Below are 62,334 nucleotides of genomic sequence, written 5' to 3'. Positions count from 1 at the left end.
CCTGGACCGCTGGGCTTGGGGACCCTGCCAGAGTGGCTGGGCCCTTCCACCAGGTGGCAGGAGTGGCCCAGCTTGACAGTCTGTGCCGGGCTGCCGAGCCTCGCTGGGGCTCCAGGGTTCTCCCTGGCGTGTGACATTCCCTCTTCGGCTCCACAGAGGAAGCCGGGTGGCTTGAAACAGCCTAAAAGTGACGGCTCCCTGCCCCAGTTTCCCCCAGGCGATGACAGGGAAGGCAGCCCTGGTGCACTGCGGTGGGGCCGTATGTGCCTTTGGCAGCCTCCCCCCACTCCCTGTGTGTCCCGGCTGGCCCCACTGAAGTGCTTTGCTGCTCTGGGCTGTAAATGGGGGGGTTTGTTTCCCAGCAGGTGGGTTCAATGGATCGATAAAGTGCATTTGTGTAGCTCAGCTTCTTCCCAGCCCATCGATCCCCGTCCCAGTGCATCCTCCTGATGAGGGGTGATGCTGCGGGCACGGGGGGAGGGCCTGCAGTGGGCACGGCAGTGTTCTGTCAGATTCACTCCTTTGCCACAGCCAAGTGCTGCCCCAGTGCCAGGAGCTGAGCCAGCCCCAGCTGATACCTCCTGCAGAACAGTGGGGAGCCAGGAGCATGCCATGGGGACACAGTGATCTGCTGGTGGGGATAACTGCTAGAAGGGAATGCCCAAAGCAGGGTCCCTTCCTGGGGCAAGGCTTTAATAGGTTCCTGGGCTTGCAGCCACCTGTTCTTGTGGCAGGTTAAAGCCATGGGATGGGTTAAAGCCCACTTTCCTGGGTTAAGGCCCTGCTGCTGGGTGCCCAGGGAACAATAGAAGCTGGGGAGAGGGGAGTTTGCAGTCCCCCCACTCCCAGGCAGGCCCCTGAACCCCATGCCAGGCGCTGGAGCAGGGCATGGAGGCACCACCGCCTGCCAGCACCCGCGCCTCCAATTTAGGCAGTGCAGTGCGGCTGTTCGTGACTGAATGCACCGTGGCCCACGGCCTTCAGAGGGACATGGTGTCCCTGTCTCCCCTGGGACCGACCTCTGGGGGCGGGAGGAGAAGCCCTGGGATGGGGCCAGCCCCAGAAGTGTGCAGTGACAAGGCAGGATCCCCCTCGGAGCAAGGGGGGAGCTGCCTTGGGCATGGCTTGCAGGGCTGCCAGTGTGCCAATCCCGCCGGGGCTGAGCAGCTGAGCCAGAGCCAGGATGCCCCAAAAAGGTGTTGGGCCACTGTCAAAGTGCTGGGGGGCTGAAGCTGGTCCCACCAGGAATGCAGAGGGACTCAGCGTACTGGAGAGAGGCTTGTGTAGCCAGGCAGGGGCAGGAGGAGATCCAGCTCAGTTCCTGGATGGGCAGAGCTTCGCTGCCCTCCTTTGCTTCAGTTTCTCTATCACTGAGCAGCCACAAGGTCTCTCTGTGGCTGACAATGGAAAAGTAAAAGTCTCCACCCAGAGTGGGTGGAGACCCCAGGCTAAGAAGGAAGGGGGGACACTCAAAGGGACCCTGTGCCCTTTGCCATGGGCAATAGGTACATGGGAGCAGGACTGCAGCTGGGGGCTGCTACCAGACCCAGGGCAGCTGCAGGGTGACTTTTAGGGCATTGGCTCCAACAGGCCTGCAGCTCCCTCCAGCACCTACAATATGCAGAATCTAAGGCCCCTGCTGGAGTAGTTACAAAGTTTGGGATTTTTCTGGCTGGCTTTCAGCATTATTAATATTAAGACTCCCAAGCCTGCTATGCCCTGACTTTCCAGGAGGCCTTTGGAGCTCCTGTGTGCTAATTGAAGCGAGGAAAGCAGCCAAACCATCGGTGTGAACAGCTTTCCTCCTGAGTGTTCCTTAATCGCTGGAGTTACCAACCCGTGGCAGAGCTCAGCACTCTGCATGGCCAGCCCCAGGCTCTCCTGCACTGTCACTGAAATTCTGCTTGCAGGCAGGAACACATCCTTGTGTTTGGGGCTGCCAGAGGCCCCAGGGCTCTCTGTGGATTGGGTTGGCTTTCCTGCATTCTCCCTGCCAAAAAGCCTCCTGTGCCCAGCAGGACAGCCATGGAGAGAGCTGGGACCATGGGCTGTGCTCATGCTGAGTGTCAGTCAAAGCCAGGCACCCACAGCTCCATGGGGATTGTATTCTGGTGCCAAAGAGGCATCTGAAGGGAGAGGTGGTGTTTGCTGCCATGGGAGAGCCTGAGGCAGGGGGGCGGGGGGCAGACATGTGTGAGGTTATGCACCTGTGTGTCCATATGTGTGCTCCTCTCCAGTGCCTTTCCCCACTGTACCACTGGGGATTTAACAAGGCTGCTTCCCTTTCTCTTCCCCACCATGTTGGTCCATCCTCTCCTGAGCTACTGAATGTGTCCTAACTACTCTGGAATTGCCCTGGAACAGTTTTCCCTATTTTAGCCAGATGCCCCAAAACCACCTGGGCTCTGGTGGGAGGATGGGCAGGGCCATGGTGCAGCATCCTGCCAGCACACCATGGGTACTGCTGTGGCCCTCTGGCAGCCTGCCTGTTTGGGATGCTCAAAGGGCAGGAAAAGGACAGCTGAGGGGGAGGGTGCACAGATGAAGGGGATTGGGAAGGGTGTGAGCACCCTGCTCCAGGTGCTCACTACACCAGCATTCCTCCTGCCCCTTGGCATGGAACACCTGTGGCCCTAGACCAGTGGCCATGTTATCCTGTACTCTTCCTCCCCAGCCCCACAGCACCAGGGTGGGTGAGGGAGGGGAGGTGTGTCCCTTATCCCTTGGCTACTCAGATGCTGTTTTGACCTGTTTTGGCTTGGGAACTCCATGGTCCAGGTTTCTCTGCTGGGGTGGAAAAAAAGGATGGTTTTAATTGACTCACCATCTGCAGCAACGTGGACACAATTTGCATCCCTGGGGGTTGGAATGTGGGGGCTCTTGTTGGAAAAAACTAAAAACAGGTGGGGGCTAGGATCCTGGAGCCTGGGACCTGTGGCTACATCCAGCATGCTTATCCCCTACCCAGGCAGCTCACACTGTCCTGAGCCCTTGGGCATCTTCCAATGCCAGGCTCTCCCAAGGGAGAGATGCTCCAGCCTTGCAGAAATGCTGGAACATGCAGATTTGGAGGGTAAAGAAACGGTTTTCCCAGTAGAGACTCTTTCCTGCCTCCGGCAGTCAGCCGTCCATCAGCAGCCAGGCAGCCCCGGAGCCGCGCTGAGCCCCGGGCAGCAGAGAGAACGAGGGGGCTGGGCGGTGGCACCGAGGGGCTGCGGGCAGGCCGGTGTCCGCCTTGCTGCAGGCAGGCCCGGGGGATCCAGGGACTGAGCCAGAGCCTGGCGGTGGGAAAAACCTGAATCCCCCGTGGGGCACCCACAGGGCCCTTTGCCAGGTATGGAAGTGGGGGGGGGGGGGAGCTGCTCGCCGTCTCCGCCGGGAGGGAGCTTGAATGGGAGACGATTTCATATCAGAAACGTTTTCACAGGAATTTGTCACCACCTACAAAAATCTCTACCTCCACCTTTTTTTTTTCCCTTTAGCAGCAACCAGACCTGAGAGGTGTGTGCATGCAGGTGCAATTGAGAAACAGAGACTGGGCCTTTTTTGCTCCAGTTCCTAAGAAAAATTTATTTGGTGCTTGTTCCCCTCCTCCAAAGCCTGCTTTGGGGAGAGAAACTGCTTCCTGCAGCACGAAAAACCAGGCAAGACAGGGACTGCATTTTCCCCAACATATCCCACTGCAGTCCTCCCAGGACCCTGTCCTGGGCACCCCAAAACATCTGTCGGCTCTGGAAGCTGCTTAAAACCCACCGCCCCAGCCCCATCCGTCTCCCCCGCGGGATGTGCCCGCAGCATCATTAGCGCTCGTCTGGTCGCCGCCGCGGCGGTTTGAACCTGTTTGAAATGCACTTGAAAAGGGTGGATTTGATGGGAGGAATGTGACGGGTTTTTGTTCTCCGAGCCCCCCGGTTGAAGCTCTGCGTAATGAAGAGCTGTGACTTTCACTCGGGTTATTTTGGGATGGACTACTTTTTTTTCCGAGCTGGTGGAAGACCATCAAAGCGGCGCTTTGAAAAATGTCCCAGTGTATAAATAACTCTGCTGAGAGCAGAATATCGCGGGCTCCCGCGCGCGGCGCGCCGAGGCAGACGGCATCTGCCGTGCGACGTTGCATTATAAAAAGGAATTATTCATCCCTTCCTCTAATTAACTGGGTACAGCTCCCCCGCGCAGCAGCGATGGCCCGGCATGGGGAGCACTCCCGGCCATGCCAGCGGAGCGGATGCTGCTCCTGAGGTCCCTCCGAGTGTCCCCCCAGGCCCCCCACGCCTCCCAGCACAGGCAGCGGGTGGGAGCAGCAAGCTGGTGCTGCCCTCAGTGGTGGAACAACGAGGTGGGCGAGCTGGTGCGGGAAAATCCGAGTGTCTGCGGGACTCACTGTGGCTGGAAAACACCTGATCTGCTGCCTCGGCATCCCTCCCACCGAAATTCTAGCAAAGGGAGCAGGATGGGGGGCAAGTCCTTGGTGCCCTGCTAGCTCACAGCTTCCAAAGCTGGAGTTTTTTGGCGCCTGTGTCTTGCCGGGTGTGTGCGAGTGTTGCATGGGCATCCCCCGAGGAACAGCCCGCAGCCACAGAAGCCACATAGCTCTGACAGAGACTCAGAGATGCACGGCTCAGCCACACCCAAGGGTGGGTTTTCAGGAGGTATGGGAGGGATAGGACCAGCAAAGGGAACCCTGTGCCCCTCACCCCAGAGGGAAGTGGCCATGGTGGCAGCAGCCAGGCAGGCTCAACACCATGGCTGTGCCCTGGCAAGGACACAGTACTTGGGACCTCCCGGGAGGGAGACTAATTTTAGGAGTGCTCCGGAGGGGCTATTTTGGACCCTTTGCTCTGTGTGAGTCACCTGCTATTTTTCAACCCCACTGGGGCTATTTCCGTGGCAGAGTGATTTACACGGACTGGGACAATGCTGCTGGCACTGTCCTGGGGTCTTGGAGCCCAAGGCAATGCTGGGTGCACAAGCAACTCCCCAAACAGGGTGCAGAGGCTGCCTGCTGGGGCTCCCGTCAATTCCTGCAGTGCCAGGGATGCCCACAGCAGGGTGGACCAACCTGGAGCCCATCCCACCACCCTGCCACCTTCTCAAAGGACTGCATGGTCGGGCTTGGAACTCCTAATTCCTCTTCCTCCATTGTTTCCGAGGAGAGATGGATGGGGCGAGGTTGGAAATTGTGGTGGGGTAGTGATGCAGCTGGTGGTTATGGGGAGGGAGACATCTCTGCCTCGGGTGCCTGGGGCTGAACACCCCCTGCTCCCCAGTACACTGGGCTCCTCCCTCCCCAAAACCTGCCGCTTCGGAGCCCGCCAGGCAAAAACCTGTCTGTTTCGGGGTTGTCAGAGCAACGTGATGCACCTTTCAGTTACCACGGCAACCTCAGCGAGAAGTTTTTAAAATTCAGGCAAGGTAATTTCTCCTCGCGCTGCGATTTCGTTATCGCTTGGCTTGCCATTCCCCAGGGAAGCAGCGTCCTGCCTCACTCCTCCGCCAGCAAGGTGGGATCTCGGAGATAAGAAAGGAAGAGCTGTGAGGAGGGGGAGCGAGCAGGTGCTCCCCCTGCACCCCGCTAACAGGTCTGGCCCCAGAGATGTAGGCTGGTAATTAATGAGCTGGGGGGGGGGCAGGTGATGAGCACTCTGAGCTTAGGGAGAGCAGGGAGATGGGCGAGAGAGAGGAGGAGGAATGAAGGCAAGGGCGGATGGTGAGGGGGGTTGATAGGACAGAAGAAGGAGTGAAGGCAAGGGTTGATGTCTGGTGGATAGATAGGGGAGCAGAAGGGATGAAGACAAGGATAGGTGGTGGGGAGGATGCCTGGGTGAGTCATGCCAGGGTACCTTGCTAGCACCCTGCTCTGTCAGAGTGGATGGATGGATGGATGGATGGATGGATGGATGGATGGATGGATGGATGGATGGATGGATGGATGGATGGATGGATGGATGGATGGATGGATGGATGGATGGATGGATGGGTATCTCCAGCTACCAACCAGATAATGGACAAAGAAACAATCCTGGGGTGGGTCACAAGGCCTGTGTAACCCCAGCAGCTTGCACTGCTGTCCCATCATTCTTCCTGTGAAGAGTAGAGCTGCTGTTCTCTATCATGCCTTCATCTCCTAGCCCTCAGCAGACTGTAGGTCTCTCTCATGCTGCCCCAGACCCTGTAGCAGTAGGAAGGGGATCCTGCAGCACTGGCAAAGCCTTGACAGCCTTGTACAGCCCAGCCCCCTCCTGCTTACCCCAGTCCAGAGGAGAAAACCAGGACTAATATTATGGTTTGGAGGGTCAGCGGAGCTGTAGGGTTAGAGGTCCGTTTTGTGAAGGGGAGGCAGAGGCAGGCATGAACACAGGGCTGCTTGTTCTCTGACTGCACTGCCCCATGGGCTGCATGGCTGCCAGAGAGCACATGGGCCTGAGGAACGTGCTGGCCCCAGCCCATATGTTGTTTATCATAAAGAGCTAACAAGCTCAATTAGGGATGTGTCTGTGATAAGGTTATCAACTCGTAAACACTCAGGTCCCCCTGACAGGAGCCCAGCAGTTACTGACTGAGCCCCTCATCGGGGAGCAGAGCAAATCTGGTCAGGGGGATGCTCACTCTGGAAGGTTTTATTCTGCCTGTGGCACTGGTGGCTGGGGCAGGGCATGCACTGATGGGAGGAAGAGGCAGAAGGCAGAGGGTTGGATTCCGCCCCAGCAGGATCACTTCCTGCCTGCTCTTGGCCCACCATTAGGTTTCAGAGCGATCACCCACTGGAAGGAACAGAAGGGGCATTCCCAGCCCTCCAGATGGAGATGCCCATAGGAGCAGCCAGGTTCCAAGGGAGGACCTGTGGACATGTCTTGTGAGGACATGGCCCCCAGGGAAAGGCATGGCCAGCAAGAGAGCCGAAGAGGGAGGGAGGCGGAGTGTGGGAGCTCCTGGCTACGAAGGCGGGGAAGGCTCCTTTCCAGTTCTCTGAGTTTCTTGAGCGAGAATCTGACAGCCCTGAGCAAGGCTCCCCGTCCTTGTGGGCTGTTGGCACAGTCTCACCATGCTGCTGGGAGCCGGCTGTTCTGTCCCCTCTGCTGCATGTTCACTCTAGAACCTAATGGTGGGAGCTGAGGGGGCAGCTCTGACAGCCAGTGCGAGTCTGCACCAGCAGGGACGTCTTCCTGCTGGAAGGCGCTGTGGACAGGATGCAAACAGGGCTGTGGACAAGCCACCATCTCCAGGGCTGGGTATCCACTGTAAAGTCTGGCAGATTCATTCCTCCGTGCAAGCAACAGCAATTCCCACTCACTGGCTGCTTTTGCTAATGGATCTGGCCCTGGGCGCGGGCTACAGCACGTGGGATGCTCATCTTCAGCCATCTTTCCTGGGGACTCAGGCTGTCACTGTCCCCTGCAGGGGCTGCCGTCAGCCCGGGGGGACAAGGCAACGTCTTGTCACTGGTACCTGCTGCAGTGCCTTCCTTAATGACAAGCTTGCCTGTCCCCCCAATTAACTCTGCTGTGCCGGCTCATTAGGCTGCACACGCTGAGAAACGCTGCAGCAGAAGGGATGCTGCAGTCTCACAGGCGTGCAGCGCCCGCTCAGAGATGCACAGGGAGGTCTGTGTGTGTGTGTGTGTGTGTCTGTGTGTGTGTGTGTGTGTGTGTGTGTGTGTGTCTGCCCACAGATGCACTCGTTCCTGCTCACACACATGTGCTGGCACACGTACATGCGTGCCTGGACACACACACACTGCTGACCACACGTGTTACAGCAGCACCCACACCCCACCGCCTGCTCCCCCACCCTTCCCGCTGATTGCAGCAACCGAAGGCAATGGAAACTTTACAGGGAAAGTGCGTGGAGCTGCTGTCTCTGGGCTGAGGCTTTGCCAGGTCCCTGCTCTGCCCACCCTGAGCCGAGGAGCTGCCATGGGGCAGGATGCTGCCTGGGGCTTCCCGCTGCCCCCCCTCCGGCCGGAGGACGTGCGGGCAGAGCGGCCACGTCTCGCACATGGGCCCTGCCCGCGGGCTCTTGGCCTCCGTCCGGGAGGGCAGCAGGTGACGGAAAGCGAGCCCCGGCCTGGAAGGGGATGAAAGGCGGCTCGCAGCTGCGGACACCCGACGCCACCTGCCCGGGCGCGCGGGAAGGATCCGGGATGTCCTTGCTCCCACGGGCAGATCGCCATCCGGCGGAGGCGGTGAGGGCTCTCCGAACGCTGGGTGCCCAGCAGGCAGCACAGGAACCGCCTGGTCCCACCAGCTCCTGGGGCCCCAGATGAACTGTGGCTGGGAATCCCAGAGCTGCCACGTCCTGACCCATGAGACGGGGGCAGGCGACCCCCACCTTGCCTCAGTTTACCCCCTGCCAAGCGCCTCTCCTCCCAGATGTCTCCTCTGGGGAGGACACGTTGATGCCTGGGCCGTGGGAGGAGAGGGGAAACCTGTCCAGACAGCCCCCAGTGAGGACGTATCCTGCTCCCTCCCTGCCGCTGAGCACCAGGGCACTTTTCTGAGAGCAGACATGTCCCAAGCCCCCTGCCGCCCGGCGGGGCCATCTTCACCACCACGGGGGTAAATCCGAGCTCGAGGGAAGGCTGAGGAATTTCTGTCCTGGCCACCTGGGTCTCACCCCCGTCCTGCTCCGGCAGCCCTTTCCCCTCCGTCAGCGCCTGCCATGTGTGTCCCGCTGCCGCCGCCTCCTCCCGCCTAATCCCCCACTCCATAAATCACACACAGCCCCCGCCCCGAGTTGTCCCGCGGGTCTGGGGTCTGCCAGCTTGTTTGAAGTAGCCAAGACATCCTGTGAACGAGTTGCCCGCAGCCCTCCAAGCCTCAGAGCCCCCCCCCCCCCCCCCCCCCCCCCCCCAGCTCAAGCAGCACTGTCTGGTGCACCCTGCGTCGGTGTCTCCCCGCTTCAGTAGCAGCAGTGACTCTGTCACCTCCCTGTTTCTCACACCTCCATCCCAGGGCGCCAGTAAATCCCCTGACCCACAGCTGCCCTGGAAATTTTTTCCTACTGTGTCTCCTGCCTTCTCAACACGTTTGACTCCGCGGTCTCCACTCCCAGCCCGTCTCCTGCCTGCGTCCTCCCTCTCAGCGCCCGCCAGCCCGGCAGGACGCCCGGGGATCGGTCCTGCCTGCGGGCCCTGGCTCCGGCATCCCGCTGCCGGGTCACCATCTCCGGAGGGGAGCCCGCGGCTGGTCATTACCCCCACGCCGAGACATCCTGCTGCAACATTCCCGTGCTTGAGGGGGCGAGCAAGGGGGGGCGGGAAGAAATAGTAAGCCAGTTTTGAAGTCTGTCACCTTCCTGCAAAGCTGGACGAGTCTTAAGATAGCAATGCTGGGAGCTGGGAAATGTGTTTTCTCTGAATTTGTGGCAGTTTGTAGCTCAGGTGAATGCTCCCGGCTCTGGGTGATTCATCCCAATTTAATTTCCCAGTTGCCTTTGGCACTGCTCGGTGCCTCTCAGCCCCTGACAGCATCTCCCCAAGACATCGAACCCCCGGGATGTTTTTCTCCTCCATCCCTTCTTTGGTTGGAGGAGAATATTAGGTAAATCACATCCTTCCTTTGCCACGGCCGCCCACCTCCCTCCCACGCTCCAGCCCGGAGCTGCCGGCCTGCCCCCGGCTGCTTTGATCCCTGCCCTGCGGGGTCACGTCCCCGCAGGGTGCCTGGACATCCCGCCCCCGCTGGATGGGCATCCCCGGTGTCTCCCAGCTCCCCGGGGAGCAGCCGGGACAGATGGATCTGGATCTGCCCCCTTCACTGAATGCTGTGTCACACCAAGTCCTGAGCAGGCTGCTGCCTCCCAGGCATGCCCAGCACGCTGGGGGCAAAGCCCTGAACCCCAGCCTGAGCAAAGGGGGCCTTCCAGGGCAGAACCCCTCCCAAAGGTGGTGGGGAGCACCTGCATTTCCCTCCAGTGGCTCTTCCAACCCAGCCTGGCACTACCCTTCGGTGCAGCAGCAGCTCCCCCCATTCGCCCTCCCTGGTGGGTTGCATATTTTTAGCTGACAAAGACAAGGGGAAAAGAAAGAGAGAAAAGAGAAACAAAGAGGAAAAAGGCTCCTTTTCTTGGTGGGATTTTGAAAAAAATGGAAATTACCCTGCAGAGGAGGGGAGAAGGGCCAGGGGGTTTCAAAGCATCTTGTTCTCCCTGGAAGTGATGTGGAGAAGATGCTCCAGGCCATGTGGCCTTTAGTGGCTTTGAAGTTCAGGCAGCAGCTGGGGAGGGATGTGGTGAAGGGCAAGGCAGGGAGACAGCTTCCCACAAGGCACGTGCCGGCATCAGCATCAGCTGCCTGAGCCTCCCTTGACCCTCAGCTGGAGCCTGACCTTGGAGAGGTGGCAGCCCCCTGGCAAGGAGCCAGCCCCGGAGGAGATGGAGCTGTGAGAGTGCTGGGAAGGGTCCCGGGTGAAGGGAGGGATGGGGCTCGGATCCTGCATCCTGCTCTTGTTGGGCCTGCCGGTTGCCACGGCGACCCGGGAGCAGGAGCATCATTTCCACGGGATGTTGCTGGGAAAGGGAGAGGCAGGTTGTGTTTCTGGGAGAGGGCTGGGGAGTCAGCATGGGGCTCTCCCAATTCCTTCAGTCTCCACAGAGAACCCTTTCACCAGTATTCCCACCCCCAACCCGGTCTGGGCTGGGCTGACCATCCTTCCTCCACCCCAGAGGGATGCTGGGGTTGGCTGGGTCATGCCAGGCTGTGACCATCCATCTATCTGTCCTTGCTGGAATGAGGCAGCCACCACTGGACACATCCCAGGGAAGGATCTCGGAGCTGAGCGATCGCTGAGTCACGCAGCCAAAAATCCTCTCCAACTGCCTGGTGCTCTCTTATCCCTGTGAGCTGATCCAGCTCCCGGACCAACTTCTTTGGGAGGACCCACGTGCATGGACGTGTCCCAGTTTCTGCCAGCCCTTGAGCCATTCCAGCTGCCTCTGTCCTGTCCTTTCCAGCTCCTCTGTGCACACCAATGCCCACAGCTGCACCAGTGACCCACTTACGTGGCACACCGGCACGTCAGGGCTGTGCCACAGAGCTGCTGGCCCCCACCCTCTGCCCACATTCCCTCCCCATGTCATGAAAGCCCCTTGACACCCTGGAAAATTGGGAAGTTATCTAAAAACTATTGAGTTATTCAGTTATCCTTCTCACACAGACAACTTTGAGCATCTCCCTATATTTGTGGGGGCTGGGAATGGCTCCAGGCAACAGTGAAGCACAGTCCAGGCACTCTGGATGCTGACCAGTGCAGCCCTTGATCTGAGGATAATGCTCCTCCTGGCCCACTGGCCTGGCTCCTGGTGCCACCTCCTGCATGGCCGCTGCAGCCACAGGACAGTGGTCCCAGTCATGACCCCAGCCTCCCCCTAAAACAGGAAAAGGGTCTTTTAGCCCTCCAAAATAGTGGTATTCATAAATTTGGTGTGCACAGGGATGTCGGAGGGGACACAGACACACTGTGACACATCCCTGCCATCCTGTGCACACCCCTGTGCCCCAGTGTCCCTCTACATCAGCCCCCCACCAAAGAGCACCCCATGGCAAAGTGGGGATGTTGGGACTGGCTCACTGGGACCCAGAGCCACCAGTGCAGGTCTGTTTCCATTGGCACAGCTCCTGCCCATTTCCATGGCAACCTGTGGGGTGACACAGATGTGGTCCCATGTGGCCCATGTGAGCCAGAGGGCACCAGGAATTCTCAGTCTTGGCCAGGCATGGGCACCATGATGCTCCTGCTGCTGCAGAGCCTGGGGCTGTGCCTGTGGGGCCAGGCTGAAGGATGGATGGGGAGATGGGGCTGGCTTCACCCAAAGGCAGGTGATGGCTTCTTTCTCTGGAACATGGAGAGCTGAGAGGATGGATGATCTCAGCACTGCCAACCAGACTGCAGGAATGCTAGGACTGGGCATCCCACTTGTCCCTCTGGCTTAGAAACCATCATGGGGGCAGAGCAGGATGGTACCATGGTTAGGCTTGGTGCAGGCAGCACCAGCCACCCTCTGCCCACAGTCCTGGGAAGGGCTTGTGTGTCGGCACTGTCATCCCAGGCATCCTGGATTGCAGCTGGGAAGTGAAAAGCCTCAGTCCTGGGGGCAGTGCTTACTTCAGCAGTTCCCGTTTCAGGAGTCTCAGCCTCTCCCAGCCCCATGCCCACCACTACATCATACTGCAGACACTACCAGGCACTCATCTTCCCCCCTCACGGTCTCCTGTTGTGCCTGGGGACCCCAGCAGGACGTGACCCCGCCCTTGCAGGCGGCTATCGACCGCCCAGCGCCTCTCTGCCATCAGCAGGAGCTGCTCTTCAAACGCCTTTGCCGTCGGCGCTGGGCAGGACATCGATCGCCAGCCACCTTTCATGTCCCCACTGCACCTCCTTCCCGGCAGAGCTCCCGCCGGGCTGCTCCCTGCCCACCAGGCTGCTTTTCCCAGTGCCTGCCATACTCACGGCCCCTCAGCCCCCTGTTCCATGGCCCTGCTGCCAGCTGGTGCCACCCGCCTGCCTCAGTTTCCCCAGCAGCAGAGCTCAGAGCTTGGTGACCCTGCGGGCAGCGCCACCTCAGCGCCAGGCCTGGGGGCAGCTCTGCCAGGTGCAGGGCACATCTGGATTGCCAGCCCTGCTCTGCCAGGGGATGACAGGCTGTTTGTCCCTATGTCACCCTCGACACACCCACTGGGTGCCTCTGCTTGACCTCTCACCTCACTGGGACCTCACTCTGCCCCTCGGGGACAGACCCCTCTGCTGCTGCCAGGGGTCCCGCTGGGGCACCCGCTCCAGCACAGCCCCCCGGTGGTTTTCCCAGCTCGTCACGGTGCAAGGCAGAGGAGATGACATCCCTGCTCCTGCCAAGACAAACACGGCGCCTTCCAAACACGCAGGGCTTGGCAAGCCCCCGCCTTGGCCATCGATCACCGAGCCCGCCATGCTCCAGCCCACAGCATCCCATCCATGAGCAGAGCAGAGCAGAGGGGGCTTGGAGGGGTCTCAACCAGCCCCCCACGCCTCTCCCCGCACTGCCAGCTGAGGGGTGCAGAATCCACACTCGTACCCTGCCTGCGGCCGGTGCTTGCCCTGGGCTCCTGACGCCCCCAGGGTGCTGGGCAGTGCCAGGGGGTCGGTCCCCACCCCTGGGCACGCAGAGAGTGCCCGGGCAGGGCCAGCTCGTCCCTGGGGTGGCTGTGCCGGAGGGTGCCCTGCAGCTGCTGGCTTAGCCCCAGGCAGAAAGTTGGCCAGAGCCAGCTCCAGGCTCTTACAATAATAAACCGAGCTCAGGCAAGCATTTGTCACTGGGCTGGAGCGGGAAGGGACCAGATATCCCAAACATCTGGGGGAGGGAGTGTGGGAGGCAGAGGGCAGGCAGGGAGGTCCTGGAGGGGCCGGAGAGGGTCTGTCCTGTCCTGAGATGGTGGCAACAGAGCGTGGCATCACCACATCAACCCTTCCAGAGGGTTCAGTTCAGCCTGGAGGGGCAAATCCTGCTCCTCCCTCGCATCCCATCCCCTGCAGTAGTTCCTGAGCTGGGAGCTGCTAAGGTTTCGTGAGAAGCTGGTGTCTCCGAGAGCTGTAGAGGGGGGTACAGGCAGCTGGTGGGGACTGGGGGATGGAGGCTGCTCTCATGGCATTGCCAGACTAAGCCAGACTGGAAGAGGAGGCTGTGGCACTGCTGTCTCTGTGCACCGAGGCGTGCCCATCTCAGGAGCCACCCTGGGGGGAATCCAGGGGCCGCTGAGCCCTCCTGCCTCCTTTACTGGCCCCCATCTGCAGGGGACATCTGCAGCTGGAGTTCTCCCGGGGGCTGGGGCACCCCCCACCATTGCTTCCTACAGTAGGGTGGGACGGGCCGACGGCTTCATGGGGGTGGGAAGGGCAGAGGGTGATGGATCAGGGAAAGTCCAGCCCCTCATCACCCTTCTGCCTGCCCCACAGCCCTCGCAGCATGCCTGCCCTGCAGTGCAGCTCCTCTCTTCTCCCATCCTGCATCCACCATTCCCTCCAACCCGCTGCCTGTATCCCCCAGAGCCTGCATCCCCTTGCCCTCCCCAGCCCCAGCTCCCAGCTCTCCTGCGCTGCCTCAGGGTGAGTGACCAGGATGGTGCCCGGCTGCGGGCACCCTGGGGACCTGGGTGGCCACCATCGCTGCCCAGCCGGCCCTGGGGGCACTGGCAGTACGGGGGTCGCTGCTGGCAGTCAAACCTGCGGCGGGCAGCGAGGGGCTGAGCCGCTTCCTGCTGCTGCGGGACGAGGAGCGGGGCAGCAGAGGGTTAAGCAGCGTCTGGCGGCGGGAAGGGGACCGGGAGGAGGGGGGAGATGGAGGAGTTTGTTTAATAGCTGGAGACAAGCTATGCAGCTGTGCAGGTCGGACGGGCCCTGCAGCCCCCGGCCCCGCCACCCCCTCCCCGGCCGTGCCCGGGCAGGCAGGCAGCAGGCAGGGAGGCAGCGCAGGCAGCAGGCAGGAGGGCAGGCAGGCTGGCACGGGGCTGGCAGCTGGGGAGCCTCAGCAGGGTTATAAAAGGCAGGAATGTTTCTCCCAGAGCAGCACAGGGCAGGCGATGCCTGCCAGCCCGGCAGGGGATGGCGGCACCGCCCGGGAGGTGACACCGAGGGTGCCCGGGGTGCTGGGGGACACTTTGGTGCTGGGGCACGACCCAAAGGGCTGAGCAGCTCCTCAGGTCCTTGCAGGCTCCCTGCGGTGGGTGGCAGTGGGCTGGTCCCCAGGCTGGCTCAGAGGGGCACCAAATCTGCGCTGCTCTGCCACCAGCACTGCCCCGCTCCCTCCCGGCATCATGGCACACCCTGGGGACACCCACCCCGGTGCTCGCTGGCATCCCCGGGCTGGGGCAGGAGAGACAGGGACCCCTGGCCCCGAGGAGGAGGCGTGAGACGATAGGCAGGTGGGGGACAGATGGCCAGAGCATGAAGCTGGCATGGGCTGAGCCAAGGCATGCGAGAGCTGCCAGGGGCCTCTGCACCGCCATGCAGCAGGGCCAGGAGAGGGACAGGCTGGGAATGGGGGAATGGGCACAGGAACAGGGAGGAGGACAAGGATAGGGAGGAGAATGGAAATTGGGACAGGAAAGGGATGGGAATGGGGACAGGAATCATGGTGAGGACAGGAAAAGGAACTGAGAGGGGAATGAGGACAGGGATAGGGATGGGAATGGGGACAGGAAAAGGGATACAAACGAGAATGGGAACAGGTCTAGGGATGAGAATGGGGTGGGGATGGAGATAAAGATGGGGATAGGAATCGGGACAGGAACAGGAATGAAGACAGGGATAGGGTGCTGGGTAGGTAGTGACTATCTACCCCAGACCTGGGCTGAGGAGGCAAAAAGCAGCTTGCAGGAGCTGGAATAGGCAGGCAGTCACCCTCAACCATGGCACGGACGTGGCCACATCAGCACTTCCCATCCCTGGTGCTGGGGGAAGAGCTCATGGAGTGGGGAAGGGTCCAAGGGTCAATGCACGAATAGAGGATGCAGTGACCCACCCCTCAGAGAGGCTTGGAAGTGTAAAGAAGCTGGGGGCCAATTAACCTCACTGGCTAATTAGGACAGGAAGCCACAGGCTTAAACTGCAGCAGGGGAGAAGGAAGTTACGGGAACGCTGATTTATAACTATGGGGACTTGGGAGAGTTAATGGCTCAGTTCTGGGTTAATGATACACTGGGAAGTCCAGGACCCTTTCCGTGCCAGCAAGCCATGGATCATGGGGATGAGAGGGGATGGTGGGGACCCAGCTGCTCCTTTCTGGGTCTCCAGGACACCCATACCTCCGGTCTTAGGAGGGTGACCCAGGGTGGGCACTCCCTCTCCTGCCTGGCATCACACCAAGGCAGCCTGGGGGAGCACCCACAGCCCCCCCAGCATCAGGCAGGGAGTGCAGGGCCTCTGAGAGCCTCTGGCTGTGGCTGCCCCACTTTAATTCACTGCCAAATGTGTGTCACCACCGCCAGAAGTGAAACTGGAGGTTGCACCAGAGCCCAGTGGCCCTGGAGTGCCTGGGGGGGCCAGGTGACCTGCCACCACCACAGCCCGGTGTGCCGAGGCGCCAGAGCAGAGGACAAGGTGCCTCAAAGCATCACCAGCTCACCAGCTGCCAGGAGAGAAAGTGAGACTGGAAATTCAGGACAGCCTTTGTGTTTAGACCAGATCACGAGAGACTGGGGCTCCGAGGGGAAAATAAAACCTCTCCTTAGAAATTCTTTTATCCCAGGGAGCTCCCGCGTATCGTGTTTCGGGCCATTTATTTGTGCTGCTGACTGAGGCCATTGCTGCTGCCCTCCTGCACACTGAGTGGCTGGTGATGAGAATCCGGCGACAAACTCCTCATTTTTCAGAGGAAGACAGAGCAGATGTGCGAGGGTGAAGAACGGCGCCAGCTTATTTCTGTGGTGCCATCCCTGGAAAAAGAAGAGGCAGCAGGGGGCAGATCACAGTGGGGCTGGGAGCAGACACCCTCTCTGCCTCCTCCTCAAGCAGCAGCAGTGCCTGGGGGACAAGGTGACCCTGCCGGGGTGGAAACCCTGCCTTGCAAAATTTCCCCTCTTCCTGTGGGGTACCTAGGGCAATGGAGGGGCACTGGGACAGGGCAGGGGTCTGTGCTCAGGGGAGGGGATTTTCCAGCAGCAACGTCTGCTTGTGGGTGGCTGCTGCTCTCCATTCCCTGGTCTTTGTGCTGGAATGCCTTGGCTCCCCCTGCCCTGCTCCTATCCAAGAAGCCTTGGCTCAGAGGAAATGACAGGTCTTAGATCAGGGCACCTTCTGCTCCAGCACACATTGCTGTAGTTTTTCAGCATCCTAAACGCCTCATTACCCCATTTGGGAGCAGGTAAGCAGAAGGAGAGGCTGCAAACCTCTGCATGGGACCTCTTGGGCCAAGGGGGAAGGTCCTGTTGGGACTGGGGGGCATGGGGCCAAGCCCTGTGGTGCTTGCAGGGGGTTGTACCCATATCTGGGTGAGGAGGCTCTGACAGAGGCCACCAGCTTGGCAGAAACAGAGCAGGGGAATTGAGACACACACCTGGCACTTGGGGGACTCCAAAGTGTCCCCTTCAGGCAGGAAGGACCAGCTCAGCTGCACAGCACCTGCCAGTCATTGCCTTGGGTGTGCAGGGGGGACGGTGCTGGGCAGGGATCACCCAGTGCCAGCCCAGGAGGGAATGGTCCCAGGAAGGGATAGCCAGGAAACAGCAGATCCTGGATGCCAGGCACAGGTACTGAGCTGGGATCGCCCAGGTGCCAGCAGCCCCCAGGGCCGCGGGATGCTGAGCAACCAGAGGGGGCAGGGGTCACCCGCCTGCCCCGGGCTGAGGGCCGGGGGTCACCCGTGGGGGTACCCGGGGTGGGGGCTGCAGAATGAGCAAGGTGGGGCTAGGGACGGCGCCTCACTCCCGGCATTTGGAGATGTCGTGTCTGGGAGACGCTTTTGGTTTCTCAGCGGAGCCGGAGCTCTCACAAAGCCGCCGACTCGCCGGGGCTCGGCTCCCCGCAGACCCCGCCGCCCCGGGCCGCCCCCCACCGCGGCAGACAAAGGAGGGACGGCACTTATTTATCCGCCTCCTTCCCGGGACCGGCGGGAGGGTGGTGGGCTGCGGAGGTGCGGCGAGCCACCGGCGGGCAGGCACAGCGCGGCGGGGCACCGCCTGCACCCCGCAACAAAGGGCTGGAGCAGGAGGTGAGCGGCGGGGGCGGCGCCGGGGCTCGAACCTGCGGCCCGGGGCGGTGGGAGGGGCCGGGGGCGCGTCCATGCGAGGGACGCCCCCCGCGGCGGGCCCGCAACGGGGCCCAGTGGGGGCCGGGCCCCGCCCGGTGCCCGCCCCGCCCCGCCCCGCCCCGCCCGGCGCTCACGGGCCGGGGCCGCGGCGGCAGTCGCGGCCGAGAGATGGCGGGGGGCCGCGGGACCCCGGCGCGGCGCTGAGCCCCGCCGCCCTCCTCAGCGCCCGGCCGCCGCCGGGACCCCCGCGGAGGTAAGAGCGGCGGCGGGCGGCGGAGCGGGTGCCCGGCGCGGGGGGCGCCCCGGGAAAACTTTCCGGCGCTCGGAACTCGCGCGTGTGGGTCCCCCCCGCCGCAACTTGACGGTGAAGTGGGCAGGTGGGGCTTGGGCTGCTGCCGGCGGTGCGGTACTGGGACCCCGTCCCCGAGCCGGCGGCGGCGCCGGGTGCGCTGGGGACCCCCGCTCCCCGCCTCGCAGCGGGGTTATACCGAGGTGGGGGGACCCCGCCGGTCCCCCTGCTCCCGGGAGCCGCGGCTGGGCGGGCGCGCCCCGGTCCCGCTCGGGGCGGGGGGACTGTCGCAGGCTACGGGGGCTGGTAGGGAGCTCCCGGGGCATGGGGGTTGCGGCAGGGCTCGGCGGCGAGCTGGTGCCCAGGGACGGGGTGCCGGGGGAGACACAGGGAGACTCACACGCCGGAGAACGCCCGGCACCCTGAGCAGGCTGGCGGAGCCCGCCCCGGTGGGACGCCGAGCCCCGGCAGGAGCCCGCGCCCCGGCGCGCTGGGGCTGCGCGGAGGACGCCCGGGCGGGGGGCGCAGGGGACAGCCGGCGCTCCCTGGGGACAGGCCAGGCGTGCCAGAGCGCAAAGTTGTGCAAAGTTATTTCCCGTGTGCGCGGGGCCGCGCTGGGCATTTAGCGTTATTGTATTATGTTATGTTATTTTTTTCTCCCCCTATTTTCCCCCCTTCCCACTGATGGCATCGCGCTCCGTGGCCGGAGGTGGGCCAGGCTCCCCTCCCACTGCCTATCCTGCCTCTATTGCTTTTCCCTCCCAAAATGTTTCCTGCTCTTTCCCGAGGCCACAGGGAGCAGGCGTGTAGGTAGCTCTACCCCTGGGTCCCCCCGGGCTTCTCCCGAGGCATCCCCTGAGCCCTCTTTGGGGGTTCGATCCCCAAATGGAGTCCCTGTTCCAGACGAGAAAACCTTTCCCTAATTGCTTGGGCTCGGCGGCGCTGGGCTCACCAGCCTGGGGAAGGGGGGATAAAGCCGAGTGGGATTTTGATCTTCCTGCGGTAGCTCAAGCAATGGCCAAACTTTAATTGCTAAAAAACTCCTCCAAGCCCAGACGGCCCGGGGGTTGGAGGGCAGGAATGTGGCCGCTCTCCCCTGGAGTTCTCCGTTTCCCCCGAGTGCGGATGACCCTGGAAATGGACATTTCCTGGCCAAGGTGCACTCCAGTGGCCCGTTTCCCTTTTTTGCTTCCTTGGAATTTGCCTTTCCCAGCCGGGTCTGTGTGCCCCCCACTCACCGCCGGCCCTTTCCCCTCTCCTCGCCCTGCGCTCGCTGCGCTCCCCTCCTCTCCCTCTTTTCCTTTGTTTGCCATCTCGCTCCCTGTCTCTGACGCGTACGCCGCTCCATCCAAATGCAATAGTAGGATTTGCCAGAATTATTTCCTAAAGCTGCCGGGGAGAGGGGGGAGGTTTGGTTGGAGGGGGGTTATTTAACTGCAACCAACTGGAGTTTTGGCTGGTGGAGTAATTGGGGGTGCAGGCTGTCCCGGCCTGGCTCTGATGGGAAGGGCAGAGCCTGGGAATGGGTGGGAGAAGGGGGAAGGCAGCCTGAAAAGGGACCGAATACCAGTACAATGGAGCAGAGCTGGGTGTGCTCAGGGACAGAGGAGCAAATTGAAATATTTACTGACCCCAAAGGCAAGAAGGAGAAAAAAAATACACAGCCCCAGGGAGCAGCAGTGCCACCACACTCGGGGTCTTGCCCTGCTGCTGGTGACAGTGCTGCTGCCGTTGCCCTGCTTGGGGCTGGCGGTGTGGGTGCTGCGCACTGCAGGAGAGGCCAGCCAGACCACCCTGGGTGGGGTGCGGGATTGCCCCCCTTGCAGCTCAGCATCTCTCTCCCGGGTGCCCCAAAGGGTTCCCAGCCATCCATCCAGCCTCTTTGGGTGTGCCTGTCCCCTGTGGGGCTGTGTGGAGGCAGCTGGCAGAGCCCTGGATGGCATGGCTTCACTAGGGTGTCACTGTGGGGACCCCTATTCCCGCAGAGCTGACCCCTTTTGGCTGGGCTGGCTGGGTACTCCCCACATGCCTGCGGCCACCCGGGTGCTGTGGCACAGTGCATCCCACCCAGGCGTGCAGCTCTCTGGGGACCCGAGGGGCTTCCCACCATGGGCCTCCTCCCAAATCCCGCCTGAGGTGCCCTGGGCTCCCCCAGGAGGGTGCTGTCTCAGGAGAGGGGCCTGACCAGGGGGATGGTGTGTCCAGGAGGGGCCGTGGGGTGCGCGGGGGGCACTGTGCCCGGTGCCCTGTGCTGTGCTGGGGGTGTGTGTGTGGCTTGCTGGAGGCAGCTTGGCGGACTCCGCTCAGTGCCGGAGCCCCAGGGAGTCCAGCTGCCTGGCACACAGGCAGGGCTTTTTTTTTTTTCCTCTTCTTTTTCTTTCTCTTTTATTTATGAAAAAAAAATTTTTTTTTTTTTTTTTTTTTTTTTTTTTTTTTTTGTACGTTCTTGGAATAATGAAGTCCAGATTTCCTTCATGTTGGAAAGATTTGATCCCAGCTCTGCTTGCTGTGGCTTTGCTGGGGGCTGGGAGGAGAGGTGGGGAGGCAAGGGCTGGGAGTGGGACCCCTTTGGGTGCTGGGGCAGGGAAAGCCAGCCCCGTGGGGGGTTGGGGATGCTGCAGCTGAGGGGGGGCTGTGAGGAGGGATGATGGAGGGATGCTCCTCACCTGGCCAAGGCTCACCAGCTGGGGTGGAGGAGGGTGCTGCAGCGGCTCTCACCGCACTTGCCTCACCCTGCATGCTCACCAGGGAGGTGAGGCTGTGGCCCCCCGATTTGTGCCCCCCACCCGCGGTCTGCAGAGCTGGCCCCCACTCCTCCCTGGAGGATGCTGCGAGCCAGTGGTGATGGAGAGCGGGATGTGGGGCTTGTACCCCTCAGGGGGGTGGTGGGTGCAGTGAACTGACATCCCTCCCACGTGTGCCCTCCTTGGCAGGCTCGGCTCCCCAGGACTGCCCTCGGTCTCGGCGCCCAGGCGTGTGCCCACCATGCCTGTGGTCGGTGTCCTGCTCTGGGCCACCCTGCTGACTCTGGGCTGGCGGGCTGCCCATCCCAAAGACCACGGCTTCGCTACCCCCAGGGTGCAGCTCTCCTTCAAAGGTAAGAGTCTGGTTGCTGGAGTGGGGGGCAGGGTGGGGACCCCAAGGTGGAGGAAATCACGGGCACCCCAGTACAGGCTCCTTCTCCTCCTCCTCACTGGGGAGGCACCAGCAATTTGCACCCTCAGAAATCTCCACGGGGGTCCATATTCAGGTGTGGCTGAGCTCCCGATCTGCACCAGCACACACAGTCTTGGGGGGCTGGTAGTCTGCCTAGTCCCCCCAGTCTGCTTCCTGTTGTGGGTGGGTGGCTCCCTCCATCTGGCAAAGCTGGGTGCTGAGGTGCGGGAAGCCCCCCCGGCAGCACCCCGATTCCAGACAGCAGCTTGACGCCGCTCCGACCCCCCCAGCTGGTATTAACGCCTGGGAGCTGGCAGGGAGCCGGGAGAGGCAGGAGGGGAGGGTGCTGGGTGGGGGGAAGGGGCTTAACCCTTTCATACCGGGGCTGCTTAGCCCACCCAGTCACTCTAGGAGCTGTGGGGGGACCCCTGGGTCAGTTTTGGTGCGCACCTTGGTGGAGAGGTTTGTCTTGAGCTCATGTTTTGAGGTTGCTGAGCAGGCCAGGCTGAGGCTGATGAGGCAGGTCCCAGGGCTGCAAATCTTGAGGAGCGGAACGGAAATTGTTCCTGCTGGGGGCTTGCCTGCTTGGATGTGTGTCAGGAGGTGACAGACACGAGGAGTCTCATGTCTGCCTCCCCTTGGGGTCTGTGGGAGAGCTGGGGCTGTGCTGCTTGTGCCCTTCTTTGCTGTCCCACTGTTCCTTTGCCCTCTGGTCACCTACTGAAGGGGTGAGCCCAGGGATGTGGTGACTGAGCTGATGGTGAGCACAGGCAGAGCCGGGCAGGAGGGGCCAGGGGGGCTGACAGCAAACGCAGTGAAGCAGCAATAGCCATGGGTGTTACAGGCTGGTCTTGACAGAAAAAATGGCTGGTATGAAGAGTCTGGGGACAAGTCCAGGCTGGAAAGCAGTGAGCAAGTTCTTCCCCAGAGGCAGGCGCCACTTTCCTCTCCAAACAGCTTTTCTGGAGGGTTTGGGGGGCTCCTGGGGCACTTTAGCTGCTGTACAGATGCTTCCCCACCTTGGCTTAAAACACTTTTCCTCACAGCTGTGGGGAGGGGAGGCTTCAGCAATGTCCCAGCTGGACCTGGTGCCCACTGCCACGGTGTGCTCCGGGAGTAAGTTTAATTCTGGATAGGCATTGTTAAGCTTGCTGTGCTACAAGTTAGGGGCTGGTTTGGGGTTGGTTTTTTTTGGCCCCAGCTGGTTGGAGCTATAGTTCCTGGCTGTGCTCAGGATCTGTAGTCCTTCTCCCTCCTGCCTGAGGTGGTGTGGCAGGGCTCCCCCTGCTCTCACTGCCTAGAGGGGGGATTTGTGGTGGGAGAAGGGCTGATTTTCACTGGCACATGGAGAAGAAATGCCAGCGGTGTGCTGGATCCAAGCACATCGGGGTTGGGAAGGGATGCCACTCGCCTCTTTCCTGCCTGTGCTCTGACAGGGGTGGCAGTGGTGGAGGATTCTCCCAGGGTCTTCCTTGAGGGCCTGCTGGGAACCACACACCAAACTGCTGGTGAGCAGCTTCCTCAGTTGATCATCTGCATGCAGCCTCCCTGAAGCCAGAGAACCATGAGATACAGGGTGGCAGTGGCACTTGGTGGATGGTCCAGCCCCTTCTCTTGCCTGTAGAGGCAGGGATGATATCCAAATGCCTGGCCCCAAACCTCCCAGTGCAGCTGCAGACAGTGGGGTTGGGTGTGATGTGTCTAGGCTGGGGGACATTGGTGTGATGAGTTGGGCTGGGCTCTGCTGTCAGGGTTGGCTGTGCTGCCACAGGAGACCGTTTGTGCAGCCACAGCTGCTGGGCTGGAGTGCAGGTCTCTAGCACAGCATCCCTCTGGCTAAAGCATCCCAATGCCAGGGTGGGATCGAGGTGGACTTGTGGCCAGGCTGCTGGGGAAGGAGCCACCATGCTCCAAGCGTGTCCCCCGGCGCCGTGGCCGGGTGGCTGAGCTGCCTGGAGCGCTGCCAGCTGCGGGAGCGTCTCTGGGTTTGTTTGCCTTCACTGTTATCGCATGCCAGGGGTTTGTCGCAGCTCCCCAGGGCCTGCGTCATCCTCCACGGAGCCCCGGCGTCTGAGTGCAGGCAAAAAATACATCTGTAAAATACTGAAGTGATAGGAAAGGGGTGGGAACTGAGCTGCAGTGCCCTGGTGCAGGGTGATGGGCTGGGCAGGGTCAGTCCTCCCCCCATCCCGTCACCCCCGTGGTCTCTACGTCTGTCCTCCTCTCAAGGCTTTCCTGTCCGTGTGTCGGCAGGAGGAAGGTGACCAGCATGGAAAGAACAGTGCTGGGAGCGGCTCCGGCACAGCTCCCTTTTGCCAACAGCTCTTCCCAGATCCCAGCCCAGTGCTGGCCAGAAATAGGGTGGATATTTTTAATCATCTCCGTGCTAACAATCCGCTCACTCCCCACACTGCTGTACACATCCTGCAGTCCCCTCTGCTCTGGGCCTTCCTCCGGGCCGGGGGCTCGGGCACCAGAGAGGCTGGCCCATTCCCCACGAGGATGCAGGAGGTGATGGTGATGATGGTGATTCATCCCTCCGTGTCCTGCTCTCTGTCCAGCGTGGGAAAAGCGTGCGGGAAGGAAGGGTGGGCTCTGGCCCCGCATCACGACGGGAAGCCCTTGAGGTCAGGGCTCTCCGTGGGGCTTCCAAACAGGAGCCTCTCCCGCAGCGAGGGGAACAGCCATGCTGGCCCCTCTCGGAAAAGCTGTGGCTGAGGTCCAACTGGGGGCAGCCCCGGCGGGGAGGGGCGGGTGAGAGGCAGGGCAGTTCCTGCAGGGGAAAAAAATTACTTTAAAAAGAATGAATTGAGCCTGGAGTCTCCTCTGGGCTCCACTGCCAGCCCCCTGCATGGCCTCGCTCCTGCCTGCCTCGTGCCTCAGTTTCCCCTCCTACCCCGCTGGCATCTCTGCTGGTGGCCAGGATGATGATACCGGCACGCTTGATCCGGGCCAGGGGGTGGCAGATGGCTGGAGAGGAGCCCGGACAGGGGACCATGTCCTGGGGGCCACCCAGGCGCCCTCCTAAGCTGCTGCAGCTGTGGGCACTGCTTGGTGACAGCAGGATGGGATAAACAGGGGGTGCGAGCAGGGCCAAGGGCTTAGGGACAGCCAGTGCTAGGAATGTTCTGGGAACACTGGCACTGTTGGTCCCCACCCTGGCGTGAGTGCCCCATGCTGCTCATCAGACCCCATAAAGGTCAGGGGGATGCCACAGTCCCCTTTCCTGTGCCTGAAGGGGCGGGGACATGGGGCTGAACCCTGTGACCCCTAAGAGGATTTCCTTGGCTGGGACAGTGGGGGGCTGAGGCAGAGCCCCTCCACCCGCTGGGACCGGCTGCTGCTGGGGCTGAGCTCCCTGGCTCCGGCTGCGAAGCTCCATAAGCTCCTTAAACCCTCCCTCCCCCAAAAACCCTGTGCAATTTCAGCCCCCCCAAGCCTATATCTAATAAGCCAGTTATCCCTCAAATTAACAATGCTCCTTATGGAACAGCACGGCCCTTCCCGGGGTCCTGGCAGGGGTGTTCTCCCCACTCCAGAGCTGCTCGGGCACACAGCAAAGGGCCTGGAGCAGCCGCAGTTTCCACCCGGCACCGTGCCCTCCCCTCGGGGGCTGCGGAAAGAAATCATGTCCAAACATTAAACAAAAGAGCCCAAAGAGCAGTGGGCTGGGGCACCTCCGCTCAGCGCTCTGCTTTTGGGGTGATTAAAGTATTTTTTTCTGAAGCCAGGCTTTTTCCTGAAGGGGATTTCGTGCTGCTGGAGCATCCCCCGACCCAGCCAAGAGCCCGGTCTCCACTGCGCAGTGATGCTCGGTGGGGACGGGGTCCCCCTCGCAGCGCTGCTCCTTGGGGCACATGCACACACCAGCGCTTGGGGCGGGCTGGCTCGGGGATGAATCAGCGGTTTCCGCTGAAAAAATGTGGGTTTTCTTTTTATTTTTTAATTGTTTTTTGGCTTGCGTCCAATGGGCTGGGCTGCGATGGCTGCGGGGAGCACCCGGCCGGCACCTCTTTCATCCCGGGGGATTTGAGCCGGGCGGCGGCAGCACCTGTCCGTCCTCTGTCGCGGGTGCCGGCACGGGGCGATGCTCCAGGGGGGCTGGAGATGGTCGGGGCTGGAAGGCAGCAAGCGGGAACAGGAGTTATTTCATCTCCCGAGCCCCTGCAAGGCAGCTTCGGTTTCCTCCCACCTGTGAATCGGTTAAATGGGAAAAGAGCTTGGCTGGGGGCCACGGAAACTCTCTTATTACATGTAATTAGCTTAATTACATCATAAATAACCCATCAAGGGGTAGCGGAGTGACGCTCAAACAAATAAGCAATTCTGCTTTCATCGGACGACCCACCCAGCTCTTTGATCAGCCCCAATAACAACAAATGCTTTAACCACGAGAGGGGACACATCCAGCCCCCTATCCCTCTCCTGGCATTGCTCCCCATCCTGCCCCTCTGACGCAAACCCAAAAAGCTGCATCTCAAATTCCGAGTAGGGAAAAAAATTAGTAGGGAACATAATCAAAATTTGGGGCACGCTTTTAAATTTGTGGGATAAAGCGCAGCAGGATGGAGATGGGATTTATCCCTGCTGTGCCAGGCTCCCTTGGGATCAGTGCTGGGCTTCTCCATCGGCATTTAAAGTGAATTCATTCTTCCCCATGCAAAGAAAGGGCTCCCGAAAGGCGCTGGCTCCGCCAGCCGGGGTGGTGGGGCGGGGGGGGGCGGGAGTGCGGTTATTGAATATAAACACGCCGTGTAATTTACATGCTAATTATGTTGAATGCGCTACAAGCCCATAATTAGAATCTAATTAGGTGAGAGCGCCTGTAATTGGTTTTGGGGAATGCAGTGATGGTGCACCTGGGGAGGTGACCCGCTCGGGTCGTGATGGCATTAACTCTTCATGCGGGTGCCCTGGTGATGTTTGGGGGAGTCGGGAGGATTTGGGGGATGGGGTGAGGAGTCCCACGGGGTGCGCGGTTTATCGAGAACCCCCAAAATCTCCCTTTTGCTTTGGAGATCTGCACTGGTCTCCGTGCCAGTGGGTGATGAATAGGGATCACTCGCCCCTGCCCGATGGGGGCCAGTGGTGACAGCCAGCAATGGTGGACAGCTGCCGGAGCTGGGAATGCAGCCCGAAATTGGCATTGCAGGAGGAATTTGGCTTTGCAGAGCATCCAGTGGGGCGGTGGTGCCGCGGGCAAAGCACAGCATCGCGCCTTGTTGCCAGCCCTGGGGCTCCTGGCCGCCGGCATCACTCGAGGGCGCGGGGTAATTACAGCTCAGCGCCCGAGGACACAAAACGATTGCGGGCAGGCGAGTCCCGGGGGGCTCGCTGGGGGCTTCGCGGAATGTTGTGAGGGGACGGTCCCCACGGAGGCCACCCTGGCTGTGATGCCGAGCGGCTCCTGGCTCCGGTGCTCGGCAATTAAAATAGGATTAGGCTCCCGGCCAGCCGGGGAAGCTCTGCCGGTGCTGGGATTGGCAATGGCGAAGCAGAAGGGAATTTGCTCGTTGGGGCGCATCGGCTGGTGAGCGGGCCTCTGCAGCCCGGCCGGGGCCCCTGCCCCACCCCATCCCCAGGGACACCCCATGGCTGCTGGGGGCAGCTTTGGGGACACAGTGACGCTGGGGGATTAGGCGGTGAGGTGGAGGTTTGGGAGGTCAGAGGTTGTGGCAGGGTCTTGGCTGCCCCACCATTGTCTTTGGAGAGGGCGTTCCGGGGCAGCGGGTCCGGCACCGCCCTGCTTTGGGAGTGCCCCTCTGATCGCTGGGCCGTGGGGGGTTGAATGGAGCCACCGGCGGGGGGCCAAGGCCCTTTGTGCTACCGGCCCTGTCCCTTGCCAAGCCCTGGAGACGCCCATCCTAATGGATGTGTGGGGTATTTGGGACTGTCACTGAACCCTCTACCACTCAGTGTCCCCATGCTCCAGGATCCCGGAGCTGTTGGTGCTGGTATTCCCAGGCTTAGCAGGGATGACAGATGAGGGGCTGTCCTGGCATGGGGGCTCCTGTCCAGTTTAATTGCCATCCTTGTCCCTGCCTGGTCCAGGTGTCTCTGTCCTGCGTCGGAAGGCTGGGTGTGCAGCTTCATCATTGGCAGCTGGGGATGAGCTCTTCTGCTCTGCCAGTGTCACTCACTGCCAGAGCCACCCTGCCCTTTCCTGCCTCCCAAGCTCTGTGACACCACATTGCATTGAGGGAGGCGCCAGCACACACCCAGAGCGTGGGGCACCCACCTGCACACACCCAGAGTGTGGGACGCACCCCTGTACACACCCAGAGCGTGGGGCACACACCTAAAGTATGGAGCACACACCTGCACACAACCAGAGCATGGGGCACACGCCTGTACACACACCTGCCAGTGGGGCAGCTTCAGGACAGAAGACAGGCAGGGAGCAGACCCAATGTGCCATGGCACAGTCAGGGACCACTACAGGACAGGTTGGGGACGCCATGGGTGGCATGTGAGCCAGCGCCAGCAAGAGGGAGCATCTGGAGCCCAGATGGGGCAGGCAGGAGGAGGAGCCTGTTGTGGGTGGGTGGGTGAGTGGCTGCCTGGCCCCCCATCCTTGGCACTGTTCCACTGCACCTCTGAAATGGCTCCCCCGCCTGCAGCCCAAATTCCAGCCCTTGCACATGCCCACCGTGCTCATTCTGCCCTCCAGCCCTGCCAGACAAGCAGGCCCCAAGCCCCCAAGCCAGGAGGGGTTCCTGTCACAGCCCATGACGCCGTTTCCCACAGCCAGCCCCAGTGGCTCCCACTCCGTGTGTGAGCTCTGGCCTTGCTGCTGGAGCTGAGCGGGTCCAGATCTGCTCAGGGGCGGTGCTGGGGACCATCAACAGCTGCCAGCCATGGGACAGAGGGGAGGCCCTGGCTGGGAAGGGACCCTGGGGCACCTGTGGGACATTCCAGTCCCTTGTGCAGCCGGGAGGTCAGGGGATCTGCCGGCACTTGGCCTGGTGCTGGGAATGGAAGTTGGCTGCTGGAGCCCTGCCCAGTGCTGCCTGGAAGCCGGTGTGATGCTTCCTGATACTGACCTGCAGGACCCTGCTCTGCTCCTCCCCAGGAAGGGTCCCCAGAGCTGCTTCTGGTGCCTTCTGGGGTACACTCACAGGGTGAGGGTGCTCACTGGATCAGTGTATCATGGATGTGGCACCCGATGGCAGTTGGTGGCATCCAAAGAGGATGACAACGCCAAAGAATATGGCATCTGGGGCAGATGGCATCCCATGAGGGTGACATCCAATGGTTGAGGATGGCATCTGATTGTTGTTTGTGGCATCCAAAGAGGGTGACACCTTTTAAAAGCATGGCATCTCCAAAGTGGTTGGCTTCAGAGGCTGATGGCATCACGTGGAGGTAGCATCCAATGGCTGTTGATGGCATCCTAAGAGAGTAGCACCTCCAGAAGGAAGCATATGGGGGAGATGACATTCCATGGGGATGGCATCTGATGGCTTGGAGTGGTATCCAAAGGGGTGGCATCCAGGGCAGATGTCATCCCATGGAGGTGGCATCTGATATTTGGGGTTGTATCCAAAGGGGGTGACACCTCCAAGGGGAGTGACACCTCCAAAGAGTGGCATCTCCAAAGAGGTGGCCTCCAGGACAGATTATATCCTGTTGGGGCAGGGTGCTCTGTCTTACTATGCCCTGGCCCCTGCCGCGTGGTTCTTGGCACTGGCCCACATCATCTGCAGCACTTCTGCCTTCCATCTGGCTGCCTCGTTGCACTTGTGAATATTCACGACCCTCATTATCCTCTTTCACTCCTTGCTCCCACACTTAGACTAAAAATAACTTTCCAAGGGGGGATGGGGTGTGCGGGGCGGGGGAGAGGCTCATCACCTCCCCCGGAGCTGGTTCCCTGGGGTCCCAGCTCTCCCATCCTAGGAGCCAGAGGCTTGGCTGGAACATGGGGTCACAGGGCAGAAGGGGGATGATGCTGGAAATTTTGAGAGATGAGAGCTCCAGCCTCCTGCCCCATCTCAATGGCAACCTCCACTCCCTGCTGTGGGGTGCTGGATCTCCTGAGCCCAAGTTTTGATGATCTCTCTTCTGGCCACTCTTGGTTGTCCCAGCTGGCCATGAGCATCTCTGTCATTGTCCCTTGTCCATAGAGGTGGCAGTATCATGGTGCTCATGGGGTGGAAAGTGGGCACCTCCTCTCATGGGCTGTCCTCCATCTGGGCCCAGGCTTGGACTCAGGGATGACACTGGTGTCCCCAGGGCACTCACGCCTTCCCCTTTCCCCCTGTAGAGCTGAAGGCCACGGGCACGGCACACTTCTTCAACTTCCTCCTCAACTCCAGCGACTACCGCATCCTGCTGAAGGATGAGGACCATGACCGCATGTACGTGGGCAGCAAGGACTATGTCCTCTCGCTGGACCTGCACGACATCAACCGCGAGCCCCTCATTGTAAGCTCAGGGCAGGGGGAGCAGGTGGAAGGCGGTAATGGGGCACTCTGGGGACCTTTTGGGTGCCAGGGCAAGAGCTCGATGGGCATAACTGGTGCTGGTGGGGCCAGGTGGGAGTCCTGGTCTCCCCTGGGTTGGTGTTTCCACAGATCCACTGGCCCGCATCCCAGCAGAGGATAGAGGAGTGCATCCTATCAGGCAAGAACAGTAATGTGAGTAACCACCATGACCCTCCTTCTGGTAGTGGAGTGGGGCTGGTGCCTGGCACTGGAGTGGAATTTATGTCTCTGTATCCTCCTCTGGAAAAGCCACCCCCTAGTGTGTACAGCTGTGTTGAGATGGGGTGGCACTCCAGGGTGTTGCAGTGTCCTGTCACCCATTCTGTTCCAGCCAGGCAGGTCCTGGAGAGCTTTCTGGGCAAGAAGGAGGCCAAGCTCCCCATGCTGCTTCCTCCTACCAGCCAGGGCTGGGTCCTCCCGCTTGCCAGCTCGTGGCCCATGCCAACCCGTGATCCGTGCTTTCCCATACCACGTGCCATCCAATGACCTGTTCCATCCCATGCCCACACCAACACCAGCCCCATGGCAGTCTACAGCCCCTGGGTTGATGTGTTCTCCTCTGCTTCCCAGGGGGAGTGCGGCAACTTCATCCGCCTGATCCAGCCCTGGAACCGGACACACCTCTACGTGTGTGGCACTGGCGCCTACAACCCCATCTGTGCCTTCGTCAACCGCGGGCGCAAAGCCCAGGTGAGGGGCGGGAGGGATGGGCTGCTGAGCTGCTGTCTGGCATGGGGCTGCTGAGCTGCTGTCTGGCATGGGGGTGCTGAGCTGCTGTCTGGCACGGGGGTGCTGCCACCAGGGGACTGCAGCACCCAGGGGACTGCAGGGGACTGCAGGGGACTGGCGCAGCCACCAGGGGACTGCAGTGGGGTGGGTGCTTGGCTCAGCTCTCTGGCTGCTGGGGGAGGTTGGGAGCTGAAGGTTGTGGGCAAGGGCAGTCTGGGCATGACCATGGCTAACAGTGTTGTGCTGCTGAGACGGGCCAAGCCATCTACACAGACCAAGGACTTCTCTTCACACTGGAACTTGGCTGTACTCTGATGTCAGCTTCCACACAACGTGTCCTCCCACCCTGCTGGCTGCAGCCACTGCTGGATCTCCACTGGGACAAGGGACACTTGCTGCCAGGCTGCTGAGCCCCTCACCATAGATTCCAACGATGCCAGCACCAGTGCTGCACAGGGAGAGCTGTGCAGGGATTGTGCCAGCTCGTGTGGCCATGTCAGGAACATCCCCGGAGGGATGTCACCCAGCACCAAGGACCACAGTGTGCAGTGAGAGGGTGGCATCAAAGCTGCATGATGCCAGGAAGGAGGTGTGGCAGACAGAGGAGCATTTTCAGGACAGCCTTGGGAGGGAGCTGGTGTCTGCAAGTAGCAGCATGAGAATCCCAGGGATCCTAAGCCCTGTGCGGTGTCTGTCCCCTCTGCACTGGAGTGATAGGTCCCAGGGTGTTTCTTCTCCTGAGGCTGGAGAGGGAGTCAGCAGCCCAAACTGATGGAGGATCACGGCGCTGGATATGAAAGATGGGCTTCTGCCTCAGAGCCCCCAAACCTGGCATGGGCACTGAGAGAGGTGGATGCTGCTCAGACCATTCCAAAGTGGGATTGGAGTGGGACTGAACAGGGGAGTAGCAGCATATGAGGGTGACCTAGAGTGCCAGTGCAGTCACTAGGACAGCACTAGTTGGCCAGCAGGGTCAGTGGCAGTGTGGAAGTGTTCAGTGACCCCATGGTGCTGATAGCTTTGATGCAGAGGCATTGCTCATCAACATAGGAGGAGCAAGGTGGCAGGTGCCATTTTTGAGTCCCCAGGTGTAAGCCCAGCCTGGCTGGCTGTGGGCAACCATCTTTCCACTCTCTCCTACTCCATGCTAAGAGCCCCCCAGTTCTGTGGATAGAGCAGGATCTGTCCTGGAGAAGCTCCTGCTGGAGGCCAGCCCAGCTTGGAGTGTGAAGGAACACAAGGGGACAGCAGTGCTGCTGCTCAGTGGGCATCCATCACCCCAGCTCCTGGGGTCCCCTGCTCACCCCTGCCCTGGGGGTCCTTCCCCTGCCGGCGCTAACTCTCTGCCCTGCTCCTTTTCCCCAGGGGTTCCCGCTGAGCCAGCCGGGAGGCCGGGAAAGCAGCTCCACCGACAGCCCCCTCAGCCCGAGACCAGCACAAAGCAAGGTGGGAACGGGTCTGGGAGCCCGCCGCAGCTGTGCTCACCTGGCACAGGGGCACACCAGGGCCGCGGGCTCCTCATCCCACTGGCATGCTTCGACCCTGGGCCGGGCGCCATCCCCTTCCCTCCCAGAGCAGCATCTCCCGGCCACCGGCCTGGCGTCGGCTCTCCTTCTCTCACTAACTCCTTCCTCCTAGTCCATGTAGGATCCCCCCCGTGGGGGACACTGTCAGGGATGGTGGCTCTCCACCCACCACTGACTTTGCCTGACTTCAGGCTTGCTGTGTCCCTTGGAAGTGGGACCATGTGCCAGCAGAGCCACAGGGCTTGGAATGATTCAGGGGAGGATGCCCAAGTAACGTGCAGAAGGTGTTTGGGTAGGGCCTACAGAAACATTACTGAGAAGATGCTTCACCTTGCCCCAAGAGGGGCTTATGTCATCCTGGCAGTCAGGTGGACTCAGGGAGGTGACAGCATCCCTGGCTTCTGCGAGCACCCCAGTGTGCAGCCCACCCTGACAGTGTCACCCCCGAGCCTTTCCCCTCCGGACTAACACGGGTCAGTGCATGGACTGGGGAGCGTGGGGGACATGGGCAGCCTCGTGCAGCCTGGGGCTCCCCCAGCTCCTCGGGTGGTCGGGAGCAAAGGGTGATGCTTGGCAGTAAGCATCTCCCAGACTGTGGGCAGCTCCTGCTGCCAGTTCCCCAGTGCCAGCTGGGAAAAGGCTGTGCCCATTTTAGCCCCCTCAGGTCACCCCTGCTGAGCAGAAGGTGTGTATCCCAGCAGGAGCTCCCTGGGCGCTTGCTAGCATGTGCTTCCTGGCAGCTCTGGTGCATTTCAAGTTGTCTTAGCTGATCAGCAGTGCCAGCACCACAATGGCTCCTGTGCTGCCTGACGAGGAGGGTGAGATGGTGCAGCCAGTGCCAGGGCTGTGCTGGAGGGAGAGAGGTTGTCCATGTGAGGTGTTTGCCCACTTCAGGAGCAGGGCCAGCGCTGGGCAGAGGTGTTTGTGGTGGTGATGGTGGCACAGACTGCACAGGGCAGCAATGCAGATGGAGAAACGTGGCTGTGCCCATCTCTGGGCCTGGGTGCCCCAGGAGGAGCTGGTGTGAGCAAACCTTCCAGTGGGAGATGTCCATGGTGAGATCCCAGCCCCTCACCCTCTTTTGTTCTTCCCAGAGCCTGGGCTCCACCAGGACCCTGCTGGCCTCTCAATGGAGGGTGCCTGTCACTGTGTCTATCACCCATGTGCCAAAGCCAGGGCACAGGGTCAGTGGGCATCTGCCCAATTTGGTTGCTTAAGGTTCCTCCCCCCATGCCCAGGCTCCCCATGGATGTCTGCACGACTGCTTTGTCTCAGCTGAAGATGGTCTCTATGCCAGGGTGAGGAGTGACCTGGCTGGGCCAGCCTGTCCCTGTGTGCCCCCAGCCAGCCCTGGCAGAGGATTTTGAATGTGCCTCCAGAGGCAGCATGGGTCTCACTCCTGGCTGAGAATGTGTGATGGTGCCAGGGATGGCCACGGGAAGGCAGAAGCGACAGTATGGAGGCATCCCACGGAGCTGATGCAGCATCTCACTGTGTGAAGAAAAGCACTGGAAAATGGCCCCTGGCAAGAGAAGTGCAGTGGGTCCAGCAGCCAAGCTGTTCTGAGCTGTGCTGCAGGCCAGACCCTGCCTGCTGAAGCTGCTGGAACTGTGTGACCTTGCTGGGCAAGAGGCAATGTGCAGCACAGCCAGCTGGAGTGAAGAGGCAGTCAGAGGGGGATGTTTTTCCAGACCTGGGGGATGGATGCCCCACTTCAGCCCGATGGCTCAGCCCAGTCTCCAAGTGGTGGAGGGCATGGAGAAGAACCCAGCATCTTTGGAGGAGTTGCTCACAGGAGCTTCAGCTTCTCAGGAGACCTGCAGCCCCTTCCACATCTGTCCTCACTGCTGTGCACCATCCTGGAGGAGGCTGTCTCTCCTGGTGGGCCTTGGGAGCTGTCACATGAGTGGAGGGGTGAAAGTCTAACCAGCTGCTCTATTTGCTTCCTTCTCCAGGATTATATCTTCTACCTGGAGCCGGACAAGCTGGAGTCGGGCAAGGGGAAATGTTCCTACGACCCCAAAGTAGACACTGTCTCTGCATTAATAAGTGAGTCCTGTGGCTCCCTGGAGCCAGTGCTTCCTGCTCTGGGCAGAGGGAATATGCAGGCAGGATGGAACAGCTGCTCCCACCAGGAACAGGGTTCCTGCTCCACCACTACTGCCTGCTTCAGCTGGCCAGGTGCCTGGCCCAGCAGAGGAGGGGATCGTGGTTACAGACCAGTGCCAACCTCCAGAACTCTCTGGGATGGTCACAGGCAGTGGCTCTTGGTTGCCTGGTGTCTACTGGCCTGGTCTGGGGCTGGCAGTTGAAGCAGGTGGGTGTATGGGATGAGGTGGAGATTCCTGGCTGACCTCTGCCCTCTGCAGATGAAGAGCTTTATGCTGGTGTGTACATTGACTTCATGGGCACGGACGCAGCCATCTTCCGCACCATGGGCAAGCAGACAGCCATGAGGACAGACCAGTACAACTCCCGCTGGCTCAATGGTGAGTTCAAGTGACACTGGCCCAGGTGCCCTGGGGACCTCATGGCTCCAGGCCTAGAGGTGAGACCTGTCATGTGGTACTGCCTCCTCCAGAACAGAGACAGCAGCCAGCATGTAAGGATGGATGGATGGATGGATGGATGGATGGATTGATGGATGGATGGATGGATGATGGATGAATTGATCATGGATGGATGGATGGATGGATGGATGGATGGATGGATGGATGGATGGATGGATGGATGGATGGATGGATGGATGGATGGATGGATGGATGGATGGGAAGGCATACAAGAGCAGGGATAGCTGTGTGGGGCAGTGACAGACATGCCTAGAGCTTTGCTGGGTGGCGGGAGCAGACTGGTGAGAGATGGGGCTGGCTCTGCTGGTGTCAGTGCATGGGTTTGTGCAGCGCTGAGATGTCACCCGTGTCGCCTGCAGTCGGTGACCCCGAACGTTCATTTGCCCCCCTTGGAGCACCCCTGCCTGCGGGGCAGCAGCTGAGTAAACACAGCAGAGCAGATGGGATGATCCTGCCGGGCTGGGGAGCCAGCGGGGTGGTAACCCGAAGAGGGGGAGCTGTCAGCACAGCCTGGGCACTGGCTGATGGATGGCAGGGAGAAGCTTCCTGAGAAGCTTCCATGCTGTGTGGTTCCTTCCTGGGGAAGACTGGTTCCCACCACCTTGCTTGTAGAGCTGATGTATTTCTTCAACCTGTGGACCTCAGAAATGCTCCCAGGGGCCCCAGAGATGCTTCAAGCCTCTCCTGGTGCATTAGAGATCACAAGAGACAGCCAGTAGCTCTCCCTCTGTGACAGTGCTTTTCCAGGAGTGAGGTGATGCTTCAGCAGAGGGTGCTCAGCATCCTGCTATGGCATGGAGCAGCAGTGCCCTGGGCTGATGGTGCTGTGTTGTGCCATTCCAGACCCAGCCTTTGTCCATGCCCAGCTCATCCCTGACAGCAGCGAGAGGAATGATGACAAGCTCTACTTCTTCTTCCGAGAGAAGTCAGCTGATGCCCCACTGAGTCCCGGGGTCTATTCCCGCATCGGGCGCATCTGCCTGGTAGGTGTTGCAGAGGAGAGGCAGGGAAGTAGTCAAGGAGGTGGGCAGGGGGACAGGCAGGGCTGAGCACAGGGGTCTCACTGTTGCAGAATGATGATGGGGGCCACTGCTGCCTTGTGAACAAGTGGAGCACCTTCCTGAAGGCCCGGCTCGTCTGCTCTGTGCCGGGACCCGATGGAATTGAAACACACTTCGACGAGCTCCGTGAGTGTGCGAGGAAAGGGATGGGAGCCTTCTCTACCCCTGCAGGCTTGAGGGGCACCCTGGGCAGAGCTGGGGACACCCCTGCTGCCCCCTGCCTCTTGCTCTTCCATGGGTAACTGCTCTGCCTGTACCCTGGTGTCCCTGCCTACCTTCCCTATGGTGACGCCTCCATCTTTCTGTCCCAAGAGGATGTCTTCATCCAGCAGACTCAGGACACCAAGAACCCTGTTATCTACGCTGTGTTCTCTGCTTCGGGGTGAGTGCTGACCCTCCTGGCACAATGCAGGCGAGGAGGGGGTCTCAGCTGCATGGGTGTCCTGGCAATGCCATGACAAAGGGTGGCAGCAGGTCCTTGCCCCCAGGTCGGTCTTCAAAGGCTCTGCTGTGTGTGTCTACTCGATGGCTGACATCCGCATGGTCTTCAATGGGCCCTTTGCCCACAAGGAGGGCCCCAACTACCAGTGGATGCCCTACACAGGAAAAATGCCCTACCCCCGCCCAGGCACTGTAAGTACCGCCCGGGCACCACGCGTAGGTGAGCCAGTGCCTGCCAGACAGTCAGCACCCTCCAACCTGTGCTCGGGCACCAACTCACCTAGCCCTGGTGATGTTTGTGCCGCAGTGCCCTGGGGGGACCTTCACCCCATCCATGAAGTCGACCAAGGACTACCCCGACGAAGTGATCAACTTCATGCGCGCGCACCCGCTGATGTACCACGCCGTGTACCCCACGCACCGCCAGCCGCTGGTGGTGCGCACCAACGTCAACTACCGCTTCACCACCGTGGCCGTGGACCAGGTGGACGCGGCAGACGGGCGCTATGAGGTGCTTTTCCTGGGCACAGGTACCCACGCCGCGCACCGCGGGAACGCAGCATGCTCCAGCGCGGCCCCGGAGGGCACGGGCACCACCAGGGCTGGCCAGAGCACGGTGCCCTCCACTGCTAGAGCAGGGTGGGGGGCTGAGAATGCCCCCCTGAGATCCCTGCCCCTCCTCGAGGCTCCAGACTGTTCTTTCCCTGTCCTGATGCCGTCCCACAAACTCTACTGTCCTGCCTGGTCCTTCCCTTAGCTCCTATCCCCAAAGCCAGTGATCCGGCATGATCTTCCCATCCTCGGGATTCTACTATGCAGCCAGGTCCTCCCCCATCCTGGTGCCTGTTACAGGGGCCTCATCATCCAGCTTTATCTTTTCCTGACCCTAGCACCCACCCATTCCTATTGCTCATGCTTAGCCCGTCATTAGCCAGCCTTGTGCCTTTCCTGCCCAGTTGCCCATCCCAGAGGCACTGTCATTCAGCCCTGTCCTTCCCAGATCTCAATGCCCATCACAGGGGCACCACTATCCAGGCCAGTGCTTCCCCTGCTCTTAATGTGCATCCTAGAGCACCCATGATACATCCTGGTCCTTCTCTTGCCCTGGTGCATGTTTGCATGCTGCTCTAGGCACTCTCTGGCACTCTGGTGGCACTCTCTAGACACAGCTGGTTACCTGAGCTGGCACACTCCACCCCAGACATAGCTAGCTGCCACAGCAGGAGAGAGATGGGGATGGGCCTGGGGGATCCTTCCTTTCCACAGGCCCAGCAGAGACACCCTTCACAGACAGGGAGGGCATGGGTGCCCAGGGTAGCACTGAGCACCTGGGCACTATGGTGTCTTGCAGATAGGGGCACCGTGCAGAAGGTCATTGTGCTCCCCCGGGATGACATGGAGACAGAGGAGCTCATGCTGGAGGAGATTGAAGTGTTCAAGGTAAGGACTGGCATGTCCTCCACCCTCTGCTGAGTGTTCTTGACCCAGCCAACCAACGCCTTGGGACACCAGCCAGCCCCTTGAGTTACCAGTCACTCCCTGTGACAGCAGCCAGCCCCTTGGGCTAGAAGCCAGCCCCTTGGGACTCTAGCTACCTCTTGGCCAGCTCTGGAGGGACTCCAGGCTTTGGTCCTCCTGCTTGCTGCCCACTCACATCTCCCCCTGCCTGCTCTGCCTGCTCCAGTTGCCTGTGGGGGGTCTGGAGTGCCCACCCCAGGGCTATAGCATCAGTCCAAGCAGTGATCCCTCCATCTTCTTTATTCCTGCTCTCATCCAGGTGCCAGCCCCCATCAAGACGATGACCATCTCCTCCAAGAGGGTGAGTCATAGCAGAGGCACAGTGGGCAGATCCCATCCCTGTCCCAGTGGTGACATTGCCCAGCATCACCACAGCACTGGAACAGAGTGTTTGCAGGGGCCCTTATGTAGTGGGGATGAGGTAGTATCTCAGCCTGTCCTCCTTGTTCCCAACAGCAACAGCTGTATGTGTCCTCGGCCGTAGGCGTGACCCACCTGGCCCTTCACCGCTGTGACGTGTACGGGGAAGCCTGTGCTGACTGCTGCCTGGCCCGGGACCCCTACTGTGCCTGGGATGGCAGCGCCTGCACCCGCTACTCTGCCTCCTCCAAGAGGTACAGGGAGGGCCAGGGAGGGGCAGGGAGGAATCCCCCAGCCACAGGCTCCCCCTCTCAGCTCTCGCTTCCCTGCAGGCGGAGCCGGCGGCAGGACGTCCGGCACGGCAACCCCATCCGGCAGTGCCGCGGCTACAACTCCAATGGTGAGGGGGGGCTGGGGCAAGGCCTGGGACAGCTGGGAGGGGAGGCTGAGGGCCAGGGCTGACTGGGGACACAGGGGTTCCTTGGTGGGTGGATGGTTTTGTGGGTGGATGTATGGGAAGGTACATGGATGAATGGGTGGGTGGGTGGATGAGTGGGTGGTTGTAGGGAGGAAGATGAGCATTGATGAGTAGATACACTGGGGATGAGAACAAGTACAGATGAATGGGTCGGTTCATGGATGGATGGATGGATGGATGGATGGATACATTGGGAAGTAGGATGAACATGGATGGATAGATGGATATACTGGGGATGGATGGATGGGTGGATGGATGGATGGATGGATGGATGGATGGATGGATGGATGGATGGATGGATGGATGGATGGATGGATGGATAGATGGATGGACGGACACCCACCCTTGGAGACAGAGGGGGCAGGGGAGAAGTGCAGTGCAATGGGGGTGACCTGGCTGCCCATGGCCCCCCTGCAGCTAACAAGAACACGGTGGAGGCCGTGCAGTACGGGGTGGAGGGCAGCACAGCCTTTCTGGAGTGCCAGCCCCGCTCTCCCCAGGCCAGCATCAAGTGGCTGCTGCAGAAGGACAACAGCGACCGGCGGAAGGAGGTATGGCAGGGCAGTGCTGGGGGTGCAGGGGTGCCGGGTGCCAGCGGCTGAGCCGTGCTCCCTGTGCCCCCAGCTGCGCGTGGAGGGCCGGGTGCTGCGCACGGAGCAGGGCTTGCTGCTGCGGGCCCTGCAGCTCAGCGACAGCGGCCTCTACTCCTGCACCGCCACTGAGAACAACTTCAAGCACACGGTGACCAGGGTACAGCTCCGTGTCCTCAGCAGCCGCGCCGTGCACACCGTGCTGGTCCAGGCAGAGACCCCCCCTGGCCTGCCGGGTGCCCCCACCCCTCGCTACCAGGACCTGCTGCAGCTCCTCAGCCAGCCTGAAATGGGACTCCTGGACCAGTACTGCCAGGGCTACTGGCGGCACACAGCCGCCAGCCCCCCGCAGCCACTGGCTGGCCTCAAAGCCAAGGAGCAGCAGGACCAGAAGAAGCCACGGAACCGCCGGAATCACCAGCCAGAGACCTATGGGCATACATGAAACCATCATCAGGGACTTTGCTAGTACAGTGGTCTATTTTTCCCCCCTTTTAATATTAAAAATATCTATAAATAAATATATATATATATATATATATATATATACATCCACGCACACACACGCGTGCAGGCACAGGCACTCCCCACTCCCACGGGAGGTGGTAATTATTTGTACGCTGTACATTGTCACTGGGGTGGTGCTACCCCCACCTCCCCACTCCAGGGAGGGGTAGGGACCCCTGAGGTGGCTGCAGCCACCATCGCTGTCTTCCCCCCTGCCAAGGACCCCCAGATCCTGTTGTGCAGGAACCATGGGTCACCACAGCCCTTCTCCCACACAGCTGAGGCATGGCACCATGCTAGGGCATGGATGTCCTTGTGTGGGAGGGGACGATGGGGTGAGGCAGGGGGGAGGCAGTGCCAGACAAGGGCTGTCCACTGCAAGCTGAGCATGACCATCATGGTTTTGTGCCTCAATTTCCCCACAGGGTTATGGAGGAGCAAGTGCTCTCTATGGGGAAGCTGTAAGACCACCAGGCAAGCTGAGGAGGAGGGGCAAGGGTACATGGCTCTGTCCCCTCCCTGGGGGCTTGGCAGGGTTGAGATGGGACCTCAAGGTAGGACTGAGGTGTTCAGGCAATATTGGGGGCTTGGCCCCAGGGTCTTTGGATGGAGAAGGGAAAGCGAAGGGGCCACGCTGGTGTAAAACCTTGAGCAGCTGCTGGAGTTTGGTGACAGTGGCACCCAGAGGGGTTTGGGACACCCAGCCCATCAGCCACCCTCTTTGGGCACCCCGGTGGGTGTCAAGGGCTGTAAATAGCTGTACATGGGAACACAGGGGTGACCCAGGCTGAGTAAGTGCCTGCTGCAGCCAGGGGCACTCCCAAATAAACGCTGGCTTTGGGACAGATGTGGGCGCCTGCGTGTGCTCTGTAGGGGATGGGCTGGCCCCCATCACGACATCCCCTGAGCCCTGCTGGGGCTGCCCCTGGGGAGCTCTGTGTCACTGTGATGTGGGGCAGGACAGGGGCTGTGGGGAGTGCCAGTAGTGTTGGGGTACGCTGGGCTGGTGGCTGACGCCACCACTGGTGTTGAGGAAGGCACTGGGAACGCTCAGAATCACTCTGGGAGCACGGGGGAGTGCTGGGGGCCCTGAGGAAAGTTCTGGAGCACCAGGATATGGTACTGGGAGCTGGTACTGGCAGCATGGAGCAGGGGAGAAACTTAACAGAGGGCACTGAGGGTGGTAGTGGATGATACTGGGAGCGCCTTGATTGATACCAGGGTGGTACCAAGCTCCTCTGAGTAGTTCCAGGAGGCACTGGGGGCAGTTCTGAATGGCCTGGGCTGTATCAGAGGTAGAACTGGGCACACTGGAGGTTGGTGCTGGGAGGGCTAGGAGAACTACTGAGGCATTAGGGTTTGGTACTAGGAGCTGGTGGTACTGGGCAGTACTGGGAGCAGTGGTAGGGAAGTGGTAATGGTTCTACAGGGGTGGCTGGGGGTTGTAGTGGGCAGTACTGGGCTGTAGCAGGGCACTCAATTCAGTACTGAGGCAATGGAAGTGGTACTGTGCTCCTCTGGCCAGTCCTGAGAGGCACTGCTGTGAGTACTGGGCGTGCTGGGACTATGCTGGGGTCAGTACTGGGCATACTGGTGGGGTGCAGAGCTGTACTGGGGGTGGTGCACTGGGCTGTACTGGGAGCTGCGCTGGGCTGTACTGGACGCTGTGCTGGGCTGTACTGGGAGCTGCACTGGGCTGTACTGGGAGCTGCACTGGGCTGTACTGGGAGCTGCACTGGCTGTACTGGGAGCACCAGGCTGTACTGGGAGCTGCACTGGGCTGTACTGGGAGCTGTGCTGGGATCACTGGGCTGTACTGGGAGCTGCGCTGGGCTGTACTGGGAGCACTGGGCTGTACTAGGAGCTGCACTGGGCTGTACTGGGAGCACCGGGCTGTGCTGGGAGCTGCGCTGGGCTGTACTGGGAGCACCGGGCTGTGCTGGGAGCTGCGCTGGGCTGTACTGGGAGCACCGAGCTGTGCTGGGAGCTGCGCTGGGCTGTACTGGGAGCACCGGGCTGTGCTGGGAGCTGCGCTGGGCTGTACTGGGAGCACCGGGCTGTGCTGGGAGCTGCGCTGGGCTGTACTGGGAGCACCGGGCTGTGCTGGGAGCTGCGCTGGGCTGTACTGGGAGCACCGGGCTGTGCTGGGAGCTGCGCTGGGCGCTTTCGCCCTCTGGCGGCCGAGCGAGGCGCTGCAGGAGAGCCGCGAAGCGGGGACGGGGCGCGCTGGGGACAAATGGGCGGACAGAGGGGAACTGGGCTGTACTGGGGTCACTGGGGCAGCCCTGGCAAGGCCTGGAGGCACTGGAGGTGCGGGGACACTGGAGAGTTCCTTGGGACACTCAGTTTTGCTGTGGTGGCCACATGGTGGTGGCAATGGTAATGTAAGAGGGGGGCACTGGGAAGGCACACTGAGGGACCCAGAGACATTGCGGGGGCTCACTGCCGTTGGGGTGGTAACAGAGGTGGCACTGCAGTGTTCCTGGACGTTGGAAAGGGTTTTTTTTGGACTGGGGTGGGACATGGAATTGCTTGGGAACACTGAGATTTCTTCTGCAGTCACTGGGGAGTGTTGCAGAAGAGGGTTTGGGAACCTTGTGGAGGGTATGCAGGTATCCCTGAGAACATCGTGCAGGTGTTGCTGGAGGGCCTGGGAACACTGTGCAAGTGATACTAAGCTGGCCTGGTGGCACTGGGAGGGTACTGGTGGGTGGCTGGGCAGGCACACTAAGAAGTGCAACCGGAGGGCATGGGGACATTAGTGGAGGGTTCTGGAAGGGTCCCTGGGGACACAGGGTGTGGTGACTGAGGCTGACATTCTATCAGTGTGGGGAGGGCCCAAGGGGGCACTGGCATGGATTACTGGGGTGGGACAGTGGGCACTGATCCAGAGCAGGAGGTATGACCCGGTGAGATGGGGACAGCAGGGGCATTTGCTCCCACTCTGACCAGATCCTGGCAGACACACCATCCCACCCCCCAGTTCCGAACCCCTGGGGTCCACAGCAGAGCTGGAGATGTGTAGGAGTCCCACTTCCCCCAGGGTGGCCGGGTCACTGCCCCAGCCCCCGGGTGGAGGCAAAGCTGGGGGCTGGCGGGGCCAGGACACCCTCCCGGCAGAAGTGCTGACTCCGGGAACCACGGGATTGCTGAGCTCAGCCCGCTGCAGATTGAAGGGGGTTTATCGGGGGGGCCCAGCTTAAGCCCCGGGTGCTGAGTGCAGCCCCCCGGCAGGCGGCCCCGGGGGACCTTGGCCCCGTCCTTGTCGCACATCGGCGGCCGGTGGTGGCAGTGGCGGCGGCGGGCACGGGAGTGAGCGCTGGAGGCGGCGGGAGGCTGGAGCTCGCTGCCCATCCTGGTGCTGACCTCCAAGGAGCGGGTGGTGAACCGCAGAGCTGCGGGGCTGAGGATGGGAGCCGGGGCCAGTGCCGAGGAGAAGCATTCCCGAGAGCTGGAGAAGAAGCTCAAGGAAGACGCTGAGAAGGATGCCAGGACCGTCAAGCTGCTGCTGCTGGGTAAGGGGGACACAACACCCCAGGGGGACATACCCATCCTATGAGCATCTCACCCTAACAGCCCACCCAATGCACCCCTGAAACCCAACCAGCACCCCTCAACCCAACCAGCACCCCTCAACCCAACCAGCACACCCCACAGCTGCCCCCAAACCCAACCAGCCAATCCAACATTCCTCTGGCTCCCAGATGGACCCCAAACCCAAGCAGCCCACCCTCACAGTCCATTTAACATTCTCCTGACTCACCCAGGACCCTTAAAACCAAGCAGCCCTCTCCCACACCAACCCCACTGCCAGCAGCCCTAAACCAAACCTCCCCTTCTCAAGAGCCCACCCAATGTTTTCCTGATGCCTCCAGCACCTTTAAACCATCATGACCCACGAATGTCCCAAACAGCCTCCCAGGCATCCCTAAAACCAACCAACCCCTCCCCAATAAAACACCCAAAGTTTCCCTGACCCCACTCTAAACTAAATCAGTTCAGCAGTCCCCAGGCCCCTGCTCCTAAGCACCCCTAAACCCAGTCAGACCACTCTAGCAGTCCTCTGACCCCCACAGCACCCCTAAAGCCAACCAGTCAACCCAAAAAGCCCACCTAATGTTTCCTTTCTCCCTCAGCACCCCTAAACTCAACCAGCCACCCCAACAGCTCCCCCCATTCCCAGGATCCCCTAAACCAGCTCATCCCAACTTGCTCAGCACCTCTTACCAGGCTCCCCAAACACAACAGACCCTCTCAACAAGAAGATGAGATCCTGAGATCCTAAGGTCCTAAGATTTACCCTAAGATCCCCTGGCTTCCATATATCCCTCAACCCAACCAGCCCACCAAACACCCCCCACTTCCAGGTCCCCCAAACCCAACCAACCCATCTTAAGAGCCTTCACCCACACTACCTATCACCACCCCAGCCTGTCAGCACCCCTGCCCCATCCTCCTAGGGATCCCCATGCAGCCCATTCCACCACCCCATGTCTATCCCTGGAGCCCCCTTGTGCTGTGTGTCCCTCCCAGCCCTTCCCAGTCCCCCAGTGGTGCCTGAGGATTGGGGTGCTGTGTATGTGGTGGGGCCATGGGTGGCATCACTGTCCTCACAGCCTGGCCCAGGACACATTTGTCTGCACAGCCACAAGTTTGGGGCATTGGGTGTTGTTTGGAAGGTTGCGATGTCACCATGTCCCAAACCCCTCCCCTGGGCTCCTGAGAGTGTCCCTGGCTGAGCTGCTTCAGATCCCATTAGACACAGCGGCTCAGGCAACCTTAATGCCACTGGCACCAGGCTGTTAATCCCCCTGCACACCCTGAGCCAGGGACCCAGCACAGCCAGCAGTGCCCGCAGCCACGTCAGGCACCAAAGTTCTCAGTGAGCCAGCACAGGGCTCAGCTGGGAGTGCCCATGGCACCACCATGACCCATGTTTTGTCCCCTTAGGAGCAGGGGAGTCGGGGAAGAGCACCATTGTCAAGCAGATGAAGTAAGTGACAAGGGGAGGGTCACTTGATCGTGCCCACCATGCACAGTGTCTGTCCCACACTGCAGCCACAGGGTGCCCTCTCCCACTGTGCCTGACTGCCCTGTGCCACTGCCATGGCGTGGCTCAGCTCCACGGCACCCAGCTCATCCCCATGCCTGTGATCTTCCCGGCCAGGATCATCCACCAGGACGGTTACTCGCTGGAGGAATGCCTGGAGTTCATTGCTATCATTTACAGCAACACGCTCCAGTCCATGCTGGCCATCGTGCGGGCCATGACCACCCTCAACATCCAGTACGGGGACACAGCTCGCCAGGTGAGGGCTGTTCCATGTTGGGCAGGGGTTCCCCGCAGTCCCCAGGCCCCACTGAACCCCTGTCCCTCACAGGATGATGCCCGTAAGCTGCTGCACCTCTCGGACACCATTGAGGAGGGGACCATGCCGAAGGAGATGTCAGAAATCATCGGGCGGCTCTGGAAGGACTCGGGCATCCAAGCCTGCTTTGACCGCGCCTCCGAGTACCAGCTCAATGACTCTGCGGGCTAGTACGTGGTGGGCTCAGGGAGTGTGTGTGGGGCAGGCATCAGGGGGGTTCCAACCCATGTCTCATGCCCACCGCCTGCCTGGCCAGCTACCTGTCAGACCTGGAGCGCCTGGTGACCCCCGGCTACGTCCCCACAGAGCAGGACGTGCTGCGTTCCCGTGTCAAGACAACTGGCATCATCGAGACCCAGTTCTCCTTCAAAGACCTCAACTTCAGGTGGGGGCCAGGCCCCAGTGAGGGCTGGTGCCAGGGGATGGGCAGGGAGGGGGGGTGCTGACCCTCCTTTGTCCTGCCCAGGATGTTCGACGTGGGCGGACAGCGCTCAGAGAGGAAGAAGTGGATCCACTGCTTTGAGGGTGTGACCTGCATCATCTTCATCGCGGCTCTCAGTGCCTACGACATGGTCCTGGTGGAGGATGACGAAGTGGTGAGGACCGCTCACCACCTCACACCCCCTCTGCTTTGCCCCAGTCATGACTTGGGCGTCACCACGGGGCTGTGTCCCTCCGCAGAACCGCATGCATGAGAGCCTGCACCTCTTCAACAGCATCTGCAACCACCGCTACTTTGCCACCACCAGCATTGTCCTCTTCCTCAACAAGAAGGACGTTTTCCTGGAGAAGATCAAGAAGGCCCATCTCAGCATCTGCTTCCCCGACTATGATGGTGAGTGTGGGTGAGTGTGGTGGTGGCTGGTGGTGGTGGGTTGCTGCTGGAGGGCTGGGTGCCACCATCCCCTCAGGAGTCCCCCACCAGGTGTCCTCAGCACCCCATGCAAGTGGTGCTGCATGAGCCTTGCTGAGGGAGGGTGCAAGATTTACCCACCCGAGGGAGCACTGGGTAATCCCGGGCCGGCATTTTGGCGGGGGACCAGCCCAGGAAGGGATCCTGCTCACTGCCACACCACCAGGTCCCAACACCTACGACGATGCGGGCAACTACATCAAGCTGCAGTTCCTGGAGCTGAACATGCGGCGGGACGTGAAGGAGATCTACTCCCACATGACCTGCGCCACCGATACCGAGAACGTCAAGTTCGTCTTTGACGCCGTCACTGACATCATCATCAAGGAGAACCTCAAGGACTGCGGGCTGTTCTGAGCCCCAGCCGAGCACCCCCTCCCCTGGGGACCAGCCCCACTGCTGACCCCATTCCACCTCCACAACCATCTCTGCTTGCCCCAGACCCCTGGGGTTTGACCTGCTCAGTTCCAAAGCCACCCTTGGTGAAGTGGGGGGGCTGGGGGAGAGGGGGCACAATCTCACTCCCCCTCCTCACCAACTCTCCCACTGTGGGGCCCTCAGTTCTTTTGGGGGTCTCTGGGGCTTCAGGTCCTCGGGGTACCTGGATGACCCTGGATACTTTTGGGTGCTGCAGGTCCCTGGGTAAACCTCAGAGCTGTGGGGTATGGGGGTTCCCTTATGTGCTGAGGGTCCTTGAGTACCCCTTGGAGCAGAGGGGTGTTTGGGGGTCCTGGGTGTCCCTAGATATTTGAGGGGTCGTCCCTGGGTTCCCTTTAGAGCTGACAGGCGCTGGGTTTCCCACATGACCCTGAGCATTGGGAAGACTGGGGGGGGGTTTGGGTGCCCCTTGGTGCTGGGAGTCCCTGGCACCCCTTGGAATTAAGGGGTGTTAGGGGTTCCCTTGGGTGCTGGGGGGTCCAGGTGCTGCTGGGTGTCCATGGGTGCCCCCCATGGGTGTCCTCTGAAGCTCTGGGTGCTGGGGTGGTCCCTCGGGTGCTGCTGGGTGTCCATGGGTGCCCTCCTGGAGCTGGGAGTGCTGGGAATCTCCACAAATCCCTCAGAGCTGGAGGTCCTTTGGGTATGGGGTGTCAATGGGTGATCCCTGGGGCTGGGGGTTCCTGTGGGCAGCTGGGTGCAAGGGGTGCTACGTCTCACTCTGGGCTACAGATCATTGGGTGTTCCTGGGTACTGGGTGTCCCCAGGGACTGTGTGATGCCGGGGCTCCCCTGGTGCCACCATGTCAAGGCTGCAGAACCAGGGGGTGGTCATGGGTTTGTTCCCCCTACCCCACAGCCCCTCAGGGTAGGGCTCAACCCTGCAGCAGCATTCCAGCTACACTCCCAAGGGTCCCACCACTGCTGTCACCTCCCACAACCAGGGGCTTCTCCTGACCCCAGGGGGAAGCCAACCCACCCTGTGTCCCTCTCCCACCCCTGGGGACCACCCCAGCCCTCCCACAGAGGTGAAACACCCCTGTTCACTCCCATGTCACACAGGGTGTTACAGTATATATAATGTTTCTCTCTTTTTTTTTTTTTCCTTTCTACATTTTATTATTTCAAACCATGTGAACGATTCGGTAAAACATCCTGTGGGAAAAGCGAGGCCGCAGGCACCGGCTGAAGGGTCCCCCTGGGCTGGGGGGGACAGCAGGGGCCGCTCTGTACAGCGGGCTCTTCTCGCCCAACGCAACAGCTAGCCCTAAAAACTAGGCTTAGAAAGAGGGGGGGGATAGAGGCAGTGGGCAGCACCCCCTGCCCACCCTCCTGCCTGAGCTGCCCATCGGGATGGGGGCAGCAAGGCGGGGTGGGGTGCAGACCCTCCCCCCCAAAGGCACACGGTTGGGGGGTGGGCTGGCCACGGAGGATGCCACCACCACGTAGCACTTGATGCTTTTAAATAGTTTGGTAAAAAGGTTTCTTTAAAAAGTAACCTGTGCCCAACCGGTGTGGTGTGGTTTTTTTTGCATGGTTTTGGGTTTGGTTTTGTTGTTTTTTCTTTTTTTTTTTTTTCCTTTTTTTCTTTCTTCTCTCTTTTCTGGTTTACTAAAAGGAATGTCATCGGTCGTGTTTGTGGCTGGGTGGGCATCCCTGAGGGGACCCTGCGCCACCCCGTGCCAGCAACACTTGCAATGTAAACAGTGAGAGCGCCAGGGCTCAGAGTGAATGAAATGGGGGCTGGAACGGCTGAGGGGGTACAAACCAAGATTAAAACCTTGTCTTCCCTGGAAGGGCAACGCCGGTGAGGAGGAGGACAATGGTGGGGGGCAAACACGGCCAGCAGGGGGCACATGGGCCCTGCCACCATGCTGACACTCAAAAAGTCTCTTTTAAAGTGGTGGGCAGAGGAATGAATCTGAAGAGAAGCAGGAGAGGGAGATGGCGTGGTCCTTCCTTTGCAGCTCCTAGGAGAGAGAGGTCATGAGCAGGTGAGGGTCTGGGGACAGGGCAGCCTGCAGCTGAAGGATGGTCCATGACCACCCCATTTGAGGAGCCAGGACTGGGACCACCACCCACCTGAGCCTCAGAAGAGACCACAGTCCTTCAGGTTGTTTTTGATGATGACATCGGTGACGGCATCGAAGACAAACTGCACGTTCTTGGTGTCCGTGGCACAGGTGAAGTGGGTGTAGATCTCCTTGGTGTCCTTTCGCTTGTTCAGATCCTCAAACTTGCTCTGGATGTAGCTGGCTGCCTCGTCATACTTGTTGGCCCCTGGAGAAGAGGAGACACTGGGCTGCCCCACAGTTGCCCACAGCCACCAAAGGGCTTGGGCTTGGCTTGGCCATCCACAGCCACTGTCCTGTTGCCAAACTGAGGCTCCAGAGGCAGAATGAGCCCCAGAAAACCCCCTTCAGGACAGCTGTCCCTTGTGTTGGGTCCCCCCCACATCTCCCGGGGCAACCCAAAAACCCATCACACCCCATCTGCTGCCCCAACCCACTGCTCCTGCCAGGAGGGCAGGGGGCACAGAGGGTCCCAGTGGTACCTGTGTACTCGGGGAAGCAGATGGTGAGGGGGCTGTGCACAATCTTCTCCTCAAAGAGGTCCTTCTTGTTGAGGAAGAGGATGATGGACGTGTCTGTGAACCACTTGTTATTGCAGATGCTGTCAAACAGCTTCATGCTCTCATGCATCCGGTTCTGGCAGGGAAGACAGCAGCATGAGCCAGGCAGGGACTCCCAGGCAGCACCCACCCCACTGCTACCCCTCATGCTCCTGCCTGCCTGGGCAGGGGATGCCAATGGCCCTGCAAGGCTTGGGCCACCCTGGCCAGGGAACTGGTGGCCACCAGAGGAGGGGCTGCTCCCCCAGCCCCCCACAGAGAGGACGGCTCATGGCACTGGTTCCATCCCCATGACTCACCATCTCCTCATCTTCAGCCAGCACCAGGTCATAGGCACTCAGGGCCACACAGAAAATGATGGCTGTCACCCCCTCGAAGCAGTGGATCCACTTCTTCCGTTCCGAGCGCTGGCCTCCCACATCGAACATCCTGCAGCAGGGGGGTGACACAGGATGGATGGCAGCTCCCAGCCACACCACCCTCACCCCATGCCCTGTCTCAGTGTCCCCAGCTGCCCGGAGCAGAAGCAGCAGTGGTGCAGGCAAGGCACAGTGCCTCTGCCCCAGGGATTTTGCCAGTACTGAGGATCTGTCCCAGCTCCTGCTGCCAGGACAGTGCCCAAGCTCATTTTCCAGCCAAAGCAAATCCCTGATGTGAACTGGGGCAGGATCAGGCCACTTTTCCCAGGGGTGTCAGTGTCATGCTCCCCAGAGACCTGCTCCAGAGCAGGCACAGCAGAGCTTTGCCAGAGACCTTGGACTAAGGGGAACCAAGTCACTGTGGGCTCAGCAGGATTGTGGCAGCAGCAGGGCTCAGGGATGATCCTGATGCACCATGTGCCTCTCCCTCTACAGGCAGCAGAGGATGCCCTGCCTCCACAGAGAAGAGCCCAGCAGTAGCACTCCACATCAACTGCCATGCCCATTTGCAACTGCTTGGTTGGCGGGAAGGCTTCTCCCCTGGGACACACTGCATTCCCCCAGACCACCCTCACTGCCACCCCCGAAGTGCTGCCCTGGCAATGCACAACCAAGTGTCTACATTCTACCAGGGTGGCATCGGGTCCCTGCGAGCCCCCTGCATTCAGAGAGGACCCCAACAGATCTTTCTGACATCAGCTCTGTTGCCATGGGACTAAATCCCCTGGGGATGTGCACAATGGCAGCTTTTTGCCTCTGAAACTGGAGCCCTTATTATTTCCTGTGGGTTTTCAGTGGAAAGCAACCACGGGGTGCCAGCAGGCAGCGCTGCCACTGCCTGACCCTGAGACCCCAGCTCCCGCCCAGCGCCCTTCCTGCAGCGGAAGCAGCGTCACAGCAGCAGGAGGAGGGACACCTTCCCCCTCCCCTCCTCGCCAGAGCCTGGATCCACCCCCAGGCTGAGTTCTGTGAAGTGTTTTTGAGGCTGTTCCAGCTATTTCAGCGGTTTCCGCTCTCTGAGGCAGCAGTTCCCGCCATGAGCAAATCAGGAGGTGGGGAGAACAGAGTGCACACAGTGTGCACCCATGGTCCACGGGGAGGAAGGGGTTTTGCTGCTTTCAAAAAGGCAAAAGGGAAAGATGTCAGACATACTTGAAGTGCAGGTCCTTAAAGGTGAAGTGAGTCTCTACAATGCCCGTGGTCTTCACCCTGGTGCGCAGCACATCCTGCTGGGTTGGGATGTAGTCAGCACGGGCTATCCTCTCCAGGTCATTCAGGTAGCTGGGGACAAGAGGAAAGGTGCTATGGGAGCTGGACCATGGGACACAACCCACCCAGATCCCATGGGACATCTGGCCCACACTGGCCCAGAGTCCCCCGTCCGTCTCCCAGCATTGTTCAGTTGGGGTGGGCAGTGCCAAGCTGGGATGCATAGCAGAGGCCCCATGTGCACCCTGGGGTAACCCCATGTCCCTGTCACATACAGGCAGGGCAGGACACCAGTGGCCAGGGACACACAGGACCGAGGGACTGGGGGCAGTGTGCCGGCACTGGGAGCTCAGCAGAGGATGCAGCCGGGGCTGAGGGGCTCACCCCGTTTCCCTGGCCGTTTGCACAGGGGGGAAATGGCAAGAGGAAAATATTCAGTGCTATGGCAACCAGCCACAGTGCCGGCGGAAACAATCGATGGCGCCATGCCATTTATAGTCAAAAACACAAAGGAACAGCGTCCTGGGAGGAAGCAGGAGGCTGGAGAGACAGGGAGCAGGGCCAGGGGGGGCTGCAGGCATCCCAAGCCCCCCGGAAGCATTGCCCACCCTCCTGCCCGCAGGGCGCCGGTAGAGGTGGTGGCGGGGTCCCAAGTGTGCAACACCCACCAGGACTGATGAGGGCTTGCCAGGGGGATCAAGGCAGGTTTTGATTTCTCCAGCTCACATTGCTTTAATTGGGTTACTACAAACGGGCTCCTTTAAGCAAATTAGGCTCGTCTTAATTAAGGCATTTGTGGCCCTGTAATCTGGTGAAAGCCAGATTACAGCCCGCGAGGCCATAGGGATCCTTGGCTCCGACTGCAGCACGGCCACTCACCAGCTCCTAGGAAACCCTGCAGTGTGTCAGGGCAAGGCCAGGGCTGGAGGTGCCCCAGGAGCCTGCTGTGGGTGTGAGGGTGGAGGACCTGCACGTTACTGCTGCAGAGCAGCTCAAAAACAGCCGGAAACACACATGGCCTCTGGCTACGAAAAACAGGAAACGCCGCAGCAGGGCCCTGCGCAGCACCACAAGCTCTCGGACATTGCATCAAGCCCCAGGGTGCTGGAGAGCAGCACCCTGGCACCCCAAACTCCTGGAACCCCAAGAGGCAGAGGAGGAATAGAATAGGGGCTGCTGTGCTGCAGAAGGCTGGGGCACAGGTGGTCCGTGTGCTGGGCACAGCACGGGGCTCCTCCTTCGCACACTGTCCTGTTCCAGGAGGACCGTGGGCACATCATCCCTGTGAGATGGGCAAGGGATTTGCCACTGCACAGGCATCTCCACAGGGCTGGAAAAAGGCTGGAGCAACAGCTTGAAGGTGCTCCTAATTAATGTTTGTCCAACCCCCACCATGTGCTAAACACTCCATAATGGCACAGATAGCAACTGGCACTTGGCAGACACTGTGCAGATACACCTGCTCCAAGTGTGTGTGCAAGCTCCCTGGCACCTGCTGGGTGTTCTGTGCACCCACTGCAGGGAAATGCCAGGGCTGGCTGGGGAGTGATGGGGCTGAGCAGACAGGGGATGGGGAAGGTGGGTGTGTGCCCGTCAGGAGGAAGTGAAAGCTGTGGGTGCTGGGGTAAAGAGCTGACAGGAGCTTCTCCAGGTTTGGTGCTTGCCAGGAGCTTTCCTGCAGTCTCTTCCCCGCAGTGATCTCAGTGCAAAAGAAGGACCTGACACTGCGGTGCATGAGAGGATGGCTGGGGAAACCACCTGCCCTGGGATGGCAGTGAGTCCCAAGCATCGGAGATCCCAGGCAAGGCCAGGCTTGGTGGGGTGTTCCTGGCACACCATGAGCTCCCCCCACACTACTTTACTATAGGGGGTCTTGAGTGAAGAGGGTGGGAGGGCACTGTGCGAGCTGAACACAGACTCAGCTGTGTTGCTCTCTCCAGCAATGGTACATTAGGCAGATTAACTTTATTCATCAATCTCTTCAAGAATAAACCCAACCAGCTGCAACAATCTACCTAAACACCAATTTGCTGCGTAATGCACAAGTGTAATGCTAAGTCTTTCTGTATAAAAACAGTCAAAGGAAAAAGAGAAGCCTCTTGATCATCCTACTCATCTTCTTCAGACCTAAGTGTCCCCAGGGCTTTCCTTGGGAATTTTTCCTGCCTTGACAGCCCATGAAGGGTGATGAGTACGGGCTGTGCTTATGAGTGGGCAGCCAATGGAGAGCATCTTCTGGGGAAGGGCAGTGGGGACAGAGCAGTGGCTGGAGGAGTATGCCCCAGTGCCCCCCTCCCCGGGTACACAGCACCCCACCAGAGAAGGAAACAGCTTTTGAAACATCCGTCTTCCCAGTTCCGCTCAGGCTCAGCCCCAGCACCATGCAGGAAGTGGCAGCACCAGCTCCTAAGCCTGGTGACGGTGAACAGCAGCTCCTGGGGTGATTTTCTGCTGTTTAATAAAAGCACTGTGGCTCACAGGGCTCAGCTGAGCTGGGGCAGAGGAGGGGGTACTCACTAGGCAGCAGAATCATTCAGCTGGTATTCTCGGGAGCGGTTGAAGCAAGCCTGGACCCCGTTGTCAGCCCACAGTCTCCGGATGACGTTGGACAGGTCCTCAGGCATGGTGCCCTGCTCCTCAGCAGTGGAGGAGAGTGCAAACAGCTGCCGAGCATCATCCTGCAAGGATAAAACAGTTTGAGCATTGGCACAAACTTATTGAAGCTCACTCACTCAAAGGACCTGATGGGAGCCCACCAGGGAACAGCAGAGCTTGGGCTGAGCCACCTTTAATCCTACTTCAGTTTTGGGCACATCTGTTTTAGCCACCAAGAACCCCCATCCCTGCCAGGCACAGTGGGAGAAGGATGAAACTCACTGCTCTGGAGGAGTCTCCAAAGTCAATCTGCAGGTTCCCCATTGCCTTGATGATAGCCATAATGGACTGGATGGTGTTGCTGTAGACCACAGCTTTGTACTGCCGGCACTCCTCCTCTGAGTAGCCATCCTCATGGATGATCCTGGGGCAGGGAAGAGACACAAAGGTCAGCCCTTTGTGGGGTACCCCAGGATGCTGCTCCCCACCCATGCTCTGTGGCAACACTGACTGGGAGCTTTCCCTGTCAGCCACTGGTTTTGGAGCTTGTAGCGAAGGCCTGAGCAGTGCCAGCCACAGTGACAGTGCAGGGACCACTCACTTCATCTGTTTGACAATGGTGCTCTTCCCAGACTCGCCAGCACCTGTGGAGAAATAAGAAGGGATGAGGTCCTGTGCAAAGCCAGGAACCCTTACCCTACTGGGACACCCGCCCAGCCCAGAGAGGGAATGCAGCAGGTGCTTCAGCCATTGGAGAAGCAGCATTAGTCAGAGCAGATGACTGGATGTAAACTGGAAACATCAGGACCAAAAAAGAGGGAATGAAAGGAGAGCCTGGGGGGCCCTCATAATAGGTCCCAAGGGAAGATATGACATCTGCTCTGGGCCAGGAAAATGGCATCAAAACACTAACATTTTACCCACAATCCTAGCATGCCACAGCTGACGGGCAATCCCGGCTTTCGCTGAACTTGGGGACTCCCTGTGACAAGGGCGCCAAGCTCTGCCCATCACCTGCCATCCCATCTGCAGGCAGAACCTGAGATGCTGCATCCCACATCCCCTCTGTGCTAGGGAACAATAGAGCACCAGCCCCAGTACATATCCACAGCTGGAGGCAGCAGCAGCCAGGATGCAGGGATGCTCGTGCCATAAGGAACTCAGGAATAAGTTGCCACCTCCACCAGCCAGCTCAAGCAATCCCAGCGGGCTCAGCCGCCCCCAGGTTGGTTCTTAAATAGCGTGCACTTCCCAGCCTGCCAGGTCCTGAGCCCCAGCCTGCTGCAGAGGCGGCTGCCAGCAGGGAAAGCCGATGGCTTTTGGGGTCGTTTTGTTTTTCAGCATCCAAATGCAGGGTTCTGTGAGTTCAGCGAGACATTCAGGGTGCCTAAGGTTCTCCTTCCCCCACTCTGTTCCCCCTAGGGACATCACCCCACGCAGGCAATGTGCAGCTCAGCCCAGCCCTCCCTCCACTGGCTGAGAGCAGGGAAGAAGCAAAGTCACCCTGGCTGCAAGAAAGGGGAAGCCAAAAGGGGAAGCTGAAAGAAAGAGGCATGTCCCTTGTCCCCTCTCTGTGCTGGGAGTGTCACGAGATGGATGAGTGCCTGGCTCGTCTTGCCCCAGGACCCCCAGCACTATGAGGCCCCTTTGGCCGGCGACAAGTGTGGTCCCTGCCTCCAGGTGCAAATCCCAGAGGATCTCCCGAGCAAAGTCCATCCCTGTGTCCTCTCACAGCCCTTTTTGTGGGTCCCCCCAATGCCGCCCTTGGCCATGGAGCTGCCCTTACAGGGGGCCCCAAGCAGGATGGTGCCAGCATGGCCACAGAGGGGGCAGAGATTACAGAAGAGGTTTAAAAAAATCAGAAAAAATAAAGCAGATTATGCTAAAATTAACTGGGAAAAACAGGGCCCATCGTTCCAGCTGAGACATGGTGACAGGGATCAAACTCCTTCTACACATGTTGCTGGCCTGAACACCACCAGGTGACAGGCATCCACCCCCAGGGACATCACTGTGGGCAGTGCTCAGGGCACGGAGTGCCCTGACGCTGGGGCCATACTGAGGCTATAGAGACCCTGTATTTACCACTCGGGCACCTTGCTCTGTGGTTCCCAGGCTGTACGTGCCAAGGGAGGGGCTCTGCTCAGCTCAGAGGTCACTGCCCAGCACAGCAGGGGCTCTCAGCACTGCTGACCCATCCTCCCCCAGGATGCTGACGCGGCACCCGGCGCAGCCCAGCCAGCGCTTGTGGTCAGTGCTGGCAACTCCTGCCTGGAGCTGGGAGCAGGGGGGAAGGAATCAGCGTAGCCCTTCATTTTTTCCATTAAATATCTCTAGTTTCTAACACCATCCCATAGCACTGGGTCTGGTGGCCAGTGGCATTCACTCAATCTTTTCTCAGCGGGTGCCTGGACAGGGAAACTGAGGCACGTGGCAAGCAAGAACCTGGCTTATCAGCATCTCTGAGGTGAGGTGCCAGACAGCCATCCCCAGCTCCTCCTCTCTCTGACCCTGCTTGACATTTTCTCCCTGCTAGGAGGGAACAACCCTGCCGGGGCCTCCTGCTTTCTCTGGACTGGGTGACAGTCACAGGGTGACTGTCACCAAGTCTGGCTATTTCCTTGCAAACTTCCTCCACATCTTCCGGCTCCTTCCCAGCCCCCTGAGGAAGGCAGCCATGTTCCAAGTCAGCACCTCTGCCTCCCATCAGATGCCTGCCCAGCACAGGAGATTGTACACTTGCAGCGAGCAGGAATTTGGATGTGAATTAACAGCCCCCCCTGCCCACACGGGGGACCCTCCCCACCCCCCTCCATGAGCGCAGCGGAGGGGAAGGATTTCCAATCCCCGGAAAACCCCAGCTGCCGCCCATTCAGCCCCAAAACAATTCCTGGGCTGGATGCCAACTGCCAGTTTCCACCCTCCAGCCCAGCCTGGGCAGGATGAGGCAGTGTCAGAGGAGCTCTGGACTCCTGTGCCGGCATATCAGGGGGAGGGGGGTGGAGACCCCCCAGAACCATGGGCTGATCCCAGGGCTGTGCTTCCTCCAGCCCTGCCTCTCTGCAGGCAGTGCTTGTTCCCAGGGTAGTGCCTGGCAAAAACAGGACGAGAGCTCTCTCTTGGGCTCATTTCCTCCTTTCTTTGTTAAAAATAATCTTCAAAAATTTAAAATAAGCAAGCAGCTGCCTGGCTCCAGAACTCCCTGCTAATCCACTGGCAAAAACTTTATTGAGCCAACATATATATTTTGCAGCCCATGATTTATTATGCTTCTGGGCAGCAGATATTCAGTGCAATATATGCACATACTTCTGGGCAGCACCTACGTAATCCTTGTACTTTAGGAGCTGGCCACAGGTTTCAGGATCCACCTCACCCTGCATCACTGACAGGAGATTTTCCATTTTTCCACATAGCACATACTTTCAAATATTCAGGCATAGATGGAAGCAATGCATAGCTGGAAAATTTTCATTATGGGGGAAAAGCTGGAATTCAATCTGCCAGCAGGTCCAGAGCCATCCCTATCCCCAGCACCCAGAGGCCCATCCCCTGCTGCTGTCCTGGCAAGCTTTCCCAACCTGGCAAACAGCAGCTATTATTTGAGCATGGATTTACAGATGGGTTTTAGCTCTGGACAAACCCACCAATTCCTTTCCCTGCAGGACAGCAGACAGCAGGACAGAGGGATGGCTGCAGAGCCCACCCCCCTTGGCACCTGCAGGGTCCCCACCATCAAACGGGACAGACAAAGGGCTGTGTTAAAAGCAGAGTTACCCTAAAGACTCTAATAACAAAAAGAGATTCCCCTCAACATTTTCCTTCCTACCCAAAATAGATGGAAAATTGCTGTAAAAATAATCACATTTTTTTAAAACCCCACAGTGACACAGGGCGTTTTTCCCAAGGGCCATCCCATTCCAGCACAGGGCTGGCTGCTTCCCAGAAGGAGCCATGCATCGTTGGCTGGTGGAATGCCACGTCCTCAGGCAGGACCTCAAAAAACTGGGGGGTGCAGACCCCCTGTCCAAGGCAGCTGATAGAGATGCAAAAAAAAAAAAAAGAAAACCCCACAAAAATAAATAAAACAGAAATAAATTGGCAGCACAAAGGATGCTCAGGGCACACAGGGAGGAGGTGGGCTAGGGAAGGTTTCCCAGGGGGAACATGGAAAATGCACCCCCGGTGCCAACAAGGGCTGCTGGTGTCCACAGGCTGGACAAAACTATCCTTGTGCTGGGCTTTTTCCAGGAATCCTGAAACTTTGCTGCTCTGTTTCTGCCCCTGCCATGGCCAGAGTGGTCCCTCTCCCCTTGCACCACTGCTACCATGTGTCCCCAGGCCTGGGTGCCATTATCCAGCCCACCCTGCCCTGACAGGATAGGGCCTCACCCTCTGGCACAGCCAGGATGCTGCCGGCACCTGAATCCCCCCGGCTGGGTTTTCCACCAGGGATGGAGAATTACTCAGCTCCCCCAGCTCCGGTGATTCAAGCAGTCTCCGGGCCGGAAAGCTGCGCTCCGGCCTGGAGCAGGAAACCCGGTGGCTGCGGAAAGGCCAGGCCAGCCCTGGCTATGCAACAGCGCCTGGGGACACCGTGATCCCAGCCCTGGGCAGTCTCAGACCATGGGACACCATAAAGCTACATATATATATATATATATATATATATATATATATATATAGGTGAAGATAGACATATATACTTATATGTGCTTTAAATCAATGTATGCGTTACTCCACAAAAGTAGTAAGATGTGTGTGTGTGTATATATACACAAAGACAGAAAAAATTAAAATATAAAATGCATTTCTAATGTACATCTGTAAAAATATATGTTAAACATATACAAATAAGCCTGTTGCTTCCCCTGGGCAAAGTCTAAGTGCTCATCTTGGAGCAGAGGGCAACGGCCATGTGGGGGCATTGTAGTGACCCATCCCATCCCAACCTATCCCAAGCCGATACACCAGCTTCAGGGGTTAGATGTCAGATCCCTCTGATCTAACAGCACTGAGTTCTTCTCTGGTCCCCCTCATGTGACATCTCCCAGCCCATCACAAAAAACAGCACTTGGGCTCCCAGTGTTCCCAGGGAAGGGAGGACCCAACCCCTCCAACAGCCAGGACTGAGGAAGGAGTGGGGGCAGAAACAACCCCCAAGACAGGATCAAGCACAGTGAAGTTGGTGGCTCACACAGAACCCAGGGCAATTCTGGAACCACACAACCTCTGAAAGTCACAGCTGGTCCCTCCCTTCCTCTATTTTTATGCAAGCCAAAAAAAAAAAAAAAAAAGCTGCTTCCGAGCCCTGCCTGGCCACTGTCTGTCCCAGGCAGGATCTGGTACAGGCAGTTCCTTAGTGACGTACCCTGGTGCCACCATGCCAGAAAGGGCAGTGTCCTCATCCCAGGGTCTGCACCTAGAGCAGACCCCTGAGGATTAACATCATCACCCCAGTGCCTTCTCCACCTCTAACACAGCTGAGAAATCCTTCACTTTCCTAATCCAGCAAAGACAAGGAATTTGAGTACAGCAATCGCTTGCCTGCTGCCAACCCTAAATCCCTCTGGAGCATCCCAGCTCCCACAGGCAAGGAGGTGGGTTGGCCAGAACACTGCTGCCCAGCAGAAACAGCCAGTGACTGCAGGGCTTTGTGTGCTAGGGATGGTGAGGAGCTGACAGCAGCACCAGGATGTGTTGGAAGTATGGGGTAGATGCTCCAGGTGCTTTTAGGTGTCAGTTATGGCTCCTGGCCCCTCCCAGCACCAAAACCGTGGGAGACTGGTGGTTTCCAGTAGCAGGGAGGGACACATTCTTTGTTTGGGGGGAATTGTTTTGCCTGGGGGATATTGCTTCATCTGGGTCTTCTCCCCATCAGAGACTGGAGCTTCAAACTATCTGGCAGACACTCACTTTGCTAGAGCAAACAGCAGAGGAAAACCTGAAAGCATGGACAGGTGCCACAGCAGAAGCAGTGCTGTGCCCACACCTGCAGAGCTGTGTGCCACTGGGGGGTCCTGGCTGTCCCCAGTACACTGACAGTGTGTCCATTCCTCCCCAGCTCATCCACCACAGCAGAGGAAAGGCAGGAGGCAGCTCATGGCCACATACAGAGCACAGCACAGATCTGAGGCACCTGCAGCAGTCAGCCCCAAGCTTTCTCTGCTCTTACACTGCTGATGCCATCACCACATACCGAGGTCAGTGCCTTCCACTCACACCCTGCCCTGCCCGGCTGTAGTGCCCCAGCTCCAAAGCTCAGCTGTGGGACACCATGAGGTGACACCAAAAAATATGCCACTCTTGGAAGGGACATTTCCTCTTCATGCTGTACGTTCATGCAGCACAAAGGCTGAAGCTGTTTTTCTCTTCAGTTTTTGCCTCCGTTTTTCTGGAGGAGGCAGGAGGGCTGCAGCCCCCACGGAGGACCCTGGAGCTCTGCCTTGCTGAGAGTGATGAGGAGCTGTGGTGCTCACCAAAAAGTATGTGAGGCCTCAGGTCTCCTCAAAATTTCCCCTGACCATGGGGAAAAAAATAAGGGTGAGCAGCAGGGAAGTGGGAGCATCCCCCCGGCACTGCGGTCCCACCTCAGAGGGGACATGTCACCAGCCCCAGGGGGGCAGTGGTGGCCACACCTGCCCAGCAGCTCCCTGCCGGCTTGGGAGGATTTTCTGGCCAAGGCTCAGCTCGGAAATGGGGAGTGCTGACCCAAGGCTGTGGTGCTATTGACACCTGAACAGCTGCAAGAGGAAAAAAAGCCATTTTTTTAAAGTACAAAAAGAGCCATTTTGCTCTATTTTTGGCTTTAGAAAGCAGCTGAGATCAGAAATGCCACTCGTAAACACCGGCAGAAGGGAGTGCGGACATCCTCTTCCTCCTCCTGCCTCCACTCCAGGACAGAGCAAGACCCAGGAAAGGGATGTCACCCAGTCAGCCTACAGCATAATCCTCATCACCCAGCAAGCCCCCAGATGCTCCTCACCAACAGGATGGGCTCTCCCTACCTGGGCACCAGAGATCACAGCACCAGGGTGATACTGCCTGGACAGTCCCAGGAGCCTCCCGAGGCTGGAGGTGCTAAACCCCCTTGGCCAGCAACCTCCCCATTACTCCCCACCAGGCACTGGGCTGAGAGAAGCAGACCTGGCAACAAAACCAGCACGGGAGCAGCTCACAGCAAAGAGCCACCACGTGCTCCTTCACTATCCCACGGGGTTCCACTCCCCTCACTCTCCCTTCCAAGGAAAAAAAATGGGGCAGCGAGTGTGCCCAACCATAGAGCCCCCCAGACAGCACAGACCCCCTCCCAGTATCTCCAGGATGGGTTTTGTTGCCAGCACTAATCGTGCCAAGGCAAAAAGAATCAAAATAAAATAAACTGAAAAAGAGATGTGCTCTGATAAAGGAGCATTTTAAGGCGTTAATTACGTATTTCTCAAGGCAGGCAGGGGTTGAGCAAATAAAAGCCTGCCGGATTTCAGCGTGACTTCCTGCTGCTGGCAGCTTCCTCTGCAGACAGCAGATGAGTCCAAAGACATTTTCTGTCAGGGTTCCCTCTGTCCCGCTGCCCCACGGTCCCATGGGAGCCTTGCGCTCCCTGCTCACACCTGGAGGGAGGCCCTCCCTGGGAATTTCGCAAAGGGAATAAAAAGCCCAACTGGGAGTCATTAGGAGAAATAATGAATTAAAATAACGAAGTGCTGCCTTGCCCGCAGGCACAGGGCAGGGCTGTGAACGCCCATGGGAGCATCACCAGGGTGCTTTGAAGAGGAAAGCGGCCCGTTATCAGTACCAAAATCGAGTGTCCGTGAGGCAGAGAGCCTGCGGGCTGTGGGGGGGCCTACCCACGGCAGGCAATGGCCCAAGCCCCCCAAGGGGCCCAGGGCTCCAGTGGGGAAGGCACGGGGCAATGGGTGCCTGGCAGCCCCGTTACCTCCACCACAACCAGAGGCCACGGTAAGGGCAGCCCATGGAGGAGTCCAGGGATCCTGGTCAGGTGGGACGAGTGTCCGAGCTTGCAGGACCTTTGCTGGGGGGGGGACATCCAACAGGTGAGTGGGGTGCCCCCACCTTTGTCCCAAAGGGATATGTCCAGACTGATCAGCTGGGGAGACAGTACCATAGTGGGGTGGCAGCTAATTCTGGGGGGTTCCCCACAGCCCAGGGTGGGGTGGCAGCCTCTCTGAGGGGCACCCAAGGCTTACTGTAGGGCCAGCATTCCACTGCCAGGGGGATCCCAGGGGGAACAATGCCTGGGGCTGGCATCCCACTCACAGAGGGGCAGGGAAAGGACCCCAGTGTGGAGGGGACCCAGGATCTGCTCTGGGTACAGGGCTCCAATTTCTGTGGGGAAACCCTGGGAGCTAGGATGCGGCCAACATCCCATTCCTGGGGAGGGGGGGGATGGAGATCCCTGGAAACTGGGATAAGACCAATAACCCCCCTCCTGGAGGGAATCCCTAGGATCTCGGATTGGATCAACATCTCACTCCTGGGGGGATGCCTAGGGATGGGATCAACACCCCAGTCCTAGGGGGATCCCTCGACCTGGGATGGGATCAACACCCGACTCCTGGGGGAAGGCCTGCCGCTCCATTCGTGGAAGGGGACCCGGAAGCCTGGGGCGGGGCAGGCCCCCGTTCTCGGGGACATCCCCGCGGCCCGAGATGGAGCCGACAGCTCACTGTGGGGACAACCCGAAGCCTGGGCTGGGGCCAGCATCCCACTGACGGGGGATCCCCGGGGCGGGGCAGGGCACTCCCGGCGCTGGTACCCAGCATCGCCCCGGGGCAGCGGGGGGCGGAGGCGGCGAGGTCGCCCGGTTCCGGCAGGGCTGGGCCGAGCCGGGCGAAGAAGCCAAGATGGGGGGCCCGGGGGTGGGGCCCGGGGGTCTTACCCAGCAGCAGCAGTTTCACCTCCCGCGCCGCCTTCTCGCCGTCCTCCCGCAGGTTCTTGTCGATCATGCGAGAGCGCTCGGCGGCCGCCTTGTCCTCGGCGCTCACGGTGCAGCCCATGGCGGCGGCGGCGGCGGCTGCTGCGCGCGCCCGCGGCTCTGCCGGCCCGGCCCGGCCCGCCCCGACAGGCCCCGCCCCTGGGCGCGCAGGGCGGGGCCCGTCGGGGCGGGGCCCGTCGGGGCGGGGCCAATGGGGCGAAGGCAATGGGCGGGGCGCTTTGCTGGGCGGGGCCCGTCGGGGCGGGGCCAATGGGGCGTAGGCAATGGGCGGGGCGCTTTGCTGGGCGGGGCCGGTGGGCGGGGCTTTGTGGGGCGGGGCCGCTCGCTGTCTGCGCGCCAGCCCTCAGGCGGCAGCGGCGGGTAACGACGGGGGTGGGGTGG

The 62,334-nt window shown here is 59.8% G+C and overlaps 3 protein-coding genes across 4 annotated transcripts; 2 read left to right on the top strand and 1 right to left on the bottom strand.

Annotated features, from left to right (window-relative positions):
- Positions 1–17,921: 17,921 nt before the first annotated feature.
- On the top strand, positions 17,922–40,273 carry SEMA3F (semaphorin 3F). Of its 2 annotated transcripts, XM_050979383.1 has the most exons (19): positions 17,922–17,968; positions 20,938–21,101; positions 29,427–29,587; positions 29,737–29,799; positions 30,217–30,336; positions 31,741–31,821; positions 33,857–33,950; positions 34,271–34,390; positions 35,315–35,454; positions 35,544–35,658; positions 35,845–35,914; positions 36,021–36,165; positions 36,281–36,503; positions 37,325–37,413; positions 37,751–37,792; positions 37,948–38,105; positions 38,184–38,251; positions 38,747–38,880; positions 38,954–40,273. In XM_050979383.1, exons 2-19 carry the CDS (start codon positions 20,990–20,992, stop codon positions 39,362–39,364), a joined length of 2,346 nt encoding a protein of 781 aa, XP_050835340.1. In that variant the 5' UTR covers positions 17,922–17,968; positions 20,938–20,989; the 3' UTR covers positions 39,365–40,273. The 2 variants fall into 2 exon arrangements, with proteins under 2 accessions (XP_050835340.1, XP_050835341.1); XM_050979384.1 differs by lacking the exon at positions 31,741–31,821.
- A 2,562-nt stretch (positions 40,274–42,835) lies between these two features.
- Positions 42,836–46,065, top strand: GNAT1 (G protein subunit alpha transducin 1). Its single transcript, XM_009099528.4, has 8 exons — positions 42,836–42,941; positions 44,377–44,419; positions 44,594–44,735; positions 44,808–44,965; positions 45,052–45,180; positions 45,262–45,391; positions 45,477–45,630; positions 45,875–46,065. The coding sequence occupies exons 1-8, from the start codon at positions 42,836–42,838 to the stop codon at positions 46,063–46,065; spliced, it is 1,053 nt and encodes a 350-aa protein (XP_009097776.1).
- A 1,153-nt stretch (positions 46,066–47,218) lies between these two features.
- Positions 47,219–62,064, bottom strand: GNAI2 (G protein subunit alpha i2). The gene is made up of 9 exons (XM_030227957.2): positions 61,897–62,064; positions 53,599–53,641; positions 53,280–53,421; positions 52,920–53,080; positions 50,346–50,474; positions 49,074–49,203; positions 48,697–48,850; positions 48,225–48,422; positions 47,219–48,112 (listed from the first exon to the last, which is right to left on the bottom strand). Exons 1-8 carry the CDS (start codon positions 62,012–62,014, stop codon positions 48,232–48,234), a joined length of 1,068 nt encoding a protein of 355 aa, XP_030083817.1. The 5' UTR covers positions 62,015–62,064; the 3' UTR covers positions 47,219–48,112; positions 48,225–48,231.
- Positions 62,065–62,334: the final 270 nt, after the last annotated feature.

The sequence above is a fragment of the Serinus canaria genome, chromosome 12, assembly GCF_022539315.1.
Source record: "Serinus canaria isolate serCan28SL12 chromosome 12, serCan2020, whole genome shotgun sequence".
Classification (NCBI taxonomy): Eukaryota; Metazoa; Chordata; class Aves; order Passeriformes; family Fringillidae; genus Serinus; species Serinus canaria.
The sequence above is the reverse complement of the archived record's forward strand: the minus strand, read 5'-3'. Positions and strand labels throughout refer to the sequence as shown.

What these genes read in the sequence shown, in the direction of transcription:
- GNAI2 (XM_030227957.2), bottom strand. Translation starts at nt 62,014, where the DNA reads ATGGGCTGCACCGTGAGCGCCGAGGACAAGGCGGCCGCCGAGCGCTCT. An exon ending in GGTGAAACTGCTGCTGCTGG is followed by an intron (nt 53,642 to 61,896) that starts GTAAGACCCCCG and finishes ATTTCTCCACAG; the next exon opens with GTGCTGGCGAGTCTGGGAAG. An exon ending in ACCATTGTCAAACAGATGAA is followed by an intron (nt 53,422 to 53,598) that starts GTGAGTGGTCCC and finishes TCCCTGCCCCAG; the next exon opens with GATCATCCATGAGGATGGCT.
- SEMA3F (XM_050979383.1), top strand. Translation starts at nt 20,990, where the DNA reads ATGCCTGTGGTCGGTGTCCTGCTCTGGGCCACCCTGCTGACTCTGGGC. An exon ending in AACACACTTCGACGAGCTCC is followed by an intron (nt 35,659 to 35,844) that starts GTGAGTGTGCGA and finishes TTCTGTCCCAAG; the next exon opens with AGGATGTCTTCATCCAGCAG. An exon ending in GGTGCTTTTCCTGGGCACAG is followed by an intron (nt 36,504 to 37,324) that starts GTACCCACGCCG and finishes GGTGTCTTGCAG; the next exon opens with ATAGGGGCACCGTGCAGAAG.
- GNAT1 (XM_009099528.4), top strand. Translation starts at nt 42,836, where the DNA reads ATGGGAGCCGGGGCCAGTGCCGAGGAGAAGCATTCCCGAGAGCTGGAG. An exon ending in ACCATTGTCAAGCAGATGAA is followed by an intron (nt 44,420 to 44,593) that starts GTAAGTGACAAG and finishes CTTCCCGGCCAG; the next exon opens with GATCATCCACCAGGACGGTT. An exon ending in TTCAAAGACCTCAACTTCAG is followed by an intron (nt 45,181 to 45,261) that starts GTGGGGGCCAGG and finishes TGTCCTGCCCAG; the next exon opens with GATGTTCGACGTGGGCGGAC.